We start from the raw sequence: 63,413 nt of genomic DNA, 5'->3' as shown, positions 1-63,413 counted from the left end.
ACATTTTGCAGCATATTTACCTTCATATGTATTTTGTTGTAGTTTCAGACAGTTTTAAAGTATTCATTATTAAAGGCTCTGAGACAACAACATCAATAAACAAGAAAAGAGCAACCTGCCAAACAATTTATGGTCTTTATGATTTATGGGCGATCGTGGCTCAAAAGTTGGGAGTTCGCCTTGTAATCTGAAGGTTGCCAGTTCGAGCCCTGGCTTGGACAGTCTCGGTCGTTGTGTCCTTGGGCAAGACGCTTCACCCGTTGCCTACTGGTGGTGGTCAGAGGGCCCGGTGGCGCCAGTGTCCGGCAGCCTCGCCTCTGTCAGTGCGCACCAGGGTGGCTGTGGCTACAATGTAGCTGCCATCACCTGTGTGTGAATGGGTGGATGACTGAACGTGTTTGGGGTCCTTAGGGACTAGAAAAGCGCTATACAAATACAGGCCATTTACCATGGTTAAGTACCAAATTGTAATGTAGTATTTAGGAATCACATTGTTGGTGCAAAAGAACAGTTTTATGTCTGTCAAACTGTGTTAACTTTGGCATTTTTTGTAAATTCAGCGAACGAAATGAGAAAATATTGTGTGTTTTTGTGACAGGCGGCTAGCAACAACGTGCATTAAGATACAATTTAAAACTGGAGGAAAAGCAGAGATGAGATTCTGAGGCCACCAAAGTGAAATCCCTCCGCCACTTGGCTGCGCCTAGAAATCCTGTCCATAAAAATTATGAACAGAACCGGTGACAAAGGGCAGCCCTGGCGGAGCCCGACTTATTGCCGGCAATGTGAACCAAGCTCTTGCAACGGTTGTGTAGGGATCGAATGGCCCATAACAGTGTTAAATGGCTTAACAAAATATAAAGAAATTCAATTAAATTCAATTTTAGTTATATAGCGCCAAATCACAACAAAAGTTGCCTCAAGGCGCTTTATGAGCATCTTGAGGCCTTGAGGCATGAAATGAGGGGTACTTCAATGCTTTTGAACAGAATTGTATTTAGTGTCAGAGCAGATCTGCATGTAGAGCTCTAAAATGACCATACATGTACAAACTATATGAGTAAAAAGAAATAAATTTGTTGTGTAGGTTCAGGAAAAGAAACAAAGATTTCGTTAACTTTATCGGAGTTAACCCTCCGACTCCCCACAACTTTACAAAATAGACCCGAAGGCTTGCTGTCAGGTGTCATTCTGATTCAAATGTACACAAAAAAGACGTTTCCAATATGAAAGTTGTAAGGCCTGAGCCGACCTGAGCGAGGAAAGTGGTTCCTTTAACGTCATCTGTGGACAAAGAAAAGAGACACCAGTAGATGGAGCCAGAGTGCCATCCTTCCCCCCATTTACAATGCAGTAGATGAGTTTAAAGGGCATCATAGTTACTTCCTTGTTTACGGAAAATTGTTGTCATATTTTACAGTTGACCATGTGCTCATGTATAAATCACACCAGTTTTGCAAGAGCAAAAAATGCGTGTGGTCACACAAGCACACACACACGCACACAAACATATATTCATTGCACATTTAATACTATAGTCTGCTGTGCACAAACACTACAATGCATAGCAGGAACACTGTGGTCAGAAATCACGAAGAGAATTAAAGATTTGTGGTTCTAACAGTGTTGGCCTTTAGCATGTGTTTTGCCAGCTGTAATGGAAGAAGAGAGAGGCAATCAGTGAGCGTGTAGAGGAGGGAGGGGGGGAGTCAGACAGTCTCACCCACACAGTTCCACAGAACAGTCAGTACTGGCCTGAACAGCTGTGAACAGAGCAGGTCTCCTTCCTCCTGCATGCTCCTGCAAAAGCCTCACATGGAGCCACATGTGACAGGCAACACCAACAGCAGAGCACACTGTGCTGGGACTCAGCGAGCACGGGAGCTCCCACTGCAGGGCTGACAGCCAGGCACAATCAGCTGGGGCGACATAAGAAAGGGAACACACACATGCACACACACAGACACGCTTTGTGCACTCACACAACTTTGGTAGTCTCTAATTGTGAATGCATAATGAAGCTGCTGCAGCACAGACATAAGGAAATATATCTCTACTCAGTGATGCGTTTTACTATGTACCCTGGTGGAAAATGCCTTGTGGGTGCACGATGCATCTCTCAGGCAAGTTTTTAAGTTTTGTGAGAAAGGTCACCACAGCTCTCTTGTTGACAAAAGGCTCATTGTTGAAGGGGAGGGGGGTGGGAGATGTCAAACCCAATCATACAGCTGCTTTGCTGTTACAGCTTGAGTCGCTCACATGAAGCTACAGATAAGATCACTTCTCTAGAAAATTGTTGTGCAACCTACTTTGCACTCTGAGCTGCAGCTCGACTCGCATTAAAAAACAGTACTGTAGTGGATGGTGTTTGGGAAATAAGTGTGGAAATATACTCGTGTTATCACATAAAATAGTGTGTTTACGTCCACTATTGCCGCAACTAATGCTGCAGTGATAGTAAGTAAATGCACTTTATTGCAAACATCATTTTATTTTTGCATAAACATTTTATCATTACACACAACCATGACACTTTTTCCATATCAACTGTAGAGCTTAAGCATGTAGAGCACACTCTAACGCTGCCTCAGAGATAACATATCACCCTCTGTGGCCACAGAGACACAGGAAGCTCTCTGGTGTCACCCCCTGAACTGCTAGTACTGCACAGACAAAAGGATGGCAGTTGACCTATCACTTAAGGTGTCACAGTTGCGAAATTTTACCGGTAGTCTTTATCTGTATCTTCAGTGGAGAAGGTGAGACTTTCATTTCTTCTTCTTTTTCCATGAACTGTGAGATTCCACTCTGTGCTCTTTTACAACTTTGTTTATTGCTATTTTGAAATACCACTGGGTACCCAAATATGAAATAATTTACTAGTTTATTTGGGACTTACAGTTTTACTAAAAAATCAATTTCATAAAGATAAATAGCTAGATGATCAGTGAGTCAGCAGCAGTTCATGGAAAAAATAGCTGGGACCAGTGTAAGATCAGTTATTTTTGACCTGTAAATCATGCAGAGATACTCTGATAAAATCTAAGAATTTAAAAAGTTAGAGCTAGAAATGAGCAGAATAAGCCTTCTAATAATTAAAACCAAGTTTTAGGGGTTGTAGTAGAAAATCCTTTTGAACTTCTAGAGACTAAAATTCTGATGTGATTGCGTCAGACACAAATACCAATTATATGAGATGAGTAAACCTGAAGTAAAGAAGGAAAAAAAGATCACGTAGTAAGCTAAGAACACCACTGACGTTAAAAAAACAACAACTCGTGATTCTGACAGTGTTGATGCTGCTGATGATGAAGGCAAGCATAGTGATTCACTCACTGTCCTCTAAAATAAAAATGCATGAGCTATATTTGCACTTGTGACCATGGTGACGAAAGGAAATGACATCAGAGGCTGTGTAAAAAAGGAGTCATGTTTACATTTGAAAGAGAGAGAAAGAAAGTTGGAGAATCTATCTATCTATCTATCTATCTATCTATCTATCTATCTATCTATCTATCTATCTATCTATCTATCTATCTATCTATCTATCTATCTATCTATCTATCTATCTATCTATCTATCTATCTATCTATCTATCTATCTATCTATCTATCTATCAGTTTATCAAGGAAGTAACTCTAAGAAAAGAATAAACAATCTCCTGGCAGCATGTGGCTTCAATCCATCTTGCTTTACTACCTGACTGGAAGCAACAACACTCGCCCTGTGACTATCTGATACTTCCACTTATACCCTGGAAAGCTGAGTGCGGTCTCCTAAAACACAGGCAAATCCTTGAGATAATAACCACAAGCAACAAGGAAGGAGAAACTGGGGCAGACTTCTACATGCCTGAAGCTTTTGTCAGAATTCACCAGCATTATTACTGCTGTATGTGCGCCATCGCTGGCACAGCTTGACTGAAGCCTGTGGCAGCAACCTGAGAGGCTGCCAGAATGTAGGTTAACTTAGGTTATGTAACCTGGAGTGTGAAGTGAAAGAGCAGCAATGTTTGTGCTCTGACTCTCTTCTGACAGGCAATATTCGCAGAATATGGGTGCATGACAATGGTGAGGAAAGCAGCTCAAAAAAACTGAACTGATACTGAGCAGCCACATACAAGTGGCTTTAAATCTGAAAAGTGTAAAGGAATGAGGTCAGGAGTCTGGGTCAGTTTGCACTGCGATGGCTGCATGGATACAGTGAGTAAATACAGGCAGTTGTGAAAGAATGGCTGAATATTAACAAACGTAGGAACAAAAACTCTGACTTTCTCTGCTGCACGGGTGTGAAAAGGATCATCCGCCTGACACATCTGAGGCACACAGCATGCGACACAGTCACACCATGCGTGGTAACAGCCTGCAAAAAGGAACAGGAAACTCCAACTGTATTTGCTCAAATGTATTTTTGTCCAGGCAATGATTGTGCTATAAATAGCCACATGAAGCCTCACATAGCACTTTGATGATGTGTTATGAGTAAGTTGTAGCAATCTCTCTGAGCGGATCCTTCAAGCTGCAAAATCTACCTTGAGTCAAATATCCAGATTCTAATTTTAGCAGCCAAGAACAGACATAATTTCTTTTACGTGCCATTTCTCTGCCCTATAATCTGTCCTGCTGCACTGTCTCTCTGTGTTTACTCTCCACGCAAGTCACACACACACATGCTGCACTACAGTGATCCCAGCCAAAGTGGGTCACTCTCTCGTAACACACTTCCACAGAGTGCTGAAGTCAGGATGAGCGGCCCTTCCTCTGACCAGAGGATTTGGACCAGCAGATATTTAGGCATTAGTGCAGCTATTATTTAACCCTTTCAAACTGCTGCACAGATCTGTATCAACACAAGGGGGTCAAAGCTTGAGTCCAGGAGTATTTTGGGCATGTCCATCTTTCCGTTCATCTGTCTGTCCATCTGTTTTGTCTGTCTCCCCTGAGCTTCATTTTCCTCCCAGTCGGGGACGCAGAGCACAGCCTATGATTATCTTTAAAAGCAGAGGCACTGGAATCTTAAATCCAGCCGCTTTACCTTCACTCAGCCACAAGGTTCATGGTGTAAGAAAAGCTCTGTTTGGATAGCCCATAACGAGTGTGTGCGTATACATGTTATAGGCTTTAATTTATGACAACATCTGCTTGTGAGGAGTGTGGCGTGAAAGCAAGAAAGAGGATTTTTCTTTGCGTTAAACGGGCAGAGGCTTTACATCCAAATCCATAATCCTGGCCATCTTCGGCTCTTCTGCACTGCAAACTGTTTCTTAAAGTGCCTGACTGGAACCATCACTCCTACCAATGTAACAGGAAATATATTAAAGGAAAACAACACAAACGCCAAAGGCTGTATCTCACGTTTAATGATGGTCTTATCACAATTTTACTACAGGTCTAAAGGTGGCTTACAAAGATGCGAAAGCCTTGTTTAAATAAAAGGATTAAATCCCCAAGGAAGTCTGAATACTATTGAAATACTATTATGTTTACTTTACTTTTACTTTAAGTAAGTTCTGTAGTTCTTTTATGTTTGTGTTTTCTATTCATTTATTTGCAAATGCATTGATCTGATATTTGCTAAAAAAATAAATAAATAAATAAAAAAATAAAAAAATACACCCTACATAGGAATAAACATAAACGTTGCCAAGGCACGTGTCCTAACTCGTTTGTAACAGTGGCTGAGTGCCTTCTGATAATAATCACCAGCTGGAGGTCTAAAGGTTATTTACCAGCACATCACCAGTGGGAACAGTACAGTGTGAACACAACAGACAGGAATCTGTGGGCAGCACTGAGTGAGAGGCGTCTCCCGCCTCTACGTGTGTCACCGTCTGCGTCAAGACAGACAGGGCAGCCACAGAGGACTGATGGTAAGCAAGAGGACTACCTGCCCGACACTTCCGGATTATTAAGCTAAACGATTGAGCTTTGGCTAATGAATCTATGGGACAAAATAGTGATACAGTATAAGAGAGTAATGATGGAAGCTGTTATACTACTAGCGAGTAAATATTAAGCTCTTGAAACGTTTACGTCGAGGCTAATAACATTGTTATGCTAGCGTCTTATATATTATTACTTTCTTCTGCGCGAGGTTTAGCCTGTGCTGAAATGTCAACGTACTATGGTAAGTGATACAAAAAGCTCAGCGTTAATGAAAACGAAAATGCTGTTGCTGTCTTATGAGGCGAAACTGCCGTGTACGTGATTTCCCAAGAAACATAGTTGAGGTCTCGAGGAGGGGGTGAAGTATCTTGTTGCCGTGTTTCGTGTCTTTGGGAGCTCCCAGCCAGTCCTCTCATGATCACACTGGTACTACTGTGTCGCTTCACTTAAACACAGGCGGACACACAATGCTCAGCTGGCTGGACGGCGGACAGGACACGTAACTTTGTGTCAATTTGCTCCTTCTTTGTTACTATGCTGTGTGTTAATTTGTGGTGAGTAACTAAAAAAAACTCTCTGTCAGTAAATACTTTAGCCTATAGAGTGACCTTAAATTGTTTCATGCTTTTTTCACTTCTCTTTATGCTTATAAAAACTGTGTGGCATATTTGTGTGAAATGTGGTAAGTTACAGTTATGCTGATTTTCTGCTTCATATTTCACACCTTAACACTTAACGGACAAGAGTAATGTTGAAGAAAACTTGTATGTGTTTGTGTGTATGTGTGTGTCCTGCTGCGCTTACGCTGACCGTGCCCGCAAGTGTTTGCCCTGTAGCGAGCAGTGGGGAACAGTGTTGTCATTGTGGCTGATATGATCGCTGTGTGTGTGTCTCCCTCCGCGAGGTGAAGAGGTCAGCTGCCTAATGACTGTTATTATGCCAAACAGGAAACGACTCCTACTCTCTTCCAGTGAAAACCCCGTGTAACATTCCTTAAGGCATTTAATGATTGTCTGAACGTTTTATTCTATCCTTGTATTGTTGTGGAAGTTTTTGTCCCATTAAAAGTCCTGCAACCTCTTCTTAATCACTTATGTGCGTTAACACAGTGTAGTACCTCCCTCTTACTGTTACACGCGCACGTGCACGCGCACTCTCCGTTGCTGCTGCTGCTGCTGCTGCTGCTGCTGCTTTGAACCTTTAAATTATTGATGTGGTCTCAGCGGACACCTAGGCGAACTGCGAGGCTTTTCTGCTCTGTCAGATATTAAATGTAATAAATGTGATAGAACTGGAACAAGAGGGTGCTATAATAGCACTGCTCTGCAGTATTAATTAGACACAACTCTCACTCTGATTCTGGAAACCTTGAGCATGACTGTGCAGATGCTTTTCACCTGAGATAAATTCCTTTCCAGCTGTCTTTGTAGCAATGGTTCCTTTTGTGTAAACAGTGTAGGAGCTGAGCTAAGTCTCTTGTTTCATCTCGTATTTGCTGATGGATCCAGGAAGTTGCTCAGTCTGAGTGCACACACACACACACACACGCACACGCACACACACACACACACACACACACACACACACACACACACACACACACACACACACACACACACACACACACACACACACAGCCTCACTGGTCTAAGGTATTTGCTTACTGCAGACTATCTGAAGCCCCGTGTGGACCCTGGCTGACTGTGTATTAGTGTAGGGCAGTGACAGACTGTCAGTGCAGTGGTTTACATTCCTTTTCTCTGACAAGAAAAAGAAATGCTTCTGTTGTAACTGTGGGTGTGTGTGGTATGTTTTCGGTTGCTTGTGTTAAGTTCAGTCTAAATCCCAGTCCTGTTACCTATTGGATCACAATAGCATGCTCAGCACAGATGTTTCTAACTGTTGGCAAAGAAGAATAAGAGCTATATGCCAGGCTTTACATTTTAATAGTTTTTTTTCATTGAAATGTCTTCATATAACAGGGCAAAATAGGAAACGTGCATATTCACTGACTGACTTCTACAATATTATTCTCACACGGATTTTTGGAGGGTTTTTTTTAATGTTTCTCAAGCAAAACCACATAAACATATGTAAACCTTTTTTTGAGAAAATTGTGCTTTGTGTTTTCAGAGCTTATACGGCTCAAACCGGTCGGTCAGTATTTAAAAATACTTAGCAGAACAAAATTGGTCATCTGCTGCAGCCCTCAAACAAGCAAGCAGTAAATGGGGCTTGTGCCTAACAGCTTTTATTTTCTGTTGCTACTCACTTTTTCTCAGTAGTTTAGGAAAGTCTTGCCAAAGTGTGCAACCCTCAGAGTTTGTATTTCCATGTTCACATCCAAAAATAGCATTCACTTGAACCATTACATCCCCCACCCCCACCCACCCCACCCGAGCTCTTAGCACACAACCACTGGACGGCCTGTTTCCACGAATTCTTCACAAAAAACTCGAGGAATCACTGGAATGTTAATTACTCAGCGGGGAAAAGAACAAGAAAAAGAAATGTTGATTTTTTTTATTATTATTTTTAAATATATAACTCATCTTGTTGTTAGTCAACAAAAGATTTCTCTTGACGTTGTTCCACTTACGAAACATGACTTTGTAGGATAATCACTATCAAGACTGAATTCGCCTAAACAAACTTGTGGCCTGAAACTGGCTCGACCAGCTGACAGGCAGCTTTCGGCAGGAAGATCGTTCTTTCCCTTAGCTTTTGAAAAGTGCTGTTTACGTTCTCAGTTTCCAATACATGTGAGAACGCAGCGCTGTCTCAGTATTGCTCAGCTGTCTTGAATAGTTGTTCCAGTATTAAAGTGCTGATTTGCATAAGATCTACTGTAATTGTAAATGACTAAAATCCATTTCTTTTTCTTCTTGTGTGATTCAAACTAATGCCCCTGCTTCCTTTTTGTTTCTGCAGAATGCATATCACCCACCGCAGTGCAACAATGAGAGGCATCCTTAAGAGAAAGTTTGCAGAGGTTGATGACAATGCCTACTCATCCTCCTCCTCCTGCTCGTCTCCTCCATCCTCCCTCTCCTCTCCTGCCTCCTCAGAGTCAGACTCTGATGGAGAGCGCGGCTCTTCTGAAAATCAGGATTTCACACCTCGCAGCCCTGCTTCACCCACCAGTTTGCCCAGTAAGTCTTCAAACCAGCTGTCTTTTTTCCTTGTCTTTCAAATAATGCAAACGTCTTCCTTATCTGTCCACTTTCCCATCAGCTTTTTATAGGAGTGTCTCTTATCGCCCCGCAGCAGCACAGTTATGACTGACTGATATGAAAACGCTAACCTTAGGGCTGTTCTAGATAACACAGAGGCAGGATGGCTCGCCTCTGGACTGCCTGGCTGGTTGTGTAGAAGATCATTTGCCTGAGTGCTAGGAAGTTGTGGAATCAATTTGAATAGTAGGGTCACTTTAAACAAGCCATATCGAATGGCCTTTATTCAAATGTCACGAGGCTGCACACCCCATCTATCATCACTGGAAGTGCTTATAGTCACAAAATTTGATGCATCAAAGAACAGGATTGCCAGAGATGTTAATAAGCGGGTAATCAGGCTGACGCAATTATAGATCTGTAGATACAGGAGGATATCAAGCCACATCCAGGTGCCGCTAAACAAATACTTGAGCCTCAGAAGCGAAACAAGCTGCACTAACAGAACACACATTTCACACACATAAAGGAGAAGGGAACTGGCACACAGATGGACTGAGAGACAACAACAGCACACACACATTAGAGAGCGAGGCAAGAGGAGAAGTTGAATGTCCCAAAGGACAGAGATTCGTAATGAGGCACCGGCAGCCAGAGGAGAGACACAGAGAGGTCTGTGGGTGGCCGATGGTTCGCCACAGAGGAAATCGGGAGGTGAAAATAGGAAGAGCGAGCTGGAGGAGGGAAAAGACAGACACAGAGACACGCTTTGGGTCATGTTCAAATAAACAAAGGTTTGGGGGAAATGTTTTCAGAATATTTACAGTAATCTCTTGGACAGGACAAACACGGTGTCTGCTAGACTTGATGGATTCGGTGTGGAAGTTGCCTGGACAAACAGCAGCTGAGGCAAGCTTAATCAGCTGGCCTCCCTTGTTTACTGACTTTTGCAACTGGAGTTCAGCCTCAGTTATGTGTGAAGGTCAGGCAATTTGTTGAAGCCAAACTGTTACATCAAGCAGTAACCCGATGGATGGATTGAAAACTAAACTGCCAGTGTCTAATTATACTGTGATAAACACCCAAGTAGCAGCAGGCAGCAAAGACGTGAACTCGTCTCTCCCCCGCTCTGTTCTGTTGATCAGCCTGTTGTTGCAATCGACCCGTCTTGGTATTTCCTTTGTACATGTGTTCAACTGTTGACCCTGGCCTCTGTAGTGAAGCACCTGTAGTGTGTCCCCTAGTGGCCACGCTGAGACCTGCAAAGCCTGTGTCACAACTCAGCCCGTATTTATCAGGCATCAAGGAATCTTTTCCTGGAATTGTGCTTCATGTGAAGTTAGGAGAAAAGGGACTTGAACAGTACTTCAAAGCAGCACTTAACTTTGAGCAAGGCGGATTCTGTCTGTGAGAATGTGGCATTGCTCTTGAAAGAGCAAATTAAGAATTAAAGTGACCAAATAGATTTCTTTTTTCTGATGGTAATCATTTGGAAACATAAAGAATAGAGCCTGAGGATCTGTGTGTACACTTTGGTGACCAAGTTGAAAAGTCAAATGTTAAAGTTTTGCTTAATTTCTTTAAAGCACCCCTTTTATACACACATCAAACAGCACTTTATACAAAGATTCTTTTAGAGTAGCTTTGCATGATTCACATAATCAAAACCATCCGACACTGATTTAATCCACTGTCTGAAATAAGCCATTTTATCTCCCATTCCTTTTATTCTGATTGGATGCCCCTCACAGACATAAGGTTCAAACAATTGATGGACAATTATTTGTAACGTTTGTCATTTTTAATAATAAGGAAAGGAATAATAGGTGCGCTTGAAGTAACTTTACAGATGCATGTCTTTTATTATCATTATGGGGGTTAATTTCAGGGGAATGAGTCTATATTCAGAAGTACAGTCATTAAGGACCCTTTATTTAACAAAGTCCTTTTTTTTCTGTCACTGTTCAGCCTTAATGTTCTTCTTATTCTTTGGGAAAACTTCATTTTGAAATCCATGTCTTAGTTATTTATGCTGAAGTAAACCTAAAATAAATTTCTATTTCCTGGCCTCTCCTGCTTTTGGGGAGGAGAAAATTACAAAAAATATCTTATTTGACAGAACTATAGGAGGTATTTTTAGCCATATAACACATACGTGTGCACTATTCATGGGTTAATGAAACTCCAATTTGCAAAAACTGGTTTTAAAAAAATAACCAGTTTATTTTAACAACGAACATTTTCCTGTTTGGGGAGTCCCAAAACTTCTGTATGTAGGAAATATTATTGCATCATAATTATTTTTGCCAGGATGGACTGATATATGATTTTGCTGACCAACATGCTTATGTTTTACAGTGTACTTATGGTGTCATTTACCAGATGCTTACTTTACACCACAACCAGGTACCGTAGTTCCTCAGTTTACGTGATGATTCTGCTGTTTGTTTTTTTAACACAACCAGCTCACTCCATCCTGAAGAGGCCTAAGCTTGCAAGCAGACCGTGCACCGTACGCTTTGACCAGGTGACAGTGTTCAGCTTCCCGCGGTGCCAGGGCTTTACCAGCGTGCCCAGCCGTGGAGGTGCCACCCTTGGCATGGTGCGGAAGCACAGCAGCCTTCAACAGTACACGATATCCGAGCATGCACTGGAACAACGGGACAGGCGCAGACAGAGACTCAGAGAGAAACGGAGGAAAGAGCGGTTAGAAGCTTTAAAACACAAAGTAGGTGCATTTCATTTCTAAACGTTTGCAGCGCCTGTCTGCATGACGCCTTTCTGACTTACTTCTGTTGTGCTCACTCCAGCTGATTACCAGTGGGGCCATTGACCAGCAGGAAGCAGACAGGCTTACTACAGATCAAATCCCAGATGAAGACACTGACAGCGACGTCAGTGATAGCGATCAGGAGGACAGAGGTTTCCTTCAGCCATTCTCCTCTAAACATCGCCAAGCCATCCTACAAGCAGCAGGGGTCAAGTTCATCGACAGGGAGGAGAAGAGGCAGCTTCATGCCTTGCGACTCTCTAGAGAGACCTGTGGATGTGACTGCCGAGGCTTCTGTGAGCCGGAGACCTGCGCGTGCAGTCTGGCGGGCATTAAGTGTCAGGTACATCTCCACATACACAGAATTTCTTCTCCAAACCTTCCCTCCATAAAGGGTAGTTTCAACATGTGTAATTCAGACTGATTTGAATGTAAATTGTAGTCTACCCTGTGTACGTATGCTTGTATATAGTCAGATGCTGAATGTTGGTTATTATTTCACCTACGTTTGTTTCTTAGTGACTCACTGATGCAGAGAATCCGTGAATCACTAAGCTGAGTCAGTAGGTTCTGTTTATGAGTAAATCACCATTTTCTTTCCTTGCTTTTGTCACATACAGGTGGACCACTCCAATTTCCCGTGTGGCTGCAGTAAGGACAGCTGTGGTAACATTCAGGGACGCTTCGAGTTTGATTCCCGCCGTGTGCAGACTCATTACATCCACACCGTCATGAGACTGGAATTAGAGCGGCGTTTGCAAGATGAAAAACAGAACCCTGAGGACCGGGCTGGACTTACAGAGGTGATTCAACAGCATGAAGAGGAGGAGGAGGTCTGTACAGAGCAGAATGCACAGGACAAGAGCTGTCCCTTTGGCTTTACCTCAGAGGAGGCTGGCCTTCCTGTCACCATGCCTGCCACCCCTTCATTCCATTTCATCCCAGAACGCTTGGTAGTGGAGGAGAACAGCTGCAGCAGCGATATGACTGAATCTTCTTGCTCCTCCTCTGACTGTGATGCAGGAGGAGGCTGCAGCGGGGGTCACAGTCTCCCTGATGTTGATGGAGGGTTGAGCCGTGCTCTTAGCCTCTGTGACTCGGACAGTAATAACTACTCCTCATACAGCCACCTGAGGCTTCAAAGAGACCCAGTGACACAGCACAGCAGCAGCAGCGGCTCTGCCACTCACAGCAGTACTACTGACAGTACGGGACCACACACAGTCGACACATTCGCAGACAATATAAGCAGAAACTCAGTGACAGATTATCTTGATGAAAATGCGAATCAACCCAGAGACGTCTTCAACGACGACTCTCTCGATGACTTGCCAAACACGCCCTCTCCCACTGTGGACTATTCCTTTAGCAGATACATGGACTTGAGTCTGTCCTCTGACTCCGACCTGGAGTTCTTTGACAGCGATTATCCCTGCGGACCACTGCACAGCTCTTTCAAAGGGCACAGACACCCAGACAGTTTTCGCCACCTCCAGCTGTTTAGCTCCGTCAGTTTGCCACAGTACGAGTCGAGCACCCAGCTCCTGGAGTCTCTGATCGGGTTAACTGAACAGAACACAGAGTAGATTTATTCAGTCACTGATACCCAACTTTTTTTTTCTTTTAAGCAGATTTAAGGAATTCTTGTGATACGATAAAAGAAAATGTGTGAGAGAATGTAATGTCCTGAGCACTGCTTTTATGTATTAGTAATAATTTTTTGACGTACAAAGACTAATGGATGATGACATATTTTTCGTAGCTGGATATTTTTCTATTGCTGAAAAAATATTTGCCTTGAGTATTTGAAGAAGTATTTGCCTAGAATCTATGTCTTTTTTAATTTCCTAAAACTATATAATAAAAATCTGATGTGTTATTTAATTTTTTTTGTCATCGTGCCCATACCCTAGAGGGTATGCAAGAAGAGAGAGGTGCCATGTGAATAGAAACACGTGTATACTGCTGGAAGGTGGCCAAGACAGGATAGAGCTAATCCACTGTGACTCATGACTCCAGCCTCTAGTATGTGAATATTTTTTCTTAATAACTGCCAGGGTCACTGTGGATTATCTGTTATGTGTTTAGCAGTATGGTCAGAGTGTGTCTGTGATGGAATAATAAAATATTTTTATTTATTTGATTGCAATTTTTTGTTTGGAGGTGCAATTTTGTATGAAAGTCTCTATTTTTGTGGTTGTTCCAGGTGCTCCCACTATTTACACTACAAACCAAAATCCAAAAATGTTATGCCGATTAAAATCTAAAGAAAAATAGAAAGCACCAATCTTCCAATTTCACAATGCCACGCTGTATTCATAATAGAACACAGAAAGCATATCAAATGCGAGAAACAAAGTGAGACATTTTATTAGTTAATGAAAATGCACGTCTCAAAAAAGTTAGGACGGGAGCAATGAAAGGTTAGAAATGTAAAAAAAAAAAAGTGGCACTAAGAAGAAATAGCTGGACCAACATTTTGAAACTATACACTATAAAAAGAACATCTTAGAGAAGCAGAACTTCTCAGAAGTAAATATGAGCATAGATTCACTAATCAATTTAAAACTGCGTCTACAAATTCTGGAATAATTTCAGCATAATGATCCTCAGTGTAAAATTGTGAAGACTGTGAACACAGTTTACCACAAATGCAGATTAATGTTGTGCAAAGAAGAAGCCATATGTGAACATGTTCCTGTCTTCTGTGAGTCAAAGCTCATTTAAAGTGGATTGAAGCAAAGTGGGAAGCTGTTCTGTGGTCACGGGAATCACAATTTAAATTCTTTTTTCTTTTTCCATCAGCACCTAAAAAAACCTTCATCTCTCATGTTATTGGGGAGCAGCAGTATCTGTGGAAATGGCAGTTTGCACATCTGGAAAGGCTCCATCAATGACATAACGTATATAGAGGTTTTACAGAAACATATCGACATGACATCTTTTTCATGGAAAGTCTTGCATATTTCAGAAAGATGATGCTTAACTGCAATCAGCAGCTACTACAACAGCATGGCTTTGAAGTAGAAGAGTCCAGCCTTCCTGCAGGCCAGACCTTTCACTAGTTAAAGCATCATGGAACAAAAAAGTAGGAAAAATAAGACCCAGGAATGTTGAACAGCTAGAATCCTCTATCAGACGAGAATAGGACAACATTCCTCTTCTGAAAGTCCAACAGCTGGTCTCCTCAGTTCCCAGGTGTTTACTGGCTGCTGTTATAAATAGAGGGGATGCTACACAGTGGTAAACATGCCCCAAGTTAAAAATATGCAAAAAAATAAATAAATCCTAGAATAGAAAAAGTCCTTATTTTAAAAATTGAATATGTTTTGTGGGTACTAATCATATAAGATACGGGTTTATGAAATTTGCTAACTTTGCAGGCGTCACAGCTGTGTCACATCAAATAACACTGAAATTTGAAGCCGGTGTAACAGAATCTGAGGTATGAGGCAGCAAATAAACACTGTCAATGATGTGCGACCCTGCACGGTGTCCGAGGATCGACAGCAGCGATGTTCGACTGGTTTGGGCTGCAGACAAGATGGCCGAGAACTGTCAACTGTGGTAATTGTCGGTATTTTCTGATGACAGTAATTTTTAAACGAGTTCCCGGCAGAAATGGGTTTATCTCAGAGTTCAGAAGCATCCGAAGGAGGGACGTATGGATATCATGTGCACGGTGTAAGGCTTATAACGCGGCTCGTTTTTCTCTGAAACTGGAGCTGAATGTACAGCAGCTTATGAACTGTGTTGTATGCTAACAGGTAGCTAGCTTCGTAGTGTCAAAAACCTGACAGAAGAGACGGAGTTTACGTGTCATTGTGGGCGCAGCTGTGCATTAGGACGTATTTGTTTACGGTGTTATTAAGAAATAAAATGTTAGCACAACATATAACTTGTCGCAAAGAAAGTCTTTTAAGAAGTCTGAGTCCACTGAGCTTCTGTTTTAATAAGTGCCCGGAAGTGATGCTTTGACAAGTAGAACTAGCGCGACGACAGTATTAATGAAAATAAATGTTTACCGGCTTAGAACGAACCGCTTTCCTATAACCAGTTCATGCTTCAGCAAAAAATACAAGCAGTACTTTGGATTATAGTTCAGAGATGCTTAAATGGTTAGTCGATCGACTGATAAATCGATGCGACTGATCAAGATGTGCGTTTGCGACGCTGTTATTTTTTTTTCAATTTAAAATAATGATGCAATATTTAGTTTTTCTGTACATTTGCTTGCTTATATATTAATTTGAATTAAAACATTCCAGTAAATCATTTTCTTCAAAGATTAAAGTGCAGACTTGCTTGTATTTATTTTGACAGGTGCAGCCAAATTCCCCTGCAGAGAAGGCTGGCCTGCAGCCCTTCTTCGACTTCATCCTGTCTCTTGACACCAAGAGACTTGTAAGTTTAATTACAGCCATATAATAACAATTGCATTTACTGGTTATTCACTGCGACTGTAGATAAATATGATGAACATGAAAAAAGAAGAAGGTTAACACAGCTGGTTGCTATAATTGTTGTCTTCTTTAATTATTCCACACCAGAATGAGGAAAATGACCTTTTGAAGGAGGTTCTGAAAGCCAATGTGGAGAGAGCAGTGAAGATGGAGGTGTACAGCACTAAAACCACGAGGGTTCGTGAGCTGGAGGTGGTGCCCAGTAGCATGTGGGGAGGGCAGGGTTTGCTGGGCGCTAGTGTTCGCTTCTGCAGCTACCAGGGGGCCAATGAAAATGTTTGGCATGTCCTGGTGAGTTGCGTCGTCAAAGAACTACTAAAACGCATTGTGCTTCACTGTAGTCTCAGCTTCTGTAGCTGTGAGTCCATTATGGCTTCATCTTTTGTTTCTGTTTTCTCCAAGGATGTGGAAGCCAGTTCACCGGCTGCACTGGCGGGGCTTCAGCCCCACAGTGACTATATTGTGGGAGCAGATCAGGTTTTGCAAGATGTACGATGTCTTATTAGAACCATGCAACATTACTTGTGGCATGAAAATTTCGAATTTGCACCTTCAGTAGTTAATTCAGAGTTTGTCATTTGCAGTCAGAAGACTTTTTCTCACTGATTGAGGCCCATGAAGGAAAACCTCTGAAGCTGCTGGTGTACAACACACAAACGGACCTATGCAGAGAGGTGGTGGTCACACCAAACGGAGCATGGGGAGGAGAGGGCAGGTATGGCCAAATGCAGCTGACAGTATATAAAAGATGGATGTAATCATTGTCATTCTAACGCGTGTTAGTGTTTTCCCCCCCACTATTTTTAGATTTTTCTTTGATGCAGATGCACCCTAAGGCCCAGGGGCCATATTTTTTTTCAAAGACTCAGATCCGATCCACTGGAAGACATACATTTTAAACTTTTAACTGTATTTTCACAAGTTTTACAGCTTTACCTATCTCACTTATGGCAATTTTAACTAAACCAATTAATAATTAAGTAATAAATAAATGCTTCAATCAAAGAAAAGTTCCTGTTTTTTCACTTTATGATATAAAAATTTCAGGGTTTTTTTTTACAAGGGGCCCACACTAAAGAAAAACAAAACCAGAAAAATGTCTGTGAAGTTTTCTCAGTCATCCAGGTCATTGTAGTCTAAGGAGCTTGGAAAGAAAATTGTCTAGACTTCTGGACTTCCTCTACCTTATCACATGAGCCCAGGTGTGAGAACGGGGTTTCACAATGAGCTCACCCAATACCTTGACTGATTGTGACCTACGCACGTTTTCACACCTGGGCTCATGTGATTAAGTAGAGGATCATTAGGGTGTCCATTGTCCCTCTCGGGGGCACACTCCCACCAGGCTTAAATCTGGGACTCTCCACCTTTTGACCCTGCAGCTGAAGAAGCTTCTCGGATGAGAGGTGAAACGTCTTAAAGCCACTTAAAGAAGTCCAGACACTTTTCTTTCCAAGCTCCTTAGAAAACCAGAAAAAAGAACATTTTTTGTGACATAACAAGAACTTTCAGTTTAAATTACAGGATAGTCAGAGCAATGAGCTAGTAAAACTTTTTCTGTAATTTAAGCCCAGAGAGTCATGCTGACAGATTTCATTATAGTGTAGAAAAACAAGGACAAACTGTTGAACTTGCACTATATTTTCTCATATTTATTATTTACACATTTATTATATATGTAGTTTACACCAACAGAAAATGGTCCAGCCCACTGTGGGCTATCAGGCTCACATCCCTAAAATAAGACATTCCCAGAATAGGGTCTTACTTGGTGATGGTCTTGCATGTTGCAACTATGATTTCATGTGTAAATTGTTAATCAGTTGTTGTATTATATCTTATAGCATCTGCAAATGTTTGTCTGCAGTTTGGGTTGCGGTATCGGTTATGGCTACCTGCACCGAATCCCTGCTAATCCAGAAATATCAACAGTCGAGCCTTCTGCCCCTGATGTTGAGGAGAAACACTCTCCAAAGCTGCCTGCGCATGGATACACAGAGGTGACAGTAAAATACAGCAAAATCTCACATTTGAGAAGCTGACACAGGTCAATAACTTTCACCGTGTGCGTGTGTCTCCAGGCACCTCTCATGGCACCTTCAAGCAATAGTGAAGAGTTAAACCTGGAGCAGGTCACCCTCGAGGACTCTTATCTACCTCCACCCATTCAAAGGGTCACCGAGCTTGGTCAGTTAAGATTCTGTTCACCTTAGCATATGCTGTGTTTGCAAAAATCTTCTTAAGATGTGTGTTTTATTGTTGGAATTTTCCAGGTTTTTCTGATTCTGAAATGGCAGTGATGAACCCCGATCCTTCAGACTTGGTGGACAGGCTGGATCTGTCCATGTCATCCATTGACATGACAAACACCTCGCTGGCGATGCACGAGGAGAAGGAAAGCGAGATATCTGGTGTTGGTAAGTCAGTGTGGCAGCTGTTCATCACTGTCCAGTGACTTTCATGCATCAGTTTTAAGAAATATATTCAGTTTCATTTATATAGGTTCAAATCAGAACAACAGTCACCTCAAAGTGCTTTATATAATAATAATAATAATGGATTGCATTTATAGTGCTTTTCGAGACCCTCAAAGCGCTTTACAATTCCACTTTTCATTCATTCTCACATTCACACACTGGTGGAGCCACAGCTGCCCTGGGGCAGACTGACAGAAGCGATGGCCCCTCTGGCCATCACCAGTAGGTGGTAGGTGAAGTGTCTTGCCCAAGGACACAACGACCAAGACAGAGAGGGCTGGGGATCGAACCGGCAACCTTCCTGTTACAAGATGAGCCTCCCAACCCCCTGAACCACGGTCGCCTTTTAATTTGGGAAAAACTTGAGGTAAAAACGTAACAATAATACACAGAAAACCCCAACAATGAAACATCTATGAGCAAGCACTTGGTGACCGTGGGAAGAAAAACTCTTCTAACAGGAAGAAACCTCTAGTATAACCAGGCTCAGTGAGAACTAGCCATCTGCCAATGAAATATGTTGTATGTTTAATATAATTCTCTCATCCACTTCTGTTGAATTCAACCATATTTGTTTTACTACAGAAGAGTTGGAGGACAGTGTTCTGCTCCCATCATTAGCAGACCACCAGAATGAGCAACAAGAGCACATCTCCCAGGCAGCCAGAGACTTCACTCCTGCTCTCTTGTCTGCTGATTCAAGTGTCCCACCAGCTGGACTCTCCCACCTGCTCACAGAGTGTGCAGAGCCACAGAGCTCTCTCATTGAGTCTAGTGATAGCCAAAGTCCAACTATAGGTGCGTTGTCTTTTTCTCTTGAGCCTTCTGTGCCCGCTGAAGACCTTCCTCGCTCATCTCCTGTCGATCTCATCCCATCTCTGGTCACCGAGGAGTCCACCGCAGACAGGTCTCCACCTCAGGCCATCGAGGACACTCTCGGGTCAGTGGATGAGATCGCAGAGCCTCTGCATGTGGCTTCTGCTCACCACTGTGACCATGAGCACGATGATGAGTAGGAACCCAAGAAGGCACATTTTGAGTAGGCTTAAGTCAGGCCAGACAAATGCAAAGTGTCGACGACAATCGTTTTGTTTTGTTTTTAAAGAAATGATTTTTAGGATAGATCATCAGAGGGAAGACTTTATCTTGTCAGTCTGTCTTGTTTGCATGTAAGACTGCGTCAGCAGATTGGTGACACTACATAAACCAGCTACAGCATTAATGCAGAAGATCACAGAAAATCTTCTGTGTGTTTTGTATGTGAGAATTTAGTTACTGCTTAGTTGTAAGCCAGAACAGTTTTTAAAGGTCAAACTTTTTCCTTCCGAGTGCAAATTTGGATCATACGGGTAATGAGACTGCTTCTGGTAGGCCGATGTGACAAAACTTGAATTTTTCCAAAGACAGACATTGCAAAGCACAGCTGCACCTTTATATCAAGGACAATTATCAATATTTTTTTGAAGTTACTAGACGGTTGGCCACTCAGATTAGTCGCCATAGTCTTTGGCGGTGGTGCAGTGTTACCTTTAATGTTTTGAAGCAACGTCGTTTAAACTCTTACCCAAAGAAACACTTTTAATTATAAGACATGGGACATTTTACTTTATATCCTCCAGATTGGTGACACTACATAAAGGGCTTTCACTGTGGGACGATGCTGAATAGAAACAGCACAGGTTTTACTTTTGTTTTTAACACTAATATTTAATTAGATTTTGTTCAGTGATGTACTTTGTAATGAGTCTAAAATGGATGTTTACTGCTGTATAGCCAGATTTATGCCCCCTTTTAATTTCCATGACCTATGCAACACTAGATTATACCCACCTTTCATTTCATAGACAATGCATTGCTAATGTAAAGTAAGCATTTAATTAAATCTAAGACTGCCAAGTTAGTAATACTTGAGTAATTCACTTTTGTTTGTTTGTTTTTTTAGGGGCATCTTAATAGCTTTCATTGGTCAAGTAGGTGCTAGTGTGTAAAATAAGAAAAAGTATTTTTTGCAGATATTTTTATCAATGAATTGTCTGTTTTATTAGGAATGAGTGCAAAGTCTTGATGAATGTGAAATGGGTGAATCTTCGATGGTTAAACAATCACTGGGAGAAAAAAAATGAGTCCCTCGTTTCTCTTATTTCACTTGGATCAGCTCAACACAATACAACTCGAGACAGCCATTTATAATCCTGGTAAAACCTGTCATTGTTAAACCATTCCAATTTATTTCTTTGAATGCCTAAAATATACATATTTCACAAATGATTACAATAATGGATATTGCAGAGTTATGGCCTGATTATTTGTACCCATCTTGGATTTTTATTTTTGGCCAATTAGAGCTCACTCAATGCATCCTCCCTCCTGCTATGGCATTACACACACTCGTGGCAAAATTAAACTCCAGGAAATTACAATGAAAAGATCTGTTGTTGTGGCTTGGTGACACACCAAGCGACAAGATGTGTTAGCATTTATTACACTTTGGTGAAGTTCCCACAGTGGCTGAATGTTCGTATGTTATCTCAGATGAGATTCCCCTTCAAGTTAAATTTATGCTCCACTGAACTCCTACTGAATCTAAATGAAATATACATTAGGAACAACCCTCGCTGTCATCAGAGTCCATGCTCGTGAACCAAACGCAGAGCATCTAAGCATGAATTACTGTTTAAGATATATACCCTATATATAATTTCCCCAATTGCTAAGATGACCTACACAAATACTAACTGCAAGTTTTAGATTGCAGTGAAATCAACAAATGCAAATCTTACCATTCAAGTCATTTAGCGTTCATGACCATGAATGTGCTGCAGGGATTTGGAAAAATAATTTTTGTGTGTTTTGCTTTTTTAAGTAAACTGTACAAAAACAAAAAGAAAACAGCTGCAAAACCAAAAGAAAAAGTAATTTAAATGAAAAATGTTGTACATATATTTACAAAATAAAGAACATTCATTCCTTTGAGGATAACACCGCTAAAAACAAAAGACAACGTGGACTGCTTCTGTCGATGAGGTTCAAGCTCTGCACTAACTGGATGTCTAAGCCGAGGTTAAGTTCAAGTTAATGCAGACGACGTCGACTACAGAACAGAGGGGTTTTTTTGTCTTTGAGGGACTGTGAGGCTACCCAGAGACCAAGTGTACTCCTAAACTGGTGATACTGCTGAGACAGGACTGGAGTGTCTGTAGAACAAGGACAGTTTCCTGGAATGTACTAGAACAGACAGTCTACTACATCCGTGTGCATACATACACAAACACGCACTGCAACTTCAGTCGCTTCAAAAATAAAATGCCAATCAGGAAAGGGTGGGCAGGGACAGTCAAAGATGTGAGGAAGAAGAACAAGGAAAAAAAAAAAGGATGCAGAGAGGAGACATTTACGTCCAAACTTAAAAAAAACAATATGGACCACTTATTTCCCAGGTGTCTGTTGGCTGCGCCGGCCTGTTCTTCTCAGTTTCCTATAATACAACATGAGCCATGTCCCCACAAATTTTACTGGATTCTCACTGTTACTGCAACTCTTGACCACACAATGGGGTTTTAGGGTACTACATGTCAGAGGTGGGTGGTGATTGGCAAATGACAAAGAGTTCTGCTTTTAAAAATGACGACTTTCACGTGGACTTCTGCCTATAGTGAAGTGTCAAGTCCCCTCCGCTCTTCCAGATAAAATGTTTAACTGTTCGCAGGTCCATGTTGGGATCTAGCACCTGGATGAATCAAAAACAAAAGAAGGTTACTAACATGAAAGAGAAGTTGTGTTCAGTGCATTCACAGAGCGTGTTGATGTGCCCACCTGGTCTTGACACATTAGCTCAATCTTCTCTTCAGCTAGCATGGCCATGTCCTCCTCCTTCTCCTGCTCCCCGGGTTTATCGTTGGCCGAGGAGCTGGTGGTCTGTGACTCGTTGTCCAAGTTGATGATCTTCTCATAAACATGTTCCATGACCTTTCTCACCTGGAGCATGTCACTGGCCGACAGTCGGTCCCTGTGCGACAAAGAAGGTATAAAAACCGGCTCTGAACATTGCAGAGCTGCACGTGACACGGATCTTTGCTGAAATACGAGAAATTACAAACTTACTTTTTTAGAGTTTTTGCACCAGAGGAAGAGTGGGGCTGGAGGTAGAACGGGATTTTGTTGAACTTGGGCATATTTTTCTGTCATGGAAAAAAAAAAAAAAGACGTGTAACTCAAACGTGAGAACAAAATTTAATTGCAAATGTCACATCACAAAGATACAAGAAAATGGTATTGCTTCATCCAGGGAAGAACAGTGATGGATCTGTAACACCGCTGAGCTTTTTTCTGGCTTAGACCGGGCCTGTTGGCGAGCAGTGCGGTGATTACGCAGCCAGGCACAGCTGGTCCGTGTACTTTAAAAGCAATGACTCTGTGTCACCTTGTTTGACACAAATGAGTTCTGACCGTGTGATAAAAATAACATGTATTAAACTTGAGTAAATAAATCACAAAGTGGTTGAAGAACTTTTTTAACGGCAATGCTGCAGAGTTCCCTCTGCTTTCTCACTGCAAGAAATCTCCTGCAATCAGGTTTCACATTTGTATCATGTTGTGATAAAGTGCACAGTCATAGCTCTTAATGTCATACCTTAGTCCCTACTGAGTATAGAGCAATTTGTGAAAGGCAAGTACACATTTTTAGTGCTCGTCGTTTCTAACTGCCTTAATGTTCACTCATTCACTAACAACTGAGTGTTAGTGGATTACTATTAGAGCAGGCAAGCTGTGCACGTCTAGTCTCTTTATACAGAACAGAGTGTTTAGTTTGAAATAACAAAAAGTTGGTCAGGTCACATTTGTAAACAGTAACCTGATAAATGAATAACATTTTGCTGCTTCAGGTTTTAAGGTGTTGTATATTCTGGCCACTACTGATTGAGAGAGAATCATCATTGGAGTCACAATTCTGCTTTAGTCTATAAGCAACTCAAGGAAGTACTCATTACCATCATCTGTACCAAGTATAAAACATGTTACACAAACTCAGAAGTACTGAATCTCAAATACAAACACAGGGCTATTTTTGCCTGTTTTATGCAGCTTTTAGTTCCTTCCCACACTAAAGCCGTCCAACTAGAGTATACGTATTAACACTTTGTAGTGTTTAGCAACAAAAGCAGTCATGATTTTCTTCCTCCAAGCTTCCAAACCAGTGGGCTTCAACTACTCATGCCACATTTTAAAAAAAAATCTTCTTTTAATTTTTGAATGAAATGTGCATGAAATATAGACACGAGCACTTGGGCTTTCTAATTTTAATAAATTATGTAGAGCGATGTAGACCAAAGTTAGACGAGCAGATGAAGGATGATGCCCAGGATAAAGGGCAAATAAGGGAAAGGCTTTAAAAAGGGAGCCAGCTGCTCATTTCCAGTTCCATATTTTTATTCTTGGACTAGCTTTGCATGCTCCACAGTTCAAAAATAATGCTTATTTATCTTATACTGAGTCTCGGAGCAGCCTCTCATGTCGAACATATATGAAATGAGCTGCTTAGGTTTCTTTCACACTCACTGTCAGACAACTTTCTGATGATTGGCTACCCTTTGCAAACAAGAAATGTAAAACATTAGGTGCTGTGCTGTGCTTGATTATATTTAAGATAGCCCCTCTCTTTCAAGTTATGACCCTATGATCAGCCAATAGTGTCACAGAGATTATTATCCACTGATTTTATTATGTGAAACTTTGACCAGGTTTACTATGATCAGCCACCAGTGGAACACTGCATATGACAGGATAGATGAAAAGCACAACATGCACACTTTAATAAAAGATCAACGGAAAGGAGGTTTAAAAAAAAAAAAAATCAGCAGAGATACTCACATCTACAGTTATATCAATAACCCACTGTGGGACTGTCTCATTGAGCAGCATGGATTCAGTCTCTCCGCCTGAATCTCTACATAGCAACCTGCAGCGTAAAAATAAAGCAGATCAAAAGAAACGCTGGACTTGTGCGACCATTTCTAATGACATGTGATGACATCACAAGGGGAAGATTTGACTTTCTAACATGACCTTAACTGACGATCTAAAAGTTTGAAAGTTTGTTGGTGAGAGCTTACCTAAAAAGGGTTCTGCCTCCCGCTTCTCCAAAGATAACTGGTGTGTGTGGTGGCACCTGGAAATATCCATTGCCTTTCTGGACCCTGTTTTCTTGCTCTCCGTTCACTGAGGGAACAAGAACATAATCAACAAACCCGATGACATCTTGGCTTAGAATGGCTCACTGGCACAGTTTGCAGCCAATTCATGTTTGAGGCCAAGTGGATAAAAAGACGAGGGAAACAAGACAAAGGAAAAAACATGCCCCGATGACGCTCCCCTCGGTGCAGACATTTGGCAGTTTGTGCATTCACTGGATAATTGAATCAGTCAATCAATCTCCTCACCATGGTTCACCTCGTTCTCTTCCTCGTCCATGGGGTTGATTCGGGTTCTGGGCCAGAACTCCAGCAGAGCCTGAAGCAACAGTCCGCCCAGGTTCACTGCAAAGGGGAGAAATCAGCGTTGTGTAATGCTAACTTAGACCTCTGGCTCTGCATTACGTAACCTTCATTAGTATAGAAAATGTAATCTCTTACACTTTGGATCCGATCCATCGGAACTTGAAAACCCTGCGTCCTTTGCAGACACCCAGGCAGCAAAGCAGTCACTCTCATCCAAAGTGATAGTGAGCATCTGTCGAGCACATAACCACGACAGGAATCAACCAGGAGAAGTTAGAACTCAGCTAGAAAACACTGAATGTCAAATCATGTGACGGGCTCCTGTATTACCAGGTTTGAAACTCACCCCAGTTTTCAGATCAACAGAGAACCAATTTGGCACATAGACCATCTTGAAGCGCTTTTTAATCTCTTCGTCAAATTCAACCTTCCCCAAGTCTTCGCCCTTACATGCCTACAGGTCAAATGTGAGCACAAAAGGTCATTTCAAACTACAGATATATCGACAGGTGTGCATTCCTACAATTTCACTTTAATTCACACAGATTCATCAGCTCATTCAGGTGGATGAGCACCAATAAAACCACAGTGGAGTTCTCCGCCCCAACACCCACGCCTGGGAAACTTTCAGAAGAACTAAAGGTTCATTCGGGGTCCATCAGTTCTTCTTCCTGGACGGCAGCCCCAGGAAGATTAAAAAATAAGGCAAAATCATTCATTTCACAAACCAAAAACAACAGCTCTTCTTTATTTTACACAACTATAAAACCATTCATTCTTGTTGGGCATCACCACCCAGTTCTGCTGTATCTCCATGTTGTCATGTCTTAGAACAGTGAACATAAACAGTCTGCATTAGCAGCTTTTTTTTTTTTTTTTAATTTTGGCTTTAAAATTTTGACATATTTGACTAATCAGTGACATTTAGTGATGCAAGCCACGCCCTGAAATCTCCTTCACTTATCCTCCCACCTATGAAGACCAATAAAGACCAAGATAAGAGCACATCCCATATCCTAATATCTTAATCATTAATGCCAGAGTGTGTGGTTTACCTTTAGGACGTCCCAGAAAGCCACATTGTTGTTGGTGTCTTTGGTGAGTATGTGTCTTTTGTCATTCAGAATGTGGCACTGAATAATACTGGCACCTCCTGCAACATCAACAGCGCTGTTAGTTAACAGAGGGAAAAGAGATTTGGAGGATTGTATACTTTCACATAAAAAAGAAACAAAAAACAAAAGTACCCTTGATGACTTGTTCTGGCTGAGTACACAGTGGTGTCAGAGGGGTGGTGCAGTCGTTGTCATACTCTCCGGATGATCTGAAGTTGTGCATTCCCTTTAGAGACTAAACACACACCAAAAAAACAAAAACTTTTAATAATTGCTTCCCCACTCCTTGTTCTTCTCTTTTGTAATACAGAATTACAAAGCTGCTTTTAAATTTTAAATGAACTGCAGATGAATTATGGCTGAACACAGTTAGGTGTGGCCACATGAACAACCCTCTATCTATACTTCACTACATTGACAGTGGATCACTGATCTCAGAGGTGTCACGCATGCTTACCCATTTATTAACAGATGACTTGGTGGTGGAGACCCAGATTGCTGGAGGTGGGTCCGCAGATCTGTCCAGTTCCATCTGTGCAAGAAAAGGCAAAAGGCTGAATGACCCTGAGACCCATCCTTTTATATTTTCAATATTATGGTTAAATATATCCTAAAATTAACTATTACACAGGTTGTTATGCAGTTATTACAAAAATCTAGCCCTTATTTGCTGGACCCTTACTTTGAGCACTGGGGCCTTCTCCTCACAGATAAGGACACGGATGTCTGGGTTACGCAGGTCCGTACAGTAGATCTTTTTGTCTCTGCCTCCAGAATATACGTGCGTAAAGGCCTCATTGACCTGCAGGGCCCACACCCCTTCGTCGTGCACACGGTAGGTGGCGATGCACCTCTGCTGGCCGAGGGACCAAAGGCGAATGGTCCCATCTGAACTGCCTGATAGGCACTGTGGGGAGGACCGGTGACTTTTAGATTCTGAAACTCTGCTCTTTGGCAGCCACGGCATTTTAGATTATTTAACTCACCTGAGTGCCGTCTCGATTCAGCAGCAACGATTTGACGTTGTCCGTGTGACCTTTTAGCTTCATGAGCTTAGCGCATGTTCGAGGATCCCACACTCTCAGAACCTGAAGAAAGACACAAGAAGGGTAACGACAGCAGGCACTACTTCACTGTGTTTACATGCATGATAATCCTACTGGGCTAAAATAAAGCAAGGTACGCACTCAATTACACCATTCATGCATTTCCTTTATATTAGATTTTTGAAGCAGTCTTTATAGTTTATAATATCCACAGATTTGTGACAGCCTAATGGAAATGCTTTAAGGATATCTGAACAGAAACCAAAGGTCAGTGAAGAACTTGTATTATCACTTGCTTACAAATTCTTAAGAGAAGTTAGAGTTAAGTTTTCTTATAATAGTCATTTTACTAAAGCCATGTAACCTACCTACATAGAGCTGAAGACTACAAGTTAGAATATGAAAGAACTTTTTATGGGTTTTGCGTTTTAAGAAATTAGTAAAAATAAGTTAACAAGGCAATTACTAGATTATAGTGTAGTAATTCATTGTCTACTGCTCAGGTTCAAGTTTTTGAAAAAATTGAACTCAGTGAATGGAAGAAGGCTAAAAAGGCTTTGTTGAGGCCTGAGGTTTATTTGGAAATCTGTCAACTAGACAAAACTGTGAAGGTACAATTTAAGATCACAAATGATACCTGGATTACAGAGCAACGCTTAAACTATGCTATTATACATCACCCCTAAGACAATTATGAGCATTTTAGGGACCCAAACAGGACTAAGAGACGTGTAATAATCCACAGAGACCCTAAAAAGCAATTCTAATCACTGAATGAGTGATTATAATTGGTACCTGTGACGCTCCTGAGAGCTGAGTTATTGAAGCTTAGAGTCCTTTTAAAATTTATTGTAGTTAGAGAAACAGATTGTTGCTCAGTGAAGCTGTTTATGTCTCAGTATTTTCAAAAATTTAACACAACTGAAAGTTTGCATTTATTCCTTAGTGTAAACACTGGGCACTGTGTAAATCTGTCCATCTGTGTGTCACAAACCTTTTCTGTGGATCCTGATACAATAACCGTGCCCATCTGGTTCATAGCCAGACTATAGATTGAGTCCTTGTTCCCACTCAGCGATGAAGCTGTTGGAGACAAATTATAATAAGTCCAAAGGTACAGACTGACTTTGACATAAACATATCGGTCATGCTGAATACAAATTACACTCAGTACAATTCACATCTAATCTAAGCTTCTGTCCAGAGGACAGAAATGGATACTAGTGTCACACTGCAAAATCTTTACTTACTGGTGACAGTGTTGTTGGAAGCAGTGAGTGCTGTTAGTGTGTTCACATCCCAAAGAAAGATCTGCCTGTCCAGACCTGCTGATGCTACCAGCTCTTTGTCCTTAGCGTAAGCCAACGCTTTCACGTAGTCCTTATGTGTTCGTAACGTTGACATACAAAACCCTTTGTGTGCGTTCCATACTTTGACTGTCGTATCCGATGAGGCAGATATCACTGAAAGCAAATTTTTTTTAGATTAGAAACGGGGGTTTCAAAATAAAATGTTGGGTGAACTGAACAGCTTAAAAAAACTCACAAGTTTTTCCATTGCAACAGAGGACTATGTCATTAACCCAGTCTGTATGATGCTCCATCGATGCAATGTATGGGTCCTGCTACAATAACAAGAGAGGACAAGGACAGTTAAAACAGTCTTAGGCATGAGATTTGAGAAATGCATACTAAAGCAGCTGCCTTGTGTAAAATGAGTTGACTGTTTTAGCATAACGGAGCAGGGCAAGAAGCTGTACTTTGTGCTGGTAGACGCTCCATATCCGGATGATGGAGTCCCTCCCTGCAGTGAAGAGCCGGTTCAGAGCAGGGTCGAGCTGGAGTGCATTCACCCCGTTTCGATTGTACTTCTCCACCTCATCTCTAATGACATATGATACCTGGAACACAGAGAGGAGAATGGGCGCTGGGCTCAGACTCCTAATCTCGACCTGTTTTGTTTTGGCCCACACAACACACCCACCCAACACACCCACCCTTTAAGCTCTAACGCTCTAACACTTGTATAACGTGAACTTGCACTGCAAGGACCTGCAGAGTTAACGAGACAAACACAGAGCTTAACTAAATGTCACACACACTGGCATATAATGCAAACCGGTTTCAGTTTAACAACAAGGAAAGTGCATAACTTTAATGTGTATTTTTACGGCAGCTGGGCATACTGGCAATGGTTCACGACAGACCTGCCCGGACGCGTACGTTTCACTAGCAATTAGACGGAGCCCGGATACAGTAGCTAGCTTAGCTTCCGTCAACGCCGTAACAGCTTCAAACGGCAACCCAAGAGGGGTGTTATTATTTTGTACTGACAGGCGATATCTGTAGTTATCTTATAAAGTATTTTACACTTGCTCGTATGAAAAAAATGTTTGCAAAAGCATGTAATCATTTGGAAGCGACCGTTAGCACATGCCGCTAACACCTCTCGTATGCTAAGCTAGATAGGTTAGCTGGCTTGAGTCATGACACCTAACTGCAACGCTATCTTGTGCATGTGTTTTTTACTCCCTATCGGGTGTTTGTGAAGAGCATCTTTAAGCTGGAGGCCCCGATGTTGCCGTTGTCACACATTTATCAATAATGTAACGCCTCTAATTTACCTGTACTTTCCTCCGCCCAGCAGCATTTTGCCTGTGATGCGTGGCCATCTTGCATGTTGACAGTGAATTCATGTGATGCTACATCCGGAAAAAAAGAAAACATATGTACCTGGGCTTTCTGGGTAATGTTGTTCTACACTTTCCTAAACTGTTAACTTAAAAGGATTTTATTTTATTTATTTTTTTGTCTTTCCCCACCACTCACTCCTGGGGATTTGTTCACTGGCACAGTGGTGCTGTTTTGTAATAGTACACTTTGGGTATCAATCAATTTAAAAATGTAATAATCAATGTAACATAATTTATGTATTTTAAAACTAGTTTTTGTTTTGTTTTTGGTTTTTTGAAGACCTAGAATCCAGAGGTGTGGACTCGAGTCACATGACTTGGACTCGAGTCAGACTCGAGTCATTAATTTTATGACTTTAGACTTGACTTGAAAAAATGTTCTAAGACTTGTGACTTGACTTGGACTTTTACACCAATGACTTGGGACTTGAATTGGACTTGAACCGGTTTACTTGAAAAGACTTGATATTTTACCCCAAATATAGAATTTAACACGCATATTATATAGAGATTGAAAATGTGACGTCATTCACGGGTAGAACCGCAAAGGATTCTGGGAACTCGTGGCAAGAGATACTAGCGCACGCAGGCTTTCAATTGAAATCAGTTATACAGCGATAAAAAGAAACACAAAAATGTCAAGAAGCTGTTGTATTATTAACTGCAATAGCCGGTCGCATGACAGCCACGGGAAGCCGACGGGTAAAGAAATCGGTTGTTATCGGATTACGACGTTTAAGAGAAATTGTTCGAGCCATGTTTCCGAAGTAACAAACAGGCGACGGATGGCCTGGATTGCAGCCATTCAAAGATCAAATATAACGTCCCAGAACACTCCAGCTCACAGGTTAGTCTGCTCCAAGCATTTCCACAAAGGTCAGTCTGCTGTTGTAGTTAATGCGTCATTTTCATAACATAATTGGTGATATAGGTTACAAGCAAGTCTGTCGCTGAACAGAAATTGTCGCGCTATGCTCCTTTATTTATTGTGCATAAATAGTGAATTGTCCTGACACAATATTGCGTTTCGCTTCTGTTATTATGGTACATTGACAAAAACATATACTTTTATTCACAGGATAAAACAGGTTTTTTGTATCACTAATTGTCCAGTGCGATTACAGCATACAATATTATTGTCACTGCTACATTTCTGTAATGCTACCAGAAATTATTTCTACTACTAATTAATTACCGTTGAGCTCAAAGGTCCTATTAATAAACGGTTAACGAATGTGTATTTATGACGACGATTTGTGAGACTGGTAAACTTATGATACGTACGATGGTCTTTCGTTCTACACGGTGCATTTCAAGGTCCTGCACCCATCCGGCGGTAAACTGTACCTGGGCTTGTTGCAGTGACCGGAAGTTACTAAACTTCATGAGTGTATGCACTCACTCCAAGAACCGTATGCTTATAAATATGCATATAAATATGCTAAGATGAGATAGCTGACTTCATCTAACTAGCAAATGTTGTCCAGGCTACGTTGGTGATGCAGTTTTTTTTAATGTGTATGATATTTTTGTCATGCGATTTTAAAGCCGGTCCTACAACCGCATCCAAGAATAACATGCAGCTTATCTCAGAACTGTCGGTGAAAATTATTCTTGGAGCTAGGTTTAATTGAGCTGCATTCTAAAGAGGTGCAATTTCACAATTTGTGTATATTTTCTAAGTTCACTATTTTGTCATGTGTTGAGAAAAACAGATTTAAAAATTACATGGTCTAATATTTACATGTAGCATAACTGCAACATGCTTTTTTTCGTTTTTTTTTAATGACTCGAAAGGACTTGAAATTGAAAATTTCAGACTTGTGACTTGACTCGGACTTTTACACCAGTGACTTGAGACTCGACTCTGACTTGCCTGACATTACTTGAGACTTGACTTGAGACTTGAGGATAAAGACTTGAGACTTACTTGAGACTTGCAAAACAATGACTTGGTCCCACCTCTGCTAGAATCTAAATACGTCTCTCTCTCAAGCACTTTGGGTCAACTTATATTGTTCTATGTGCTACCATAATTAAAACAGATGTGACAGTCAACACAAAAAAGGTGCAGAGACATTTTTCATAGTGCGTGTTTGATATAGCTATAATTGTTCATGAAATAATTCAGTGGGGTACATAGGGGAAAGAAAGAAAGTATTGACTCTAACCGTCTCGAGCCAATATCAATACCAGCTTTGGTATTGAAACTATCAATATTTATATCGATCCTGTATGGCACAGTGATTGATACTTCCGCGCAGTTTACCATGATGCACGCTGGGTAATCGTTATGGCTGTATTATTATATAATATGCAAATATAAACATCTGTTTATATGGTCGCAGAGGAGGATTAACACAAGACTGTCCAATCGTCCAATGTTCACATTATCTGGGTAAACTATTTACCAGGCTTTTTATCTTTTATTAGAATGACTTAGAAATAAGCTTAAAATATGTCCCGCCTTCCTCTATACCTTAATGCACAAAATGTGATGTATGAATCCTGATGAGACAGTATTTGGGTCTATCAATCTGCGCAATGTTCTGAAAATAAGAATTCTTCCTGCTCCATACAAAAAAGAAAGTCTATTACCGAACACTAGAGGGGGTAATACACTATCATGAGCTGCACACGAAGTCCAAACCTCCCGGAAAGACAGAATAAAAGTCTGAGGACCGGTGGTGTGAAATCACGTCTTTTTAAGGATTCACTCATGCGAATCAGGTTTTGAATCCAAACCAAATCAGCTCACTGTAGGGTGCATGCTGTGAACTCGGGCTCTGGCTGTTCTTCACGGGTGTGCATGCCTCTGGTTGACCATTAAACCAAACAAAAGTGTTTCAAGTGTTCAAAACCCCCGTGTGAAAGGTGAGGCACGTGAAATGTTGGCTTCTCTGGTAGGAGACTGGGCGTTTCCCACACACACTTTTTACAGAAATAAACTTTGAGTTTCTTCATAGTCCTTGGACTAAGGCATACTTGGTGATGTGGCAAAAGCACAGCGCACATTATGCCTGAGAGCGCCATGGGACGCCTATGGCGCAGTAATCCTCTGTGGCCCAGCAACCCCCCCACCCTCACTGCTCTCCTGCTCAAGGGCAAATCGAGACAGCGCAGCATCCTCCACGCTCGGCAGCCGGAGACTTTTCCTTCATGGGATGAAAACCGACGGGCCTCACGAATGGAAGGCAAGAGGACGAAGTTTTACTTACCACCGCACCTGTGACAGCTTTCAAAATGTCCAAAATAGGGTGACTGCAGACCTCTGGCGCTTACCAAGAAGTCAGTTTTGACCGTTTTTCTCTGGATTCTGATGACACTTTTTCCCCCGTGGGCTTGAGTTTGGATCCACGATGAGGCGAAGTGAGCCTTGAAAAGAAAACATGGATTTTGCACGGAAGGTTTGGTTGTTTCTTCTTCTAAAACCCGAAGAACTTCATTCTGGAAACGATGCTGTAAAACTCACAGTTTCACATGTAAGTATATTCTGCACGGAATCCTCATGTGGCTGCAAAAACATATAGCAGAAAATGATTGGCACGACTTGTTGGCTGTTTGTTCTCTCCTTTTGTTTTTCATTTTTTATTGTATTCGCATAAGGGCCGTATGTTAACGGAGAAGCGCTCATTACTTCATCAAAAATAAGTGTTCAGTTTTCAAAAAGCTTTAGGGTTAAGCTACATGTGGAAATTCACTTTAACGAGGTCAATGTTTCCTTTGGCTTCTTATCTCCATATGAAGTGAAAAGACACTTAATGTAATGATTATTACACGTCATTCATGACATCACAAACCACTTTAAAAAAAAAAAAAAAGCTCAACAATCTTCATGTTTAATGTGACTCATGTAACTTTTGATAAGTTGTAATATTCATATTTTGGGTGTTTTTTTTAAAAGTAATATCTGAACACTGGCAACTGGGATTCAGTTCATTATCAGCTACTGGTTTCATGAGTGGATCATTTTACCACTGTCTATATTTTTATATGTGTGTACTTTCTGTATGCTTGGCGTTTAAGCTATCTTTTGCAATTACATTGAAAGGTTTCTGCCAAAGAAGTAGGTCATCAGTTCAGGCTGTGCACCTCAGATCACAGTATGAAGCTCTGAGGGGGAGAAGGACACATAACATGGTGATGAAGAACACACAGAAGGCCCAGTTACACTAGACCCCCCAGAAAAATTTGAAAAAAGTTGGACTCATTTCTAAACTTTTTAATAATGTTTTTAGTGTAGTTTTTAATATTTCGATTGCAAAATACAGCATTATTTAAAAAAAAAAAAGTAAATCCAAAGAAAGCAGTCTTAAGTTAGAAATGAGTTAACAACCAGATAGTGAGAGCTAACGCCTGATAACAACTTTCTTACCTGTTAAAACAATCTTAAAATAAAAGATGATGGAATAGATAGCAGCAGTACAAAGTCCTACTGTAAGTCCCATAAAAGATGGGGGGGGGGGGGGGGGGGAACAATAGTCTTCTGTGGCTCTATAAGGAACTATGCCATGTCTAATAGTCATGTTACTCCATTCGTATAGGTTAAAGAGCTGAAGACTACAAGTTAGAATCTGAAAGAATCTGAAAAATCATCTATTGACTATTTAAGACCACAGAGCTAATACACTGTGCTGTGGACTATAGTGTAGTGATTCATACTCTACTGTTCAGGTTCAAGGTTTTAAAAACTGAACTCAGAAAATGGAAGAAGGCAAAAAGAAAAAAAGGCTTGGTTAAGGTATATATAGAAGGTTTATATGGAAATCTGTCAACTAGACAAAAGTGTGAGCTACAATCTAAGATCACAAACAATGGCTGGATTACAGAGCAACAAAATGTATTTAAATACATTTGTCGCATAATAATAGTTCTTCACTGCACACTCAGAAATTAAAGTACAGAAATGTACCTATAGGGGTACAATGGCTTGTCACTGGGGTGGTACCCTCTAAGGTACCGTTCTGTACCCTAAACTGTGGGTACTGATTTGTACCCTTGTAATTTGTACCTTTTACACGTCAAACCTGTACTTTAAAGGGCAAAATTGTACCCTTAGTATAAAGTACAAAAAAGAACCCTTAAAAGGAGTACAAAAATGTCTTTCTAAAGGTTCAGTATCTACACACAGATTTCCTATATTTTTCCTCTCAAGATTTGAAAAATTGAAGATACAAAGTCAAAAATACTTGTCACATTTATTACCTTCTTAAATACATTGCTTAACTGTTACATACAAACTGTTATCAACAGAGTATGTGTCATAAGCTGCAACATCAATTTCCTGTCCAGGTTTTAGCAACGTCCATTCACTATCAACTCTAACACTGTATGAATGAAAATGGTTGTCATATAACAGAGGAATGAGAATTTTTCCACAAAAGACCCACATTGTGTCAATATTAACACAACACCTGTTCTCTGTGTTTCCTATACACATGTCGTCTGAAAGATTCATATTTTTTGAATGAAGAACAGCAGTCACTGAGTCCACAGGTTATATCAAAATTGGCATCATGGGAATGAATAAGTCCTATGTGCTGAATAAGCTTTGTCAAACTAAAGGTTCTTCTGCCACATTTGGAGCACTGATATGGCTGAGGCATGGTGGTCAATACAGAAGATTTATTTGTCTGGTGACTGTGATTGGCAGAGGCCGGTCCTCACCCTCATCTATTTTTCACAATGTACTTTTGGAGAAAAATCAGGGTGTTCTTCAGATGTTTTGGATAAGCAAGGTTGAAGACAAAATACAAGCAGAAAGAAGAGATGATTCCTTCAAAAATACACGAGCTTCTGCACACTTCACTGCCATCCAACTTCACAATGTTTGGAGCGCTTCTGGAGAACACTGGTTTCCAGTCTTCATGAAGTAGCTGAACAGTTGGATAGGGGGTTTTAGGATGAACCTTTGAAGTCAAAAGAGAAGGTAGAGGAAAGCAATATATTAGTCTCTTAACAAAAGATACATTTGTTTTCCTTTTATATAGACTAAATATTTTAATACACACACCTCTCCAAGTATGACAAAGAGATCCAGTTTCTCCTTGAAGACGTATGGCAGGAATAAAAGTGCAGCCCTTGTGTCAAGATCTGCCAAAAGAACAACAAAACACAAGATCACCCATGCATTTTATCTGGCATTTCCAGTTACCTATAAAAATTATATAAAATGGAAGCCTTGAAGTTAAAAAAAAAAAAAAAAAAAAAAGCAAATACCCGGTAGGTCATCAGTGAGAGCCTCCTCTCTTGCATCAAGGTAGAGCTGGTAGAGTGGGGTTTTCCCTTGTGTAAGGTCAATCACCTTTGCTGCAACACATGAGAGCCCTTCACGAAATCGCTGGCTTACATTACCCGTTGCTGGTTGGATCCACCCGAGTTCGTTGCACAGCTACAAGTAAAAAATTCATTTTCAGTACAAAATAACAGTGTATGAAAATGAAATAATCTAAAGTTGATATTAATTATGTATGGTGCTGCATAATTATTTTTTTTATAGAATTTAACAACAATACTGTAAGAAGTTACATGAACATACGAAAAAAGGAGAGGGACAGATGAAGAAAACAAGGTCAAGGGCAAATAAAATTTACTACTATAAACATGTTAAATGTGACAGCTATTTCCAAGTTCAATCCAGCTTTCTGACTTACTTGTAGGCTTGTAGACTTGTAGGCATCCCTAAGAAGGGGTACTTCTTCAACACATCCTCCACAGGCATACCATTTGCAATTTCTTTCTGCCGCCAAGCAAACGTTTGCTGCACACGGTTATGAACCACCATCGTATCTGGTTGCATCTTCTGATATTGGCACTAGGGCTGGGCCATATTATACCGTTCACGGTAATACCGGTATAATGTTAGGCAACGATAGGAAAATGAAATATCGCGATAGAATGGGAGTAAAACGCGCATGCGCAGTGCCTTTGTTTTCATACGCACATGGCCGATTGTTGGTTTGTAAAAATGGTGCAACTTCCGTGATGTGGAACTGGTTTGGTGTTTGTCCGTCAGATACACAACAAAGCACATTTTTTTGCAGAACATGCAAGCGGCCGTTGTTATTGTCGTGTTTGTCGGACTAAGATGCTCTTAAATCTGGGAGTAATCTGGGTCCCAAACTCCGTATATTTGACTTCAGGTCAAACAACACTGCAGCATCACTGAGAGTTGAAAACTGTCTAAATTCTTTGATCTTTAATAAAACGATCAGCATTGCTGCTTTACCAGGTGTAACTATAAAGTTTAACTTCCAGGCATCCATGAAAACAAAAGTTATTACATTTAACGGAGTTAGAAGTTAGCAGGAAGCTAGCGGAAGTTAGCTCGCTAGTTTCGCTAGTTACCTAAGCATGATATAGCATGTTCTGACTGAGAGATTTCTGAAAAAATTCAAACGTACAGCTCTGCTATCACTTCCAACATAAATGAAGACAGGAAACTAAACAGCAGTGACGTTTGTAGGGTTACTGAAGTTGGGCTAGCTGGTATATAATGATGTGCTACGTGATCGCTAGCGACACAGCTATGTTAGCATAACATAAACAGTGAAGCTGGAGGACGAACACTAACACTTTTCCACTTATAAAAGTTAACGTGAAGGTTCCTCATGGTTAGAGACAAATGCAATCGCATGGCAGGATGCTGTAAACGGACCAAACTTCAGTCAGGAGAACAACTGAGATAATCCATCCACAATACGAGGTTAGTCATTAATATACTGCAACAACATGGGAATAGCTCAGCTGCCAGAGAATTCAACATTAATGAATCAATGGTACAGAAGTGGAGGAAGCAAGAAGAATGAGTTTAATAAAGTTTGATTTATCTGACTGCTTTGTTTCGCTTAATGTGCCTTATAATCCCGTGTACCTTATGGTCCGAAAAATGCGTACTGCACACTGCAGTTTAATGTTGCAAAGCACCTCTTTTTAACTTCAGTGGATATTATACATGGTTATGCTCAGGATATGTCAGCCCATTTCTACTGGAAATGCCTTTGGGTTAAACTTTCAGCAAGGAATTTGCATTTGCACTGTTACATTTTTATAAAGCTTTAATGTACATAAAAACCAGCTTCTTGTTTACGTGAAAATAAATGGAAGGTTGTCTTTTTGCGCTAGTAATGTTGTGGAGTTGTATTTTGTCTCGCATCAATTATATCGTCAGTTATATCGTTATCGCAAATTTTCAAATATATATCGTGATAAATATTTTTGGCCATATCGCCCTGCTCTAATTGGCACTGTAAGACCTTTAAGTGGGCGTCTATGGATAATAAATCCTCTCCTTGGACGCATGGTCCCTTGAAAGAAAGCAAGAGTGAGAAGAGAAAGTCAAAACAGATTAGAAACCCAACATAAGACTAAATATACAATTAGAGCTGACACGATCTGTGCATCACAAAGAACTCGTATCGGTTAAAGTTAACCGATACCATGAACCAATATTTAAAATATGGAAACTCTGAAATAATTTCACATAAAATCTTAATTGTTAACTTGAAATTTTAGTTTTGGAGTCATATTTAAAATGTTTTTTTTTTTTAAATCTAGTTCACCCTCTTTTAGCGCCTTCTAATTAATAATATTTTGTGAGGTAGAAGTATTAGCACTGGTACTTTGTATTAGCAAGTGCTCTAATCCAAGTATTGGTATTGTTTCGGTTTGAAAAAAAAGGGGTACAGTTGCATCCCTAATCCTTAGTTTTAGATGTAATAACAGAGGCAAGAACATTTTATAGCTCAAGATGTCCCTCACACCAACCTGACAAACATTTCTCTGACTTGTTCATTGACATTTATTAGGCTGCCCTCTCCTCGTAGAACCAAACTTCTCCTTACAACGCCTCACTGCCTCACTGTCGACTAGTGGTGCCCGCTCTGATTTGAATTTACGTCTCAAAGACATATGCCATGTGTGCTTGTTGAACAGAAACATAAGTTACTGTAAAAACAATCTACACAAAATACACCCAACAAAGAATCAGTAAACATACTTCATACAAACCTACTGAGAGGCTACAGATTGTCTTACTAACGAAACAAGATTGAAAAAAGCTTCACTTTTACTTTGTAATCTTGAAGGAACCTTATGCAAATTTTAAATTTAACTTACATAACCATTTCCCTCACGATCCTTGAGGAAAGGATACTTCATTACCAGCGTCTTCACAGCTTGCACATATTCAGAATTTGTGGGATACCTGTAATATCAGAAGAAACATAAGTGTTAGAGCAACTGCTGACAAACAAACTTTATCAAGTGTCAGTTATTGTTTCTTAGTAATGTAGCGTTTATTTTCAATATGACAGATTCAGCTTTTTCTAAAGCAACAAGCTAACATTACCCTGATTAACTTACATAGTATACTGTGCCACAGCTTCATATAGAACTCTGATTATTGTGTGTCTGTCCCTTGGATTTTTATGGCACGGTTCTTTGTTGTCCAGTTTTAGTTGGAGATTTTTGGGAAATCTTGGAATTTCAAAAGACGCTGGTAGTCTCAAAGTATTTTCATTGCTGTGAAAACAGTTAAGCGTTTGTTTTTATTGCATGAATTGAAGTATAAAACACTACAGTAACAATACATATGGTAGAAACAATGATCATATTAACTAAATCCTAAAAGTGCATAACAGCCAACATGTATGTTTCAGACATACTAACTTCATTATAAATAAGAAAATACCTTATTGAAGTTGACGAAGTAGATGGTTGCCAGTCTTCTGGAGAGACAGTCTGTAGAGTCAGTGTCACTGAAGATTCCTTCATCCTTGACACAAATTGGTTGAATTTAACCTGCTTTTTGAAGGATCCTTGGAAAAGGTATGCAACCATAGTCTCAGTAAGACCGCAGTCAACTGTGTCACCATCAACCTCATTGTCTGCAAGATAAATGGTAGTACAAACTCTAAATTCCATGTAAGAATATTTATCACCACATTTTTACATGGGTAAAAACCGTATATCACACACATTAAAACCTTTTGTACAACTTCTTTCAGTTCAAAGAAATATTCATTTAAAAAAATCAGTAAATAAAATAAAATAAAGCAAATCTTTAGAGTGAATCCTCTTGATATGCAAAGTTTTCATTTTTAAATTTAGATGTTTGTTTGGGACTACTGGACACAGGAGAGCAGAGTCTGAGCATGCTTTTGTGCCCTTTCAAGTTTGGAAGAAAAAAAAAGACTAGAATGCTGTAATTTGTTAATATTCACTACTAAGGTGACTCCTTTCTCCAGATTTCCGACAGTTTCTGCCGTCTGTTCTTTCAGACCGATTACTTATAGCGATAACACCCGCAGGACCGTATTACAAGCTCAGATTACATGCTGAAAAAGTTCCCACATTGCTTAAAACGCGACTATCAAACCCCAGCTGCGACACCCTTGTTATATTTTAAACAAGTGCGGTGTTAAGATATTTCCTTTAGACGTTATATTCAGCCGCCCATGTGTGTTGATGGCCTTGGAATGGATGTAAAAACGTGATTTTATTAAACCATTAATACACTAACGGTAAACTGCATTCAGCTACCAGGGAATCAAATTTCGCGCCGTTCCGCTGCGCAGGGGTTACCGAACCCATAGACTGTGGCCGAACCACATATATAAGTTCAAACTTATACAAATACTATGTGTACACATTTTTCAGAACTGTGACCTCAACTTTACACATGAAACGTTTGTAAAAACATTTGTAAAAAGACATAATTTGAGCTAAGAGAGTGCCGAAACTAGCTAAATTGCTAATATACGTTAAGTTACGCTAAGTTGCTTAGACCATGGTCTAAGCAACTTAGAGATTGTGCCATAAAAACCTGAAACTGAACAATTCGAATATAGTTACAATTACCAAGTAAGCTGTGAGAAAATTCACAGCTTACTTGTTTTGAACTATAGAATAAGACAGTATTTTCCATTTATTTTAGGTAAGCCACACATTCCAAAAGCCTACATTTTATATGTTTAACTATTTTATATGTTCTAAAATGTTTCACTTTTAATGAGAGAAAAATTAGTTAATTATGAGCACTTTAGGGACCAAACAGGAGGAGACGATTTGTAATAATCCACAGATGCCCTGAGAGGCATAAAAACAGGAGTTACCATTCGATGATTATAACTGGTAAACCGTGACACACGTGAGAGTCACAGAAGACTTTATATAAACATCTGGTAACAGACACAGACTTTGTTACAGTGTTGCTGAAGCTTAGGGTTCTTTTTGCAGTTATTGTCGTCGCAGGGACAGAATATTGTCAGTAAAGCCGTTTATATACTTAACAGAGCTGAAAGTTTGGATTTATGCCTCAGTGTAAGTTCAGCATTAGAATCAGACTCTCATAAAGTCAACAGGTGCTTTAAAAACATGTTTTGTTACCTTTGAATTATCAGGTTGGTTTGTACGCATGCATTGAACCTCAAAACTGCCCAAACTGTTCTGTCACTGTCCTATCATAATGTTCCATATTAATTTACATCAAAACACATCAGACTTCATGCAGTTATTGAACTGTGAGTCTTTACTTTAACCATTTTTTTCAATGCATAGCTGTACGAAGCTAAATTCTGGCGTTAGCTGATGTGAGAATCCATGTCACAATGCATGTGTTCGTGCATGTGCGTGCATTTGCATGTGAAAACTGCCAGTGTGCAGCTCTGCTCTGCTTTCAATCTAATTATCTTAATTATTTGCACTGCTGATGACCACAGCACATCTGGCTGTTATGGGAATTAAATTTTATTCAAACTAAAATGAGTGAAATACTTTACAACCACTTCCTCCTATGAGTAAGCTGGCATGCAAAGTGAAACTGTGCATGCTGGCAGTTGTCCTCTCTGTGCATTTAATAATATTCACATTAAATTTGTATCATTCATTCATTTGATTTATAGACTGAATGTTGGGGGCTGTGTTTCGCTGAAAGATTCGTCACATCCTGTCCCGTCGCCTCATGACAGAAATATCATTGCTTTGAACCTTTTATCTGCTTTATGATGTCGTAAATGGGCCTTAACCTCTTTATTTTGACAGTAAATGGGAGAGCACTGGATTCTGTGTATGAGACAAGCTGATCTGAGATAAACCTGGGCCAAATAAGCAGATCAAGTGAAAGCAGATAACTAGCGTCTGGCTGGACGTGTGAAGGGATCAATGCATTTCAGGACAGGAGTAGATGCAAAACTCGCAGAGCTTAGTCAATAGGAAAAGGATACAATGGTATTTCTCTTTCAAAAGGAGGGCATCGAAATGTAATCCTCCTGTTGGAAAGCTTTTTGAGTTATTAATATAGCAGACTCTGTCATGGATAACATGTAGCAGTGAGTTTTCGATAGGGTCTTTAGTATTTATCTTTATTTACAAGTAGACTTTGGTTTTTATCTCTGATCAGATGACCTGAAAACTGTCTTAATGCTTATCCCATGGGAACGACATTTGCCATTAAGAACAAAGCAGATGTGCTGCTTTCGGGCTTGTAAACATCCACAAGTAGGATTTCGAGCTGTTTAAGCTATATTTACTTCTCTGGTAAAAATAACGGTGTAGTACCGATGACCTGCAACCTGTCTTAATGCTTATGCCAATCAGAACAAAGCGGATGTACTCTTCTAGACTGTGGGTTTGAGGTGAGCAGGATTTCAAGCTGTTCCGCCTTTATCTGTAATTCTCGAGTCAAAATAACCTGTTATTCTCTGATTTGTCAAAGGGAAAGACTAAAATTAACAACAGTTGTTATACAAATCTTTTTTTTTAGTCTAATGAAGTTTTACAGAGTGGAGGAAGTACTTACAGTGTAAATAATATTACACTGTAGTTATATAATATATGGCAGAGTCCAAGTAAGCTATAGCACGGATCAAATGAGCATTTCTCAAATCCAAATTGTTTATAATGTGGAAGAAGAAGCTCATGGTGAACAGACATTTTCATCCCAGTGTCGACTTTACTTGTTCTGCTTCTGTGGTTAATACATTTCACAGTTTCTGGCTTTCAAACTTGTTTCCAAGCAAACGTGGCAAATAGAAAACAACCCTGTGTGATAGATGAGCTTGCTTGCTTTGCTTGTTTGAGAAGCACCACCACCGTGCCCTCAATGTCCGAATGCAGATTTAGTTGATTTTTAAATGATCTCACTGTAGACTGAAAGAGAAAAAATATTCATATTTTCTTGGTAGTCATTAACTATTGATGCATGAGAATGTGGTGAAAATACCAGATATATCTTTAGAGTTGGTTGAGACCTGGAGTCCAAACAAGGAGTTTGATGTCACATTTGGTGATAGCAATTATGAAGCTAGTTCTTGTTTTCAGTTTTAGTGGCAACAGAATGACAACTTACGCTTAGGATTTTATTATTGCAGGCTGTTTCTCTTGTACCCTATATAATTTCTGCCCTGAGCTTTAAATATTTTGAAAACTTAGAAGCATACAGTTTAAATTAAGCCTCAGGAGCTCATTTTGGCATTTGTGATGCTGTAGTGACAACAAAGTGTGCTAAATATGTGTAAATGTACTGATAGCTTTGCATTTTCTCTTCTTGCTGTCACCTGTTGCAGTCAGCAAATGATCGCCATCCTAATCCTGATTCCTAATCCCTCTGATTTAGAACTATGCCTGCCTTAGTCTGACTGAGAAACAGAAAGCTGGTGGTTTGTGGTAACAGTCGACAATTTAGATCATGTCTCTTAACCTCCTTTAGCACAGTCTTACCATCAAAACAATAAGAGCTAATCCCATGTTTGACTGAAGTCTTCATCCTGTTATGCAATGTTTGAAATGAACCGTGTGAGGGCTTCAGTGGCATATCTGTCTCCTTCATAAATGCTACAAACCTCATATCAAGATGGGTGCCCAAAATATTTCATTGTGATTTTTGGGGTTTTTTCTTCTTCTTCTTTAGACCCCAAAGCAGGGCTGCTAGCCTAAACAAAACTAGGAGTAACTGAGTGTGTATTGTAGTTCGACCAGTAGTACAATACTGGTAATTAAATGATCTAATGGGGAATGGGATGTAGTGGTTGTTCAAGCATTATCGGTTAAGTTGTGCAGTCGAATTGCAGTGAAAGACGAACAGGATGCCACACAAAAACAAATGATAAATTGTCTAGGAAAGCTGGACACAGGCACCATGACATGATTTGTTTTGAAGCCTCAGTTTGAGTATTTTAGTGTTCTCGAAGATGTTTTTAAGTAACACTTTGCTGTGTTAACCATGTGTTAGCAGGTTGCTTAGCAGCTGTATTAGTCAAGGAACAGCCTCCATGACTGGAAGCCAAGTCAGAAGTGTTGAAAACCTCCCATGGTAATGTTTTTGGTCCCTTTCCCTTTCATGACAACCTTACAGTGATAGAACTTTTTAATGACTTGCCTTTTTAAACTTCATTTAGCTTAATTTAGTAGTCCGGCAGTTTTGACAGAGAAGTGAGTGCACATGCAGGTTTTGCTAATAGCTCTTTGCTAGGATTCACATCTGCTAACTAGAATAATCAGTAGTTGTAGTTTTATCCAACAAAATATGCAGCCTGTTGTGTGGTTAATTGCACTAACAGTCCATCCAGAGGCCTGTGCTAAAGTTGTGGTGAGTGAAATTCTAGTATTTTATTATCTAGTTATATAGTTCTAATTTAAAGATATCTGCCTGATCTGTGCAGTGGGCCCATGCACTTGATGGATTCATCCTCGCTACCCAGGCTTAGCTAATAACTTACAGCTACACACTTTTGTCCAGATATGCTCACTTCTAGCTCCAGCTAACATGGCGCACAGATAAATGCTAATCTTGACTCTTCAAAATGGGAAAACAGGGCTTAAAAAATTAATATGTAACTTCATGTTGCCTGTGTCCATCTTTTACATATAGCTATGTTATAAGTGCATTGCACAGACAATTGGTAATTAGTTCAAAAATATAGGACAGAGTTTTTGGACTGGCTGTTAAACTTAATCATACAGCAAATGTGCCTCAGACTGGATTCAGATTTTGAATGCTGGCACAGAGAGTCAAACATGTTCAAATTCAGTCAGTAACAGATTTCTGGGCATTATGGGAGAGAGCACACCAAGCTGTAGAAGAGATCTGACACAATAGCCACTCAGTGCTTTAATATCTATCTGCAAAGTCTAGTTTTTGCTTTCTTCTGCCAAAATTGTACAACAATGCTGTTAGCCTTTTTTAGAGTTAAAAATAGGCAATGTTTTGTTTTTTAAGTTATAGCTGTATATGTCTTTCTAGATACAAATAAAATGGGTTTTGTGATTAAAAAAAACATATCTTTAATTATTTCTATATTCAATTCAATTTTATTTATATATCGCCAAATCACAACAACAGTTACCTCAATGCGCTTTATATTGTACAGTAGATCCTACAATAATAGATTCAGAGAAAAACCCCACAATCAAATGAACCCCTATGAGCAAGCACTTTGGTGACAGTGGGAAGGAAAAAATCCCTTTTAACAGGAAGAAACCTCCGGCAGTACCAGGCTGAGGGAAGGACGGGGTCGTCTGCTGGGACCGGTGGGGTGAGAGGAGGAAGACAGGATAAAGACATGCTGTGGAAGACAGCTGGAGATTAATAACAAACACGGTTCAATGCAGAGATGTTTATTTACACATACTGAGTGAAAAGGGTGACTGAAAAGGAAAAACTCAATGCATCATGGGAGTCCCCCAGCAGCTTATGACCAATACAGCATAACTAAGGGAGGATTCAGGGACACCTGGTCCAGCCCTAACTATATGCTTTAGCAAAAAGGAAAGTTTTAAGCCTAATCTTGAAAGTAGAGATAGTGTCTGTCTCCCGAATCCAAACTGGAAGCTGATTCCACAGAAGAGGGGCCTGAAAACAGAAGGCTCTGCCTCCCATTCTACTTTTTAAATACTCTAGGAACAACAAGTAGGCCTGCAGTGTGAGAGCAAAGTGCTCAAATGGGGTGATACGGTACTACAAGGTCATTAAGATAAGATGGGGCCTGATTATTTAAGACCTTGTATGTGAGGAGCAGGATTTTGAATTCAATTCTGGATTTAACAGGAAGCCAATAAAGGGAAGCCAAAACAGGAGAAATATACTCTCTCTTTCTAGTCCCTGTCAGTACCCTTACTGCAGCATTTTGGATTAGCTGAAGGCTTTTCAGGGAGTTTTTAGGACGTCCTGATAATAATTAGTTACAGTAGTCCAGCCTAGAAGTCTAGAATGCATGAACTAGTTTTTCAAACAGTAGTGTGAGCAGAGTGTTCTTTGGATGAAGCACGTGAAGATTATACTGTGAAAACAGAAGTTATCTAAAAGTTTTTAATTAAATTGCTATGCAGATAAACTACTCAAAAACACCCCTGTGTGTTGGAACAGGAAGAGGAAGTGATACTTTACCGCAGAGAGAGCGAACACCAAGTGACAGCGCCACCCGAAGGACAGCACAGTTCTACAAGAAAGATAGATGGATAGATGCAGAATTTTGAATAGTATTATAATCTAATCAGTATAATATAATAATCAGGTGACAGAGAAACAGTCTTCTCTGACACCAATTCAGTTCATTTACTGTTTACATTTACATTTAGTGTTTGAGTATGAGTTCCAATCCAGCTTTCAGACATTTTTTAATTTGTTTTACCAAACTACTGGTACAGATAGCTACAGGCAGATGATCTGATTCATGCAGTATATAATGTATTTATCCTCACCTTCTTCAATCTGTTTTTCTGTGTTCAATCTATACTTCCCTCCCTGTAGCTGTAAGTAAATTCTAGTACAGGAGAATCAGGATGAAAAGATGGCAACCATGCTGTTACCAACGGGTCCTGATGGCTTGCGGCGGTTCACTCGCGAATCCTTGGCTGCCTTGGAGCAGCGGATTGCGGAGGAGCAGGCCAAGAATGCCAAGGGGGCTCAGAAGAAGACAGAGCCACCGAAACCCAGGGTCGACCTGGAGGCAGGGAAGCAACTGCCACGCATCTTCGGTGAAATCCCTCAAGAACTTATTGGGGTGCCGCTGGAAGACATCGATCCATTTTACTACAAGAACCAGAGGGTAAGAGTTTGGGTTTGCTTGTCCCGTTGTGGAAGAAAGGGTTACTGTGAATCAGCACAAGTTTGTTCTGAGTGATGACCGTTGTGCTCGGATGAATAGGATACTACTCCCAATAGGAGTTGTTTGGGTTTTTTTGTAGTTATATGATTTTTATGACTTGACAGCTTGATCTCAACTCAGATTACGTAAAAACCTGTGGAAGTTTTAAGACTACAGTGTTAGCTCTCTTCACTGCCATCATCAAAACACCAAATAATGAAATGTCTTTTGGATGAATGGTTTTCCATATCTCTACTAGAGTTCCAGAAAGAGAATCATTGCAAAGGTGCCCTTATTTGAGTGGTTTGTATGCCCAAACTAATGTATGATGATGATAGCAGTTCTTTTAAATTCTTTTGTATTAACAAAGCTAACTGTCTTTTGCTTAAAGAAACATGTCACAGATATATTGGTTCCAGCAATCACAGACATTATGGGCAGAAACTTATTCATGTTTGCAATAAAATGATCAGTATTGATAAATCTGCCAAAGATTATGTACCATTTAAATTAAAATGAGCACATCAACACTTTTACAGTGGGAATAGTGGGAGACAAAATTCAGCCTGTTTTAACAGACTGAATCAATATAATTTTTACTGGTTAAAGAAATACTTGACACAAAATGACCATTTTCTGGGGTTTCCTTCATAGAGGCAATTTCTTGGCAACCGTTAAAGAGATTGTAACCATGGCGAATCCCTGGCAATGTTAAAGTTATTTAACCACGTTTATTAATAATCGGCTTGAAAATGAAAGTGTTTGTGGTTACTAATGCAGAATTTTGCTGCTATATTTTCTGCCATGTTCGCTGATGAATGTTCATCTGAATTTGAACACGATATGATAGCGAGCCTCCAAATAAACTGGCATTTTCACAGAACTTAGCAAGTGGCTATTTGGAGCAGCGAGCTGAGACGTGGCCTCTGTGACTGCTTCGCTTTAGATCTCTTGCGGATGCAGAAATAGGATTAGCAAGTTTTGATTTGCTGCTGCCCGTTAATGGGCTGTTTATGGAGAGATGAAAAAAAAAAAGGATGTGGCAGTCATTCTCAGGGTCTCTTTGTTTTGGCATGTGGCGCACTGCTGGATGGGAGGATTATCCAAAGACGGAAAAATATTTAAATAAATGCCACATCTGTTGGGGAAAGGGTCAGCTCCCATTGGAGTTGTCTCCATTATCTCAGCCGGCCTCACTGACAGTGTGGACGGGCACTCATTGCTCGCTCACCTCTTGGAGCCATAAGTGCTCACGGTGAATATTAACACAGATGGTAGCTATATTGTTATCCCTGCTTGGTAAAGACAGCAGCTGAACTGCTGCTCAGACCTGCTGTTGTTGTTGTGCACAAAGTGAAAATCATTTTAAGAAATGCTTTTTTTGGTGTGATGTCTTTTCAAAAATGTGATTTCTGTCAATAATGTTATATTTTTCTTTTTTTTCTCCCCCCTTGCAGACCTTTATAGTACTTAACAAAGGGAAGGCCATCTTCAGATTCAGCGCCACATCTGCACTTTACATATTTACTCCATTTCACCTCATCAGAGCGATTGCCATAAAGATTTTAGTTCATTCATATCCTTTTTGGGTTCTCTGCATGTGCCTCTTCCTGCTTTTATTTATCTGTTGAAGGCTCATGTGTTCCTCTTCCCCTGCTACACTTGAAAAGGGACTTTTTAAACCACTAAAAAAAAGGGTGTTCTCTTTAAACTAAAAACATGAATGTCATTTTCCTGACATGTGATAACATGGGGATTAGACTGTGACTCAGATGTCCTGCCGTGAACAAACTAGTTTGAACCATTCCTACTGTAATTTATATATTTTACAATGAAAAGTCCAGATTTCACTTCCTGCTGACAGATAAGCCAATTTGTGATATTTACTGATTTCCCCCCTGTAGGTTTCTATTGGATTTTTCCAGTCCTATTTTTGAAACATCTTTGTGATGGTTCTCTCTGGCATCGCACACTAAATCCCCTCATATCCCTCTTTTAATCTCTGAAATGAAATAAGAGCAAGGAGATTTCACATCATGTGATGGCTGACTATTAGTTGTCAGACAGATGATTTGTAATTTTCCCAAATTTTCCTCCAACTCTCCCCTGTTATAGATTTCACTTCTGTTACTGATTCTCTGAAACATGCAGATTACCGCAGTCGGTTCTGAAGTGCAGGCTAAAAGCCCTCAATACCCAAACTATCGGTTTATTTTATAATGTAATATAATCAATCAGATAATTTAAATTATAGCGAAAAACTTTAATGTTCATTTCAGTGAATTTCTTATCATTTTATGCTAAAGCACTTTAATCTTTGCAATCATTTGTAAAGATTCAGTAGATCCTTTAGGATTTCAGTCCATGTCTCCATATGGGAGATTATGTTTTTCTACCGAGTCGATATTAAATAGAATTTGTTTACATTGTTTTTTATAATCTGCATTTACTGTAGTCTGTAGGTACAAACAGTGACCGTTCATCCTCGTGTATATACTCCACAGGATTACAATAAACCTTTGTTGTTTTATTTGAATACATCGTCTGCTTATCAGAAAAACGTATTTGATTGGGTAACTGTAAATCGTCACCTTACAGTACACATTCCTTAACTCTCTTTTCACATTGTTTAGCTTGTTCATAATGTTCACTATCCTGACCAACTGTTTCTTCATGGCCATGTCTGATCCACCAACATGGACCAAGTACCTGGAGTAAGTTAATGCAGCTTGAAGTTGTTTTCTTGATTCAAAATTGTCTGCATACGTTCTAATGTGTAGTTTGCTGGGGTTTGTTGCTTTGTCAGTGGCAACTGGCAGAATCAATTGACATATGTAAGTATATGATGCATGTGATATATTCGCCATGCTTGAAAACACCACATTTGCATGTTAAGTTGAACCAAGAGAAGAATCTTGCAATATAATGTGTTGTGCATGCTGTAAAGAGGTGGTGAAGCATGCAACAGGCTGTCCACATTCACAGAGACTTTTTTACTTTTTGCAACATCAGGAATTCATTTTTAGTTAATGTGGGAAGAAAAGCAGTTTTGTTTTTTGCAATAGTTTTTCCATTTGTCTTAATCAGTCTCCCGCATTGTTGGTCTTACATACACTGACTGATCACTTCATTAGGTATACCTGTTTAATTGGAGATTATGTATCGGAATTTCAGGAGCGGGACCACGCCTCCAAACACGCTCCTTCCGGTTGTCAACTATATAGGTTCCTCCAGTTCTGCAAGCTGTTCATTCTTGTTTACGTGCCCCACCCTCCCTCCCTCCTTGTTTTCAATTCTTTAACTTCTTCACTTGTATTTAGTACATGGGGATCTGCCTTCGAGGCTTTCCCCAAAACGCTGTCAAACCTAAAATGAGGACGTGGGTCCAGCTAGTGAACTGCTCTTTAATACAAATGTCTAATCAGCCAATCACATGACAGCAACCCAGAGCATTCTGCTATGTAGACATGTTCAGTTTGCCCTGTTGAATTTCGGACCGAGTATCAGAATAGGTGAATTAAAAGACTTTGAATGTGGCGTGATTGTTGTTGTCAGATGGGCTGGTCTGAGTATTTCAGAAGCTACCGGGATTTTCACTAAATTTTTCTGCGCAACCATTGCCGGGGTTTACAGACAACAGTTTGATAAAGAAAGTATCCAGTGAATGACAGTTCACAATGTTTGAAAATGCCTTGTTAACGCCAGGTAAGAGGAGAACCTCTAATAACTCAAATAATCACTTGTTACAACTAGAAGAAGGCAGAAGAGCATGTCTGAACACCCAGCATTACAATCCTTGAAGCCTACACCAGCAGAAGACCACAGGGGCGACACCTTCTCACCTAAGAGAATGAAACTAAATTCACAAAATTGCAAAAAGGAAGATTGGAAAAATGTTGCTCCATGTGACAGTGACCGTATATCCCGCCTCTCGCCATCCATAAGTGGAATGGATGGATGGAAAAATGTCACCTGGTCTGATGAGTCTCCATTTAATTTGGATGGTAGGGTCAGAATCTGGTGTAAAAAAACATGAAAGCATGGATTCATCTTGCCTGCTTTCAGTTTTTAGACACTGTACCCATCTTCTGATGGCTCTTCCTAGCCACATGTCACAAAGTTCAGATCATCTCAAACTGAAATCTTGAACATGGAAGTGAGTTCACTGTGTGCAAATGGGCTCCACAATTACCAGACCTCAGTCCAATAGAGCAAATTATGGATGTGATGGAACGGGATCTCTGACGAATGTTTCCAGCAGCTGGTTGAATTTGAGGAATCATGAGGAATTAAGGCAGCTCTGAAGTTAAAGGGTATCTTGTAAAGTGGTCAGTGAGTGTATATATGCTCTATAAAGACCATGTAGTTACAAAAACAGATCACCAAACAGGATAATCAATTGTACAATTGCACCATCAGCAGATAAACTGCCTGTGCCACTTATACAGTAAAACAGCACGAAACTCTGAAAAACCACAAACTGAGAAAATGAGTTGTGTGACGCTGTCATCACACTACATGTAGTTTCTTTTTTTTTTATATCTGTCAGTCTATAGATTTGGACTTTATCATGATTTTAGTTATAGTTAGATTTCAAATCTTGGTAGATTTTTTAAAAATGGTGACAAATATTAAACAAGTAGTATTTTTTTTCTTTTTCAAGCTCTTTCAGCAGGCTGCGTCATATCTCAAACACAACTCTTCATTGTTATCTTACTATAAATAGTTTTAGTGTTGAGATGTATTTAAAGCTCCAGTTTGTTTCAGTGTAACGTTGTCCTTGGTGCTAATGCTACATTGTGTTCTCCTACCATGGATCTTTTCCAGGTATACCTTCACTGGTATTTACACATTCGAGTCAGCAATAAAGATATTAGCGAGAGGTTTCTGTACAGTGCCATTCACATTTTTGAGAGATCCGTGGAACTGGCTGGACTTCACGGTGATTATGATGGCGTGAGTACAGATATCATTTCACCATTGCACACATCATCACTGTCTTCTGATTCTCTGAATCTGTGTTTGTATTCTCTTGTGAGGAACAGTTTTTAAGAAAAATGTAATGCAATCATCTGATAAAAACAAAAATCCTCTCCCTCACTTAGTGAAGCAATAATTCTCCGTGGTGATTTGAAACACAACATTTGCTTTGTTACAAAAAAACAAACACTTCTACTGGATCTCATCCTTGAAGCTGCACATGACATGCATATGAATGGATGTGAGCCCTTGCAGCATTGTTTTTGAGAGCAAAGGGCAAAAACAGGAGACTTTAAACAAAAATGTTTTGTTGTAGCCTGTACTCACTGTGCATCCCCAGCACCTAACTCCATGCAGACTAAGTTAGTGACTAGCTATTGAACTTAGTGGAACGTTAAGCAGCTCAACACAAAATAGTTTGAGGTTGGTGGAGACCAAAATATGAGCTAAAAGACGACAAAATGTCAGATTAACATTGACCAGCTGAAAAGCTGTAATATAAACTTGTAACACTACATTCCAGACAAAGATGTGATTTCTCTTCACTTGTTGTATGAATTTCCAGATATTTGACTGAATTTGTAGACCTTGGAAATGTCTCTGCCTTGAGAACCTTCCGAGTACTGCGAGCACTGAAAACCATCTCAGTTATCCCAGGTAAGAGAACAATCAGGTTTCTTTGATTCCTTTTAGTTCTCTCTAAAATGTCTAAATGTTATTCACAAAGGTTTCTGTAATGGTGTCATACAACCAATACATATTGTTTCCTCCCCACACACACGCACAAGGTCTAAAGACCATCGTTGGTGCCCTGATCCAGTCTGTGAAGAAGCTGGCAGACGTGATGATCTTGACCGTGTTCTGTCTCAGCGTGTTTGCCCTCATCGGCCTGCAGCTTTTTATGGGGTTACTGCGACAAAAGTGCGTCCGCAGTCTCTCGCACTGCGTCAACTCCTCGTTTAGCCCCAACACATCCTTCATCTGCAACAACAGAACCTGGAGCTCCACGGAGGACTTCCTCAGCAGTGAAGGTCAGCCAAAAATAGAAGAGCCTGCTATTGATCATCAGATGTACAGTGCTCTTAACAATGTAATATTTAATACTTTACATATTACAACTTTTTGTATGTTTAACTGGCTTTTCCTCAGATAATTTTTACAAAGTTGAAGGAGCAAAGGATGCCTTAATATGTGGATATGGAAGTGATGCGGGGTAAGTAAACATTCACTTTTCTTACTGCTTCTTAATCTGTTCACCTGTTTGGCTCTTATGTAATATCATATATATATATATATATATATGTGTGTAGTTACATGTAGCTCAAGGCTCACAAGAAAAGGAGGATTCAATGATAGATGATGTCCTGTCATTTAGGATTCTCAGTCTGTGACTTAGGTATAATATATAGGTAACTGATCCCATTGGAGGGAGAGGTTTCGCCTGAGAGAAGCTGAGCACAAGACAACATGTGGCGTGGATAATCACCACGGCTCCACTGGAGCTCTTCACAGAGAGACATGGCATTGCCAGCTGGAGAGCGGGAGGTCTTTGGAGATTTCATCATCTCAAAAGCTCTGTGCTGTGATTAGGGTAACTGGAGCAGACTAGAACACTTTGGGATTGATATTTTGTTATCATATTTTTATTTCGACTGTACTGAAGCTTTTAACTAGTGCTTCTGACGAACCTGCTTGCTGAGCTAAAATAAGTCAAAACAATGCTAAATATAAGGTCCTTAGATGTAAGTAAATATAGATGTAAATGCATAGGTGAAATGGGTGATGGACTTTGTTCCCAGTCAAAGGCACAGTCTGAAACCATCCAAATATTGCTACTCAGCCTACGCACTGAATAATCCTGTAAATCCAAATGCTTTTGAAACAAGCACAACAGGATGACTCTGCCCAATGCCAGGCCCAGTTCAGGGGTTATAGTGAACTAAATACCCATCTGTGTGAATCTGAAATCCTGTAGCTCCAACAAATGGCTTCCATTAGGTGCTCTTGTTAATAATACAAGATAATGAATGATAGCAAATAAAACATGGTGATGATGTTAAAGCCTCTGCAGGGAAGTTTGATGCAGATGTTTTCAATTTATTTGCACGTTAAACAAAGGTGGTTCTATATGAAACCTTATAGGTTTATGTCATGCATTTACTTCATGTACCATTAGCTTGTCATGTTTTTTGGAGAAGCAGGGATAAGCACCTAGAGACAGCAGGAGATGATGTAGCATATTTGCAATGTTTCTCTTTTATGGTGAAGAAATTGTTGAATATGATTCTGTAATTAAACATACCAGAAGCTTTATGTTACGGTAGAAGGCACGCCAGATTCCTTTTATATCAAGAGGAATCAGAGTAATACAATGAAGGGAAAAAACTTGGCCAACCTGAACTTGATTTGTCTGCTTAAACATCGCTGGTCAACCTTGGATGTTGTTGTGGATTATAGTTTCATATGTTGTATTCTTTTAAGCAGCTTTAGCCACGTGCATCTCACTGAGAGTGATGTTACACAATGTAGTGGTCTTTGCCCTCATGCTATTTCCCTATTTAAATCATGTCTTATATGCTTTTCTCTCCTGACCCTTTAGGTTTTAGATTCAGAGCATTCTCATTTCCAACATACCGACGATTTGTCCCGGCCCGAGGCGTCTAATAGTATGGCGAAAGGTACCCTTCCGCCTCCTTATGAGACGCTCTGGATTCTCAATTGAATCCAACAGAATGCTGCTAGTGGAGATAACACACGCTTTGAGCAGGGGCTCCAGCGGTCCATTCCAGCCTTAACCCTATCAGATCATGTTTTCCAAAGTGATTAATGATCAGAAGATTATAGCCAAGTTTTAGTTACTTTGATTCTAAAATAAAAAAAAAAGATTTGTCCACAGTTGATCTAAATGGTCTTTTGTGACCCTCAGCTAGTCACATACTCGAAGCAATCTTCTGGTTGTCACTGGTGGTCACTTCACTTCTACAGCATAGTACTGTTGGATTATGTAAGCTCAGTGATTGTCTCCGGCCAAAAAGTAGCTTTTGGCCGGAGACAATCACTGTGTCAAAAAATAGCTGTTTTTGACATTTGCGTGGACAGAAGTTTTTTTCCTCAAAGAACCAGAAATTTTGTTACAATGGCTGTTATCAATTTTTTGTTGATACCAGTTCAAATTGTTCAAACACTGTCATTAAGAATAAAGTAAATCAACTTTTTATTCTTGAAAAAAGGGCGCACCAAAAATAGCTCCTCTTGCTTCAAAGCTAACCCTTTGCACAATGTTTGTTACAGCTAACCAGGCTAGTGAACTAAAAAACAAAAAATATATATTTTAATAAAAGCAGAGAATATTTAGAGTTAAAATGTTTGAGGAGTTTGACGTTTTCTATAAATGATCAGCTAATGTTTGAATAAGGACCTAATGTTTAGCCGACATTAATAACTAATAATAATAATAATGGATTGGATTTATATAGCGCTTTTCAAGGCACCCAAAGCGCTTTACAATACCACTATTCATTCACACACTGGTGGAGGCAGCTACAGTTGTAGCCACAGCTGCCCTGGGGCAGACTGACAGAAGCAAGGCTGCCATATGGCACCATTGGCCCCTCTGGCCAACACCAGTAGGCAAGTAGGGTAAAGTGTCTTGCCCAGGGACACAACGACCAGGACAGAGAGCCCAGGGATCGAACCGGCAACCTTCCGGTTACAGATGCGATTCCCAACCCCCTGAGCCACGGTCGCCCGTGGCTAAAACTAGCATTTTAGCATATATTTAATTCATGCAGATATTTTGTTAGAATAATCAAGAAGAAAAAAAAACCTCTTGATTCTTTTGCTTTGATGTAGTTACTTCTCTAAGGTGGAAAGTTTTTTTCTTCTTCTTCTTCTTGGTTTGTTTGTTTGTTTTGTTTTTGCTTTGTTTTATTATTTGCTTTGAGCCCTGTGTACAGGAGCTGCATGCAAAAAGGCGTAATAAGCAAATGCTTCAGCCAATACCTTTTGATTAGCCTTGTCTCATGCTTTCTTGCTTTGTGGTAGATCTTTGTTCTGTCTTCACTGAGATATTTGAATGCTAATCAATAAAATCAAATCAAATCAAATCAATCAATCAATCAATCAAGTCAAGACAAAAACTGCCAGTATGAATAAGCTAACACTATCTGACTGCCACAACTCCAGTTTTTATATAGAATTCAAAGAACAATTAAAAAATACATATTTATATTTAATTTGCAACTTATAATCCTTCCCATTCCCAGTTATAGTTATTATGAATGTAGTCACATATTTTTAGAGGCAACAGAATCCAGCCACCCTTTAGTTTTTAATCCCTCTCCTCCAAAAGCACAGGACCTTAATCTCCCAAGAAGTACCGTCTGATTCAGTAATTTGTGTTGAAGTCAGAGCAAAAGATTTGGACGGGGAAATGATGTCACTAAACTCACTTAAATAGTGGGTCAGTAAGATCAGGCGAGACCTACCCAGCTGTCCCACCTACAAGTCACTACATGTGAACTTTCTTTTGTTGCCCGCTTTTTGTGTTTTTGCCATTTGTGGAGCTCTAACAGAGCGCTGCAATCGATACAGCAGAGTTTGAACCTTTTTGTTGTTTTTAATGGCGTCTTTGTCCCCTTTTATTTTAACATTGCTACATCATCATCAAGAAAATGCATTTTGTTGCACTTACTGCATTTTTAAAAAACTTTCTCTCCAGCTAAACTGCAGCTAAAGCAAGAGTGGCACAGATTCGTGACATGCTTGACAGGTTAAAGATACCATAAGGTAGCTTATGGTTTTACTGGCAGATAACTGAGATGGCCTCTTAACTTGTGCAACATTTTTAGATGGAACTTTCTGAGGCTGGCTGTGGAGGAGAGCAAGATATTAAGCAGGTCAGGATGGAGGACGTAAAACATAGAGGATGCTTAATCTTTTGAGTGTATTCCAACAAGTAATCCCTGAGTAGATTTCCAAATTAAAGCTTTGGATACGTTATGATGACACACACACACAGTCACACACATGCGCATAGCCCCCATCACGCCTACTGTAGAGTCGAGGCAAGTGCTTATCCCCTTACATCTTAAAACCACTATGCATTAAGGATTATGACTGATTGTATTGAAAGTTTCCACTTTTGCCCTGAGCTGGAGCGATGCGGGCAGGAAACTCACCGCCTTAGCCCCACCCAGGAAAAAAAACTGTTGCCACCGACAGATGTTATTTCCTGCTGTTATACAAACAGCAGGAAATTGATGTTGTCCTCACATATATAATATTAAAAACAAACAAACATTGTAAACATGGAGCAAAGGGCTTTAATAGAGGTCTAACACACCCGACCCTGTGTTAGCTGTGCTCCAATGATTGCACAAGATGACTTGTAAAATCAATTATTATTCATATTTTGCCTTTCTTTTCACATGTCGCTTTTTAGATTTTTGGCTGCATGCTTCCTATAATTCCAGTAAGCAACAGGTTAATAAAATCATAAGGCCTTTTCAACTGGAGGAACTGCAGATTGCATCACTCAGCAGTGGCTTCATTTTCAGCTCCCTGGGTTTCCTCTTTGGATTAACTTAAAAAATCAATAAGTGTTGTCCTTTTTAGCTCTTACCCCAACTTCCTCAAGAGGCTTTGAGGAAGTTGGGGTAGACCGCCACTGTCGCCATGGGTTTGTTCTTAATGACGTGTGGTTAAAAGAATGAAATGGGGGTACTGCTTTACCTCATAGTTTGAGCAGCTGACCATATACCCCAAGGCTAAATTCAGCTGCCCGGGTTCAACTCTGACCCAAGGTGCTTTTACCTTTGTCTTCCCCAACTCACTCATTCCCTGCTTTCCTTTCTAATCAAGGCAAAAGCCCCCAAACAGTAAAGTAAAAAAATAAAAGGGAATTTTTGCTCAGTGTACTATGGTAGAGAATTCATATAAAAATAACTTCCTAGAGCCTGAGAACAGATATATATAGTAATAGTAGTAATAGCAAGTGGTAAAAATGCATGAAAAAACAAACTTGCAGAATACTTAGATGTGATGCACAGCTGAGTTATATCTGTGTGTATCAGCAGCTGCTCCATTGGGCAGTTGCTATAGAGACTAATGGGACATGAACTCTGCAGGCACCTTGTTCACAATTACAAAACTACGAAAGGACTCTCACATTTTTGTAGCTGTTTAATGGACAACAGTGGATTAACAAGCATATCATTGAGTGCAGTTTATTCATTTATAAACTGCATACAGAGGCACCTAGTCTGAGCACCTACAGAAAGTTGCTCAGACTTGATTGCAGAATGACACGATGAAAACATGGAATAGTGATGATTACAGGAAATATTGTTAGCTAAACTTAGTGATATGACACCTTCCATGCATTGTTTACCATTGTATTATTATTTTCATTTTTAATTAAGCTGCAGTTTATTTTCCAGACTAGTCATTTCATGTGTAAAGTATATAAAATGTTCCAAAGTCAAGTTATAAGTACTGTGCTGAAAATGATCTCAGACGTAAGAATTAATCACCAGCACACCAGGGCCGCTTTACATGGATGTCAATCATCAGTAACCTATACTCTCCTTGGTGGTTTATCTCGGATCTGCCCTCGTCGCATCACCAGCTAGTCGCTCAATGTCATTGAGGTTGTATGGTCTGTTAAAGTGAATTGTTCTGAGTTTAGACCCAACATGGTCTTTCATTGGACATTGCCGTATATCACTTCCTGTCAGGAAGCAGCTTTAGTTGACAGGAACTCAGCAGTATACTTGGCATGTTTGCTTGAAGACGCATTAAGCTGCAGTGTATAGGAAGCTCCACATAGTGCACATAGGAAGTGATTTGCAGTTGTGACCAGAGACAATAGAAAATCAATGGCATGTGGCATCTTCAAGCAAACACAAGGTGGAAATTTCCGGGATAAACTTTACAGTTGGGAGTACACTCGGAGTCTTGTAGAAATCACAGTCTCCATTAGCACGTGCTCTGAAAGCCTCTTTAAGCTGACAAACTTGACAAAGACTAAAACAAAAGACAGTTATTTTTTACAGGCATGATACTGTTTTCAGTTAGTGTGCATTTTTTTTTAAATAAAGTTTTCCTTTTGACAAAAGTCGAATTTTTAAATCACAACATTTGTTTAGATGCCGAGTTGACAGAAAGATTTTTGCTAATTTTGCTCAACAATGTTGATATGAAATAAACTAAATGTGCATTGATTAACAGAGGTGAACAGATTGGTGTGAGTGATGTAGCAGAGGGCCAGCCTGACAGGAAGATGTCGCTGGCCTCACACAGCATCCTCTGCCCTCGCTGCTGGATATTAGTGAGCATTCCTGCTTAGCTGGCGTGTTGGTGAGATCCACAGCTGTTCTCACAGCAGCGCTCTTCCGCCCAGCTGTTTGCCTGCCATTATGAAATTATTCCACACTGAGATTGACATGGCAGTCCAGCTTGTTCTCAGCTGCTGGACTTAAATATTTGCTGTAATGCCACTATGTTGACAATGAAGATCAGAGACGCTGGAATCGAGCTGATTTTTTTTTCCTGCTGCAATTTGATATCCATCTGGCTAATCTCTTTTTGCTCCAGTGCATTTTAGTGCTCCTGTCTGAAACAGGTTTCAAGTGCCGTCTTCTTTGAAATAACGGTGATGATAGTACGTACTTACTGACTCATCTCCCAGTTTTCTCTGTGAAGTCAAAGGCCGCAGAGCCACATGTAGAATGTTTTTAACTCTGGGAAAGCAGCACGCACACCGGCACGGCTATATCTCTCCGCAGCTGCTTTTAATTTCCTGTGTTCGGCCTTTGTTTATCAGTCCTGGCCTCTAATCATTTATCTTCTACCTCTCAATCATTTGCACATTACAGGAAGTGTCCAGAAGGATTTGACTGCCTAAAAGTAGGGAGGAATCCAAACTATGGCTACACCAGCTTTGACACTTTCGGCTGGGCTTTCCTGGCACTTTTCCGTCTCATGACGCAGGACTACTGGGAAAAACTGTTTCACCAGGTGCAATTTTCTACTTTTGGTTTTTTCATCTATCAGCATCCTGTAGTTACAACCTTCAACTTAAAAGTTCAATTTTCCTCTTATAGGTTCAGTGTTTTCAGCAGTGGCTCTAAGAGGTCAAACGCATTGCAACTTAAGGAAACACCAACAAACAGAAAAACGTCACCAAAGCTCACAAAAAAAACAATAGAAGTTGAATAAAACACAATAGAAACAGAAAAACAACTCAAACGCTCACAAAGAAAAGACCCTTAGAAAACACAACAGAAGCATTTTTGGGGACAGAACAGCTGTGGAAGTGACGAGCTAACGCTGAAATGTACGAGCAAACATGTATTTACAGTGTCTTGCTATTAAAACACAGATTACCTGCATCTTCTGCCTCACTTCAGTCTTTCACATGTTCTGGTTTCTGTTACTTAAGCAGATGTTTCATCACTTTGTCTCCCAGATTTGTTCTTTTCTACTTCCTTTTGTTTTCCTTCTGTTTAGTTTTTTTCCCATGTCCTTTGTTCTTTATTCAACTTCTGTTGTCTTTTTGTGAGCTTTCGGAGCATTTTTCTATTTGCTGGTCTTCTCTGGGGCCAAAGTAGTTTTCACTTTCACAAAGAATCAGTAACTGGGTGACATAGTGGAGAAACACAACTAACATACTTAAACGGATATTGAATAAGACGTCACTTCACAAAGTGGCCAGAAACCTTTTTGTACTGACCTGTGTTGTTTAGCTTTAGCATATGATCTGCCTTATGACTATACACAGTGCTGAACCAGTGACTCTGGTGAATTTGCTTTTATTGCCTTTACTTTCTTTGATTCCCACAGACTCTGCGTTCAGCTGGGAAGACCTACATGATCTTCTTTGTTCTAGTGATCTTCATGGGCTCTTTCTACCTGGTCAACCTTATCCTGGCTGTGGTGGCCATGGCCTACGAGGAGCAGAATCAGGCAACCATCGCTGAGGCCTGGCAGAAGGAGAGAGAGTTTCAGATGGCCATGGAACACCTGAGAAGAGAGCAAAGAGTAAGTGCGGTGCATTGTCATATTTTCATGTGCGCCTTCAGCTGAAGACAGACACAACTGTAACTCTTTCAAACAATTTCATCCCATGTGAAGCTGGCAGCAAAAAGACAAGCACAGGAGACAGACTCAGTGTTGTCCCCGGAGCTGTCTCCATTCTGTGTGAAGTACACAGGAAGTATACGAAGAAGCAGCAGCAGAAGAAGACGATCTCACAGAACGCTGTCCGAAGAAACGGCAGAAGAAGCTGCAGAACAGAAGATGGAGCCCCTGGAAGAAGTAATGGTATGTAACCTTAAGGAGCGCGCTGTCGAGTTGTTAATGGTTGAAACCACAGAAGCTAATGCGTTCTTCCATATTTCTGTAGCCTCCCCTGTCCCCCCTGCCGGCCCACCCTCTGCTGGCCACGCTATCCTCTCACCCGCTCAGCACCAGACGAGGAAGCCAGAACAGCATCTTCAGCTCCTTCCGCGTTCGCAACAACTCAGAGGCCGACTTCGCGGACGACGAGTACAGCGTTCACGGAGACGTCTTCAGGAGTCGCACCAGTTCGACAGCGACGCCATGGAAGAGGAGAACGGGCAGCGTGAGAAGCCACTGCTCCCAAATCTTCACCCCCAGCCTCAATGTCAACGGTCGACTGAACATCTCCCTCGACCACAATGGAGTCATGACTATGGGTCTGCTCACCTCTACGTCCATGCCAGCTCACAGCATGGAGAGAGTCAGGGAAGACACAGTGAGTGACGGAGCCGTTGTTATGAGACTGTTCTGAAAAGTTTAAATATGAGTTTATAAGAACATGACAATACAGCCTTGTTTGTTTGTTTTTTAGATATTTTCTGTTTGCCAGAAGCCCTCCAGCACAGAGGAGACAGTTCCAAGGCCTCTCCTGCAACCTTCCCCCACAGTGACAGATCCATCCCCCGTGCGCAGGAAAAGGGGCCTGAGCTCTGTCAGCTTTTATAGTGATGCCATGGACGGTGCGTCCATTTCACTGTTTAAGGAAGTGTTCAGAAATTACATCCCTTTTTGGGGATATATAAAGCTAGCTTAGCAAAAGGGTTGGAAACAGCTAGCCTGGTCTTGTCTGAAGGTTACTAGATCCTCTACATGTTGCTAAATAACATATCCAGGAAGTTATTACATCAGAAAATAGTGTAACAAATGCATATATCTCTCATTATTTCTTTAGTACTGTTTTGTGTCATTAAGCAGATGATACCTAACATATTTAAGGTCCCAGTAGGTGGATTTTGCTACTTCCCAAACAAAGCCAAACCAGCTTTCCCCCTGATTTCTGTATTTATGCTCAGCTGTTATAATGAAGGCATAGTAGAAGAAATTAGAACTGGTTTTCTCAACCAACCCTCCACCTGCCCAAATAACATTTAACTTTAGTTAACTTTGCTAGCAGAAGGACCCTAGAATCGCCGCTGGTTTCAGGTTTTAGCTGTTCAAAAATGATCAAGTTATCTGCAGATATAAATTATTTCCGTGTGGTGTCTCTGCAGAGCTGGAGGAGTCGAGGCAAAAGTGCCATCCCTGCTGGTACACGTATGCCAAGAAGTATCTGATATGGGACTGCTGCCCCTGGTGGCTGAAGCTGAAGGAGTATGTGAAGCTAATGGTGATGGATCCTTTCCTGGATCTTGGTATCACCATATGCATTGTGCTGAACACCCTCTTCATGGCACTTGAACACTACCCCATGACTGATGAGTTCAACACCATGCTCTCAGTGGGCAATCTGGTAAGAGGGTTTTAAAGATACCAGAGGGATGTTTCCAGCTTTTAACACACTTTCTATAAGTGCTGTCGGGTGCTAGATAAGGAGAGGAGAGTGGAACAGAGAGGAAACTGAACTGGCCGGCATTCAGATAATCCGTCTCTGTTTGCAGACAGGTTGATTTTTAAAGCAGGTGCAGGACAGGAGGTCAAATACAGTGATGCTGATCCGCTGTCAAAGATTCTGTTTTAGACTATTTGCGATTATCTTTAATAACATGGAGTATTTTTAGCAAGAGGTGGAATTGATTTCCTGTTGTTCTGTTTTGAAATCTCTTCCTACCGGTGAATTTTAGACTCTGACAGAGATTTGGTAAATAAATAAATACATTAATACATTAAGTAATTTTAAAATTATATAACTTTATATGTACCTTTATATGAATAAATTAAAAACAACAACAAAA

The 63,413-nt window shown here is 40.3% G+C and overlaps 4 protein-coding genes and 1 pseudogene across 8 annotated transcripts in view; 3 read left to right on the top strand and 2 right to left on the bottom strand.

The window, feature by feature from the left end:
* Positions 1 to 6,107: 6,107 nt before the first annotated feature.
* Positions 6,108 to 13,977, top strand: LOC113010559 (cysteine/serine-rich nuclear protein 1-like). Of its 2 annotated transcripts, none has more exons than XM_026149667.2 (5): positions 6,108 to 6,126; positions 8,817 to 9,037; positions 11,524 to 11,786; positions 11,869 to 12,171; positions 12,449 to 13,977. In XM_026149667.2, the coding sequence occupies exons 2-5, from the start codon at positions 8,818 to 8,820 to the stop codon at positions 13,412 to 13,414; spliced, it is 1,752 nt and encodes a 583-aa protein (XP_026005452.2). In that variant the 5' UTR covers positions 6,108 to 6,126; position 8,817; the 3' UTR covers positions 13,415 to 13,977. The 2 variants fall into 2 exon arrangements, with proteins under 2 accessions (XP_026005452.2, XP_026005451.2); XM_026149666.2 differs by lacking the exon at positions 6,108 to 6,126 and adding an exon at positions 6,301 to 6,439.
* A 1,278-nt stretch (positions 13,978 to 15,255) lies between these two features.
* gorasp1a (golgi reassembly stacking protein 1a) lies at positions 15,256 to 20,672 on the top strand. Of its 2 annotated transcripts, none has more exons than XM_026149564.2 (9): positions 15,256 to 15,395; positions 16,152 to 16,232; positions 16,379 to 16,582; positions 16,694 to 16,780; positions 16,876 to 17,006; positions 18,159 to 18,291; positions 18,373 to 18,478; positions 18,565 to 18,708; positions 19,354 to 20,672. In XM_026149564.2, the coding sequence occupies exons 1-9, from the start codon at positions 15,276 to 15,278 to the stop codon at positions 19,782 to 19,784; spliced, it is 1,437 nt and encodes a 478-aa protein (XP_026005349.2). In that variant the 5' UTR covers positions 15,256 to 15,275; the 3' UTR covers positions 19,785 to 20,672. The 2 variants fall into 2 exon arrangements, with proteins under 2 accessions (XP_026005349.2, XP_026005351.2); XM_026149566.2 differs by having other exon boundaries at positions 15,349 to 15,512.
* Positions 20,673 to 20,951: 279 nt separating this feature from the next.
* On the bottom strand, positions 20,952 to 30,165 carry wdr48b (WD repeat domain 48b). Of its 2 annotated transcripts, none has more exons than XM_026149562.2 (18): positions 30,047 to 30,165; positions 29,183 to 29,323; positions 28,969 to 29,047; positions 28,674 to 28,886; positions 28,418 to 28,506; positions 27,364 to 27,465; positions 27,060 to 27,284; positions 26,835 to 26,909; positions 26,510 to 26,612; positions 26,318 to 26,415; positions 25,609 to 25,716; positions 25,398 to 25,494; positions 25,206 to 25,301; positions 24,879 to 24,984; positions 24,637 to 24,724; positions 22,870 to 22,946; positions 22,582 to 22,774; positions 20,952 to 22,495 (listed from the first exon to the last, which is right to left on the bottom strand). In XM_026149562.2, exons 1-18 carry the CDS (start codon positions 30,116 to 30,118, stop codon positions 22,400 to 22,402), a joined length of 2,058 nt encoding a protein of 685 aa, XP_026005347.1. In that variant the 5' UTR covers positions 30,119 to 30,165; the 3' UTR covers positions 20,952 to 22,399. The 2 variants fall into 2 exon arrangements, with proteins under 2 accessions (XP_026005347.1, XP_026005348.1); XM_026149563.2 differs by having other exon boundaries at positions 28,969 to 29,044.
* A 5,129-nt stretch (positions 30,166 to 35,294) lies between these two features.
* Positions 35,295 to 40,760, bottom strand: LOC113010051 (sterile alpha motif domain-containing protein 3-like; annotated as a pseudogene). Its single transcript, XR_013903178.1, has 9 exons — positions 39,807 to 40,760; positions 39,479 to 39,637; positions 39,233 to 39,320; positions 38,882 to 39,037; positions 38,364 to 38,421; positions 36,765 to 36,931; positions 36,335 to 36,506; positions 36,129 to 36,208; positions 35,295 to 36,024 (listed from the first exon to the last, which is right to left on the bottom strand). The product of XR_013903178.1 is annotated as a sterile alpha motif domain-containing protein 3-like (transcript).
* Positions 40,761 to 49,722: 8,962 nt separating this feature from the next.
* LOC113010049 (sodium channel protein type 2 subunit alpha-like) overlaps positions 49,723 to 63,413 on the top strand; it is a 31,094-nt gene continuing 17,403 nt past the window's right edge. Inside the window, exons 1-11 of the mRNA XM_026148852.2 lie at positions 49,723 to 49,913; positions 52,027 to 52,155; positions 52,745 to 52,836; positions 52,968 to 53,210; positions 53,329 to 53,392; positions 60,057 to 60,198; positions 61,024 to 61,221; positions 61,315 to 61,503; positions 61,586 to 61,957; positions 62,054 to 62,201; positions 62,733 to 62,971. Of these exons, the coding sequence (XP_026004637.2) occupies positions 49,843 to 49,913; positions 52,027 to 52,155; positions 52,745 to 52,836; positions 52,968 to 53,210; positions 53,329 to 53,392; positions 60,057 to 60,198; positions 61,024 to 61,221; positions 61,315 to 61,503; positions 61,586 to 61,957; positions 62,054 to 62,201; positions 62,733 to 62,971 (1,887 nt within the window). The 5' untranslated portion in view covers positions 49,723 to 49,842. The remainder of the gene's footprint in view (positions 49,914 to 52,026; positions 52,156 to 52,744; positions 52,837 to 52,967; positions 53,211 to 53,328; positions 53,393 to 60,056; positions 60,199 to 61,023; positions 61,222 to 61,314; positions 61,504 to 61,585; positions 61,958 to 62,053; positions 62,202 to 62,732; positions 62,972 to 63,413) is intronic.

Source organism: Astatotilapia calliptera, chromosome 18, assembly GCF_964374335.1.
Source record: "Astatotilapia calliptera chromosome 18, fAstCal68.1, whole genome shotgun sequence".
Taxonomy (NCBI): Eukaryota; Metazoa; Chordata; class Actinopteri; order Cichliformes; family Cichlidae; genus Astatotilapia; species Astatotilapia calliptera.
This window is presented reverse-complemented; position numbering and strand designations above follow the sequence as displayed.

Coding starts and splice junctions, on each gene's coding strand:
- LOC113010559 (XM_026149667.2), top strand. CDS start 8,818: ATGCATATCACCCACCGCAGTGCAACAATGAGAGGCATCCTTAAGAGA. Junction 9,038..11,523: donor TTCACCCACCAGTTTGCCCA/GTAAGTCTTCAA, acceptor TAACACAACCAG/CTCACTCCATCCTGAAGAGG. Junction 12,172..12,448: donor TGGCGGGCATTAAGTGTCAG/GTACATCTCCAC, acceptor TGTCACATACAG/GTGGACCACTCCAATTTCCC.
- gorasp1a (XM_026149564.2), top strand. CDS start 15,276: ATGAGGCAGCAAATAAACACTGTCAATGATGTGCGACCCTGCACGGTG. Junction 15,396..16,151: donor GCCGAGAACTGTCAACTGTG/GTAATTGTCGGT, acceptor TTATTTTGACAG/GTGCAGCCAAATTCCCCTGC. Junction 18,709..19,353: donor AAGCGAGATATCTGGTGTTG/GTAAGTCAGTGT, acceptor GTTTTACTACAG/AAGAGTTGGAGGACAGTGTT.
- wdr48b (XM_026149562.2), bottom strand. CDS start 30,118: ATGAATTCACTGTCAACATGCAAGATGGCCACGCATCACAGGCAAAAT. Junction 26,416..26,509: donor GCCAGAACAAGTCATCAAGG/GTACTTTTGTTT, acceptor TTGATGTTGCAG/GAGGTGCCAGTATTATTCAG. Junction 25,717..26,317: donor CTTTCTGGGACGTCCTAAAG/GTAAACCACACA, acceptor TTTGACCTGTAG/GCATGTAAGGGCGAAGACTT.